Source organism: Chiloscyllium plagiosum, unplaced genomic scaffold (assembly GCF_037043375.1).
Source record: "Chiloscyllium plagiosum isolate Xiang-an unplaced genomic scaffold, Cpla_swu_hap1 HiC_scaffold_28, whole genome shotgun sequence".
Lineage (NCBI taxonomy): Eukaryota > Metazoa > Chordata > Chondrichthyes > Orectolobiformes > Hemiscylliidae > Chiloscyllium > Chiloscyllium plagiosum.
Window position 1 is genome coordinate 14,628,177 of NW_028270166.1, and position 72,089 is coordinate 14,700,265.

Here is a 72,089-nt window from a genome sequence, read left to right on the forward strand (position 1 = left end):
TAAAAAACTGTAAAAAATGGAACAAATGCTTAGAGATTGAAATTAAAGAGTCAGAAGGAAAGAGAGGGTTTCACAACCTGGTTCCATACAGCTGAACTCCCAACTAGTTCTGGACTGCACTGCCCAGCTAGAGAGCTGACCACTCTGCTTTCATTATACAGGTCACTTCTAAAACATGACCACTTTGGCCTGAAGTCTCATCTGTTTACATATAAACAAAAATGCCCCTAAATACTCTTTAATCTCTGTACCAACCCAATCTAATCAAAACTGGGAGCGGTTTTCGACCCCTCTGAAAAATACCAACGACACAGTAGCCTTGAGAAAAGGAACAGCTTTTAGTAAAAAAGGAACCAGCTTTGTGACACCTTCCCCTTAAAAGAACAAACCATCAATATCAAAAGATGGCTTCATTTTTAACCCTTCCAAAACAAACTGGTTAGTAGTCTTATACACACATACATTATACCATTGACAAACATGCAAACATTCACAACCACATGCCAATTCAGGTCGTGGTACACCCGCCACTGAACGCCTCCGTATCTCATTCGAGTCTAGATAACACATCGGCAATCACGTTTTCGCGACCTGCCACATGCACAATTGTCAAATTGAATGGCTGCAACAACAAACTCCATCTAAACAGTCTGCCATTTTGGTCCTTACATTTTTCCACAAATGTCAATGGGTTATGATCACTGTATACGATTGTCTCAGATGCATTGCTGGTAATATAGACACTGAAATATTGTAATGCCAACACCAAGCTCAAAATCTCTTTCTCCACCGTTGAATATTTCTGTTGATGAACATTCAAGTTCCTGGAAAAATACCCAGTGGGTCTTTCTATCCCTTTGTCAGCCTCCTGCAGGAGCACCGCACCAACATCCACATCACTGGCATCGATAGCCATCTTGAAAGGCTTTGTGTAGTCCAGTGTGGCTATAGCTAGGGCAGTGGTTAACACTGTTTTTAGGCTGTCAAATGCCTTTTGACAGTCTGCTGTCCACCGGAACCGCTTGTCATTTTTTAACAATTCGATGAGTGGAGCATCCACACTGCTAAAGTTCAGCACACATTTTTGGTAAAATCCCAGGAAATGTAATACTGCACTTTTCATTGATGGTGTGGAAAATACCCCAATTACTTTCATTTTCGCATCCTGTATGGCCATTTTTCCATGTCCAATAACATGGCCCAGGAAGGTGACTTGGGCTGTGGCAAATTCACTTTTAGCTTGGTTGAGGACCAAGCCTGCCTTCCAAAGTTGATTGAACAAGTCTGATAAAGCTGTAAATGTTCCTTCCATGAGTGACTAAGAATCACCAGGTCATCAATATACAGCATACAGTTGGGTAACCGGGCAATGACCTTATTAGTCAGTCTGTGAAATGTGGCTGGAGCATTTTTCATACCAAATGGCATGACTTTGAACTGATATAGACAATCTGGCATTACGAAAGCCAAAATTGCCTTTTCCCTCACTGACAGAAGTACTTGCCAGTAGCATCTGAGCAAGAACAACTTAGAAATGTAAGTTGCTGGTCCCACTTTATCGACACAGTCCTCCAACTGTGGAATTGGATATGCATCAGTCTTTGTAACAGCGTTGACTTTGCAATAGTCCAAACATAACCATTGGGTACCATCCGGCTTTGGCACCATGACTATGGGTGAACTCCATTCAATGTAACTCACTTTGATTATGCCACCTTTGAGCATGCGCTCTATCTCCTTCTGAACCTGTGCCAACGTTAGAGGGTTATGCCTATAAGGATGTTGCTTAATCAGAACAGCATCTCCTATCTCTACTTCATGCACAATTAGGTTAGTACTTCCCAGTTTATTCCACCATATCTCCCCATGTGATAGTAATAACTCTTTCAGGTCAGTTCGATTTCCTTATGAAAGATAACTCAATAATTTATTCCAACTTTTGACAACTCCCTCATTGTCCAATTTGATTTGAGGATTGTCCAATTCAGAATCCTCTGAACTTGGTCCTTCCTTCTGTGCTGTAATCATGAACACCTTCTCCTCTTGCTTTCCTTCCCTAACAAAATACCTTTTGAGCATATTCACATGACACACTCTGTGAGATTTGTTCCTGTCTGGAGTCTTTATCAAGTAGTTCACCTCACTCAATTTCTTCTCAATTTGATAAGATCCACTAAACCTTGCTTTTAAAGGCTCACCTGTCACTGGAAGTAACAGCAATACCTTATCCCCTATTGCAAAATTGCAAATTTGTGATTCTTATCCACTTCCTGTTTGTGTACGCTGTGATACTTTTAAATACTGTCTAACCAACTCCCCAGCTCTATTTAAAACATTCTTTAAAACTTGACACATAGTCCAAATGGATGGTCTCTGAATTCTGACTTATGAATTTCTCCTTAATCAATTTTAATGGTCTTCTTATTTCATGACCAAAACTTACTTCAAATGGACTGAATTTGGTTGATTCATTTGGTGCATCTCTGATCACAACAAACACAAATGGAACTCCCTTATCCCAATCATCTGGATAATCCTGACCATAAGCCCTCAACATGGTCTTTAATGTTTGATGTCACCTCTCTAGCGGTCCCTGCAATTCTGGATGGTACGCGGTAGATTTGAATTTCTTTATTTCCAAACTATCCATAACCTCTTTGAATAGTTTGGATGTGAAGTTTGTTCCTTGATCTGACTGGATCTCTATTGATAGTCCGTATCTAGTAAAAAAAAGTAAGTAATTCTTTTACAACCCTTTTAGCTGTGATGTTGCATAATGGGATTGCCTCTGGAAATGTAGTCGACACATCCATTAAAGAATACTTATTCCTACCTTTTGTTTGAGGAAGGAGACATATGCAATCAATCAAAATTCTTGTGAAAGGTTCCTCAAATCCTGGAATACATAGTAAAGGTGCAAGTTTTTCTCCTGCCTGTGGTTTTCCGATTAGCTGACATGTATGACATATCTGTCAATATTTAACGACATCCTTGTGTAGTCCAGGCTAGTGAAAATATCTTTGTACTTTAGCCTGTGTTTTCCTCAGCCCTAAATGACCTCCAAGTGGTAGCTCATGCATCACTCGCAGCACCTTCTTTTTGTACCCTACTGGCAAAACAACTTGATGAATCTCTGCCCATTTCACATCTGCTTCAATATGTGATGGTCCCCATTTCCTCATTAAGACATCAGTTATTAAGTCATAAGACACAAGGATGCATTCACTTTCCTTCTCTGTATATGCCTTTTGACATAACTGTTTTAAATCCTCATCTTTCTGCTGTAACTCAATCAATTTAGCAGAGCTAAAGATACCTGCAAGTTTACCTCTGTGCTCCTGCTCTGTCCCACTTACCTGATCAAAAAAGTCTTGAGTAAAGCTACGTCAGCTTCTTTATCTGTGCCTCTTGATCTCTCCTGTTTCAACTTGTGCCTCTGTGATCTTGTGATCACACAATCTAGGAAGATTCCTGGATAAGCATCTTTCATTTCTCCAGTTACCTGCATCTCCTCTGGCTTTTCAACTAGAGTAGGCAGCACGCCTACCAGTGAATCAGCTATATCATTTGCAAGGACAAATTGTATTCCTAGAGCTGAGGGTTTATCCATTACTCCTACCACAAATTCTCCACTTTTCTCTGGACTCTCTAGCCACACTTTACATAATTGAGTGTTTTTTGTCTCACCATGAATTCCTGTTAACAGCATCTTTTCTGGCAATAGTCCCTCAGGAGTACATATCTCCTCATTCTTCAGCATCGGATACTGAGAGGATCCTGTGACATTTAATATTGTAACCTCTTTACCTGCTACTCCTGGCCTACGTGAATAAACTTTACCCTTGCATGTATATTTTTTAAGCAGATCTGGCACTTCCTTCTTAACCAACCTCTGATCATCTTGTACACTCTGAGACAGTTGTCTAACTTCCCTTTTGCTTTTTGTTACTAGTCCAACAAAACTCCCAGGCTTGTCTGGTTTTCCTACATCTGGCTTTCTGCTAGCCCACCATACTGTGATTTCGTGTGGCCCACTTTATTACGATGAAAACACCAGAGCTTTTTAACATCTTTGACTCCCTCAAGGGTTTCCTTTTTTACCCTGTGGTCAGTTATCCTTATAATCTTCACTGAGATTTACCTTTATTCTTCCACATGAGGATTTCTCTTTACCCCAGTTTCTATCCCTCATGGACTGAAAGTGATTCTGGAAGCAAAACCATGTTTTATGGACCAGCTCATAAACATCAGCCACTTCAGCTGCTAACCTCGCTGTTTTAACTCTCTGCTCTTCCACATCTGTTCACACTACTTCCTCACTGAGTCTACCCTCAGCCTTCTTAGCTGACTTTCTTTTTAAATATCAATTTCTGAAGTTCAAAGGCTCTCTCTCTTTCTCTCTGTTCTGCTGCTCTCTCTTTTTCCCTCTCTTCTGCTTTTAGTCGTAACTCAAACTGCTTCATTTCTGCTGCCCTTTCCTTATCTCTCGCCTCTAACTCAAGCTGTTTCTTTTGCAATTGAATTCTTGCCATCTCTATAGATTCTGAGGGTTTCTCCACCAGGTTTAAATGCTGAGCTACTGCTGTACTTAACTCTCATTTGCTCACAGAAGCAGGCAGTTCCAATTCCAGCCTCTCTATAATTTCTGCAGTCTTATTAACCTTTTGCAAAACTTCTAAAGTCACTGCATTCACTTCCAGAAAACTTTTGGCGATGGTAAGAGTCATTAGTATCCCAAGCTTTGTCTACCCAATCAAACCAACACACGAAATAAAGACACTAGCACCTACCACTTGCAATCCTGCAAAGAGCCCCCAGTCTGTTATGGACTAGGCCAGACCACTCAAAACATTCTTAAGCAGGCAGCCCAGACTATAACTTTGTAATTTGTTTTAGTAAGTAAACAGTGAAAATTACCCGGGGTAAGTTAGCTAGGTTGACTACGAGGTTTTAAAACAGACAAAAATTTATTCATAAAGAACAGAATAAAGAACCTCTACAGAACTCAGTCTATCCAAACTAGGCTTAATTATGCTATTCCGAATATACACAACAGCCCCAATAAGCAAACCCCTTAAAAAACAGTAAAAAGTGGAACACATGCTTACAGGTTGAAGTTAAAAGGGCAGAAGGAGAGAGAGAGTTTCGCAACCTGTTTCCACACAGCTGAACCCCTAACTAGTTCTGGACTGCACTGCTCAGCTAGAGAGCTGACCACTCCCCTTTCATTATGCCCGTCACTTCTAAAACACTTTGACCTGAAGTTTCATCCGTTTACATATAAACAAAAAGGCCACTCAAAACCTTTAATCTCTGTACCGAACCAGTCTAATCAGAACTGGGAGCGGTTTACGACCCCTCTGAAAAAATCCCAACGTCACAGCCTCCTTGAGAAAAGGATCAGCTTTTCAAAAAAAGGGACCAGCTTTGTGACAAAATAGTCCCCGTTTCTCACCCTTTGTTAATCGGAAAGGTGACGAACGCTGTTATAACTGTGCCTTGAAAGACAAATCACATAAATCAGTGAACCAAGCTTCATATAATAACACTTCTATTGCAATTATCATCTGCGTGGGAAACAACCTAGATTGTGTTCAAAAGCTGTGTGATTGAAATTAGGTCAACTAGCTTTAAATAATACGTCTGGAGAGTTGAAAGCTAATTAATGCGGAATGTGATTGGAAGATTAATTACCTATTCATTACAGAGCAGACAGTCAGCTCCATATGAACTGATTTTACTTGCAAAGTAGAAATGCTGAAGATGGTTTGAAAGAATGTCAGGGACATTAATCATTATTTTCATTGGAACTAGAACTGGAGGTTGGGAGATACCTGTTCAAAAAGGAAATGATAAGGCAGTTAATTTTTGGTTTGTTTGAGTGGAAATTACTAAGAGTGTTTAGTATGGACATAACTTTTGGGTGTGAAACCTTGTATACCAGAAGCTTATAGAAGCAATTCCAACATAGATCATAGAATCCCTACAGTGTGGAAGCATGCCATTCAGCCCTTCGAGTCCAAACCAACACTCTGAAGAACACCCCACCCAGATTCACGCCTCCTACTCTATCTCTGTAACCATGTACTTCCCTGGCTAATCCAGCTAGCCTGCTCATACCTGGACAATATAGCATGACAAATCCCCCTAAACTACATATCTTTATATTGTGGGAGGAAACCAGTGCACCCAACAGAAACGTACGCAGACAGAGGGAGAACGTGCAAACTCCACACAGACAGTCACCTGAGAATAGAATTGAACCCTGGTCCCTGGAGCAGTGAGGCAGCAGTGCTGACCACTGTGCTACCATGTCACGTGCTGATAGGTCCCACAGGAAAAGGTACATCTTGGGTTAGAGAGTGCAGAGTAGAGGAGTTGTATGAGCAGCTAATATATTTCATAAAGGTGGAAGGGCATATAGAAACAACTATTAAATGGTAAAACTCTGTCATACAGTCATAGAGTCATAGAGGTGTACAGCATGGAAACAGACCATTCAGTCTAACTCGTCCATGTCGATCAGATATCTCAACCCAATCTCGTCCCACCTGCCAGCACCCTGCCCATATCCCTCCAAACCCTTCCTATTCATATACCCATCCAGATGCCTTTTAAATGCTGCAATTGTACCAGCCTCCACCAGTTCTTCTGGCAGCTCATTCCATACACGCACCACCCTCTGTGTGAAAAAGTTGCCCCTTAGGTCGCTTTTATATCTTTCTCCTCTCACTCTAAACCTATGCCCTCTAGTTCTGGACTCCCCCACACCAGGTAAAAGACCTTGTCTATTTATCCTATTCATGCCCCTCATGATTTTATAAACATCTATAAGGTGACTCCTCAGCCTCCAACACTCCAGGGAAAATAGCCCCAGCCTATTCAATCTCTCCCTATAGCTCAAATCCTCCAACCCGGCAACATCCTTGCAAATCTTTTCTGAACCCTTTCAAGTTTTACACATCTTTCCGATAGAAAGGAGACCAGAATTGCACATAATATTCCAAAAGTGGCCTAACCGATGTCCTGGACAGCTGCAACATGACCTCCCAACTCCTGTACAGAATATCCTGACCAATAAAGGAAAGCAAACCAAACACCTTCTTCACTATCCTATCTACCTGTGACTCCACTTTCAAGGAGCTATGAACCTGCACTCCAAGGTCTATTTGTTCAGCAACGCTCCCCAGGACCTTACCATTAAGTGTATAAGTCCTGCTAAGATTTGCTTTCCCAAAATGCAGCACCTCGCATCAAATCAGCATTGTCTTTTAGTTCTGCAATAATTCGCATGGATATCCATCAGGCCATGGAATATAAAACATACGATCTTGTTACATTTTTGCAAGATATTGATTAGGGTTCAGCTGGAGTGTCACACTCGTTGTCGCTGGGCAACCCATTTCATGAAGGGCAGTAAAAAGGCTCAGTGAAAATATTTCCGAGACACTAGGAATTTAACACTGGTCAGAAAAGCTCAAAAATTAGTAAAAAGGTTAAGTGGTGTATTTAACAGAGCATCTCCACATTATGTTAAATTATGAATGATTTTCAGAGAGGTTCCTATTGGTTGGTGACTTGGTAACAAGAAAGCATCCCAGTTTGCCAAAGTTGCAAGTTTATCCAAACCTCTGGGACCTCTCATTTTCAGTCTCACCATGTTTGTACCCTGCTCTTTATGTGCATGGTCTGCTGAGCAGGACTGAGGAAGCCAGCATAGATTTTCCCATTGGCCTCATTTTCTCGATGAGTGAAGGCACATGAAGCACCTGGAGGAGGACAAGAAGTATGAGGCCGTGGTGCCAGTTCATCCCGCTGGCCTGTTGCTCCATCCTGTCTGCCTGGGTACAGGTACCAAAAGTACCCACATGGAAGGATTCATCTCCCAGTGTTGTCTGTCAGATGAGTATGCCAGCTCACAACACTGTATAAGCTGCTGTTCATAATGAAAGCTGCTGCAGCTCTTTATAGTGTAGGAAACTATAGGGCTTCTTTGGTCAAGAAAAGCCACTTCTTTGTCTAACTTTTGTAATTAGTAAGATATATATGTTCATCATGTAAAACCAAAATACTGTGGATGCTGTAAATCCGAAACAAACACAGAGAATGCTGGAAAAACTCAGCGTGCCTGGCAGTATCTGTAGAGACAGAAACAGAGTTATTCTTTCAAGACTGATATGAACTGCTGTGAAATAGATTTAAAAATTCAATCTTCATGGAAAGGTTATTTGTGAACATATGCACACTGCCCTTTGAAGATGCTTGCATTGCAAGTATATTGAGAGAGCATGAGCATGATTGGGAGTTTGCTGTTGATTCACCCTGTGCTGGACACAATTTTAGTCTGTCCTGCAAAGATATAAGTCAAAGGTATAGGAGCCAAAGTAGGCCATTCAGTCCATTGAGTCTGCTCCACTGTCCAATGAGATCATGAATGCTCCGATAATCCTTAACTCCATTTTCCGAACTCTTCTCCATAACCTTTACTGATTAAAACTCTGTCTACCTCAGCCTTGAATATATGACCCAACCCATTTGCCGTGAAGAATTTTGCAGATTCACTCCCCTCTCTCAGTAGGAAACCATAAGACCATAAGATATAGGAGTGGAAGTAAGGCCATTCGGCCCATCGAGTCCACTCCGCCATTTAATCATGGTTGAAGGGCATTTCAACTCCACTTACCTGCATTCTCCCCATAGCCCTTAATTCCTTGTGACATCAAGAATTTATCAATCTCTGCCTTGAAGACATTTAGCGTCCCGGCCTCCACTGCACTCCGCAGCAATGAATTCCACAGGCCCACCATTCTCTGGCTGAAGAAATGTCTCCGCATTTCTGTTCTGAATGTACCCCCTCTAATTCTAAGGCTGTGCCCACGGGTCCTAGTCTCCTTGCCTAACGGAAACAATTTCTTAGCGTCCACCCTTTCCAAGCCATGTATTATCTTGTAAGTTTCTATTAGATCTCCCCTTAACCTTCTAAACTCCAATGAGTACAATCCGAGGATCCTCAGCCGTTCCTCATATGTTAGACCTACCATTCCAGGGATCATCCGTGTGAATCTCCGCTGGACACGCTCCAGTGCCAGTATGTCCTTCCTGAGGTATGGGGACCAAAACTGGACACAGTACTCCAAATGGCACCTAACCAGAGCTTTATAAAGTCTCAGTAGCACATCGCTGTTTTTATATTCCAACCCTCTTGAGATAAATGACAACATTGCATTCGCTTTCTTAATCACGGATTCAACCTGCATGTTTACCTTTACAGAATCCACGACTAGCACTCCCAGAGCCCTTTGTACTTGGCTTTATGAATTTTCTCACCGTTTAGAAAGTAGTCCATGCTTGTATTCTTTTTTCCAAAGTGCAAGACCTCACATTTGCTCACATTGAACTTCATCAGCTATTTCCTGGACCACTCTCCCAAACTGTTTAGATCCTTCTGCAGCCTCCCCACTTCCTCAGTACTACCTGCCTGTCCACCTATCTTCGTATCATCGGCAAACTTCGCTAGAATGGCCCCAGTCCCTTCATCCAGATCATTAATATATAACGTGAACAGCTGCGGCCCAACACTGAACCCTGTGGGATCCAGCTTGTCACCAGAAACATCTAAAATACACAGTGCCTCAGATGTTCACTTCACTGTCAGTGGGGTGTTCATCGTCTAATTAGATAGGGAGCTGAAATGTTTTGCTTTCTCTGCACAGTTGCTGCCAGACCTGCTGAGTTTTTCCAGCAAATTCTGATTTTGTTTCTGATTTCCAGCATCTGCAGTTCTTTGAAATATTTTGTTTAATGTATTCAAAATAGTAAATAGCTGTCATTCTTACTTCAGAAATCTAAATAGTTCTTCTTACTTATGCCAGATACTGTCTCACTCATACCACTCCACAATAAATAGAGTTACTTCAAGGTCAGTCATCAAGAACACATTCAACAGCACAGTGGCTCAGTGATTAGCACTGCAGCCTCACAGCAGCAGGGACCCAGGTTCAATCCCCATCTTGGCTGACGGTGTGGAGTTTGCACATTCTCCCTGTATCTATGTGGGTCTTGTCCAGGTGCTCTGGTTTCCTCCCACATTTCAAAGGTGTGCACATTAGGTGGATTGGCCATGCTAAATTACCCATAGTGTCCAGGGATGTGTAGGTGAGGTGGGTTAGCCATGGGATTAACAGGGTTACTGGGTTGGGGTGGGCCTGGCTGGGATGCTCTTCAGAGGGTTGGTGTGTACTTGATGGACCAAATGGTCTGCTTCCACACTGAAAAGATTCTGTGATTCTAATAAACATCTCCATAGTGGAATGAGACTCTTTTCAACAATTATGTTCATTTCTCTGCTAGTGGGTATGATCCACAGCTGACCATGTCTACCTGAAATTCACAGTCATACAGCCATTCTCCTCACAGTAATAATCTCCAAAAATCCAGCTCAGGTACCAAAGACACCCAAGGGGAATGGGATGAGTTCAGATCAGGCACCTGCTATACACCCTGAATGAACATTGTAACAAAGTCAATGGAAAAATGACATAACGCAAAGAAACACTGGGAAACTGAAACAAAAACAGAAAATGCTGGAGAGACTCAGTAGGTCTGGCAACATCTGCCAGAATTCTGTTATGGGTCACTGGATTCGAAACATAATGTATTTCTGGTCTTCTCTTTCCAGAGGCTACCAGACCTACTGAGTCTCTCCAGCATTTTTGTGTTTTTGTATCAGTGGAAGGTGAAGATGGACGGAGTGTAAGGCAGCTGTTGCAAACCCACCCCCCTCTGCCTCTACCTCGCTGGGTTCAGTTAAAATCACATCTGAATAGTGTAAATAGTGTCAAAAGGATTTCTCTGTGCATCAAGGAGCCATTGCCAATACGCTTGACATTAGAATGTGTTACATTGGGACCCTAAATGTGTTACCAAGCAGCTTAATCGCGTGACAATTTAGACTTTGGCAAAGAGTTAGACTTCCACTGAACTTATAGCAGAGGAACAAGAATATCCTTGCAAAATAACGTCCCCCTCCTTCCCCAAGAAACTTTGGGTTGGATTACTAAAACAAAGCTCAAGATGATTTGGAAAACTGTCACAATGCTACAGTAGAGGGCAATCATCTGAAGTTGAAGCTATTGTTGCACAGATGTTGACTCTTGTAACTAACCTGGAAGTGCTTCATTCCAATACCTGGTATCTGAAATAGTTTTGATTTTCCACTGAATAATCCTGATTGAAATTTACAGAAACAAAACATTAAAATCTGCAGTAACAAGTGAAACTTCTTGGAAGCAAGTAAAAGTAATTTATTTCAAAATGATAACTCTTTTCAGTACGAATTCATCACACAATGAATGGTGTACAATGAAGGTTCACATAGATTGAAATCAGCATGGAGGTGACACAAGAAGTACAAGAATTTTTCTTCCTGCTCCCATCTCCTTCCTTGTGTTGCTGACTGAAGCACATTTCTTTGCAAAGTTTCAAAGATATGCAACTCGCTTCTGTCAAGCCTGTATAACACTGCAGGTTTTTCATGTGGAATCACTGAGCCAGGAAGCGATCCTGAGGGAATGCTGGACTGAAGGAAGTACCGTTCTTCCAATGAGATATTAAACGTGGCTCCCTAGTTCAACCTAGAGTCTGATTGCATCAGATCCCTTGTCATGATTGAAGGGAGAGCAATGATGTTCTCTACCATTTACAAACGTCACATCAACATCACTCATTGTGGAATCTTGCTGAGTGCAGGTTGTTGCCTGTGTTTTCCCATATTGCAACACTGATCACATTTCTCAAGTACATCATTGACTGTAATGTGTTGAGCAACATGGTGAAAGGCGCTATACAAGTGCAAGTTCTTTACTTTTTAAAAAATCCAAATGCAACTGTTCCCTTTCATTTATTTCATCTTCCATCTTATTCCTTTCAACATTGGCTTTCCTGTTTTACAAAACATAAAAAAATTATTACAAATGTTTGAAAAATGTATTAAATGAAAACAAATGGAGCATACCTCAGCGCAACTGAATGCATAACATGGATTGTAGTGACACACCTGGTGAATGACACACCTTATGTAGGTCACTGTGAAGAAATAAGGAAACTATGCCAACACATACAGATTCCAACAAGAGGTTCAAGAATGAAGCTCAGGTTCAAGTCCTCACACATCCTGCTCAACCAGTTTATGGAGCAAACCTAGAAAATCAACTTCTCAGTGACATTTTTCCCTTCCTTTGATGTCATTGATTAGACAGGTGGTAGCGTGATTTGTGAGACTTTTGTAGTGGTTTGTTTAAACCGTTGAGGATCCCCTGACTGCATACACAAAGATGTCGTAGGTGTGAGGTAAAAGACTGTACGCCCATAACATACAGAAAAACAGAATGGTTTGGAAGTCTTTGCTTTTTGTGCAGATCAGGCAAATACAGATATAGTGCAATGTACATGAGGGAACATTGTGGGCTGTAATCTGACACTTTGCCGATAAGCATGAAAGGCACACATTCACAAAATTCTCCACTGACCACTAAAATTGCAAACATTTAAAAAATTCCTGTAGCTGATTTACTTGTGCAATGATACAACGTGAATTTTAAGAGCTGTAAGTGAGATGATGTGAAACTTTTATCCTGGGAGTATCAAGCCATTAACTAACATTGAACACGTGTAATTATTTTTTCACAACAGCAGAAGAGACTTGCCTGGAAGAAGAAGAAATGTTTTGCTCAAATGAGCTTACAATGTCAGGGTGGAACTACACAAATTTCTGATATTCAATGTTACTATATGAAAATAACAGTAGTAATGGTGGAGTAAAAGACTTTGCCCATGTTTTTATTTATATTGTAATGAGACCTTAGACAGGTTGGGACTTTTTTCCTTGGAGTATAGGAACCTGAGGGGTGATCTTATAGAAGGCTATAAGATCATGAGACGTAGATAAGGCAGATAGCCAAAAGCCTTTTCCTACAGTAGGGGAGTTTAAAACTAGGTTTATGGTGAGAGGGGAGAGATACAAAATGGTCCAGAGGGGCAATTTTTTTCACACAGAGGCTGGTGACTGTCTGGAATGGGCTGCCAGAGATAGTTGTGAAAGCAAGTGCAATTTTGTCATTTAAGAAATATTTTGACGGGTACATGGATGGGATAGGTCTGTAAGGATATGGACCAAATGCAGGCAAATGGGACTAATTGTGAAAATTGTGTGGCGTGGGCAAGTTGGCCGATGGGCCTGCTTCCATACTGTAAACGTCTATGGCTCTTGTGACTTTCAGTGGGCATTCCACATATTCCATAGTCTGGGTGATCAGAATGGTCTGACAAACTTCACTGTTACCTTTTGTTAATTCCAAGGCTTGCAACAGAGAAGCATCTTCTAACTTGCACTAAATCTCATTTGTCCATCTTCCCTGAGCCCCCTGACTGACAATGACATCTGGTGAAGCAAAATCATGATTTAGAATTCTTATCCCGATGCTCAAATCCTTCTGTAGCCTCCCCTCCAAATCCTCAAAACTTCCTTCAGCCTTACAGTACCATCTCTGCGTTTCTGCAATTTTGGCCTCTTGCTCATCCCTCACTTTAATTGCTCCACTATGTCTTTGTCTGGCAAGGTCTTAAATTCTGGGATTCTGACCCTAAACTTCTCCGTCTCTCTATCCCTCTGTTATTTTTTAAGATGCACCTTGACCAAGCTTTTGGTCATCAGCTCCAGTTTCCCTTTACATTGCTCAGCATGAAATTTTGTTTGATAACCCTCCTGTGAAGTGCATTTGGATGAGACACAACTGTAAAGGGGTTATATAAATTCAAGTTACAGTTCCTGTGGTCACCTTTGCTGTTGATTCAGAGCAAGGTGTTGTTTTCTTTGTGGTGCAGATGCAACAGGAGTTGAACAGTCAAAGGGTTTGTGATCTCGGATATAAACTCATATTGTAATTACGTAAACATGATATGTGGCCAAAGACCTCTCATTGCCTAACTAACCTGCCTTCTGTGTTTCTTTGCATCAGAAATTGTCGTAAACTATCAGATAGAATGCAAGTGCAACTAGAGTGAAACCTTAAGTGAGTGCATCACCCCTTTGGAGGTTACCTCGCTCTGAGGTTTTTAAATGGATCATAGTGATATTTTAAATAGATATGGAACTGATAGAAATGCATCTAACAAATCTGGGATTAATTGCAGTATCATGAAATGGTTTCATCTCTTCTTCACTGGACCAATGCTCCCAGAATTTTTTTTTGTGGCTGTCGATAACCTGTTCCTTATTAAATATTGATTGCACAGTTTCAAAGAGAACAAAGAACAAAGAAAATTTACAGCCCAGGAACAGGCCCTTCGTCCTTCCAAACCTGAGCCGATCCAAATCTACTCTCTAAACCTGTCGCCCAATTCCTAAGCATCTGTATCCCTTTGCTCCTCACCTACTCATGCATCTGTCCAGGTGTATCTTAAATGAATCTACCGTGCCTGCTTCTACTACCTCTGCCAGGCATCTATCAAGGTATTCCTGATGAAGGGCTCCTGCCCGAAACGGCAATTTCCCTCCTCCTCGGATGCTGCCTGACCTACTGTGCTTTTTTTTCCTAGATTAGATTTCCTACAGTGTGGAAACAGGCCCTTTGGCCCAACAAGTCCACACTGAACCTCTGAAGAATAACCCACCCAGACCCATTTCCCTCTGACTAATGCAGCCAACACTATTGGCAATTTAGAATGGCCAATTCACCTGACCTGCACATCTTTGGTCTTTGAGAGTAAACCAGAGCACCCAGAGGAAACCCACGCAGACATAGGGAGAATGAGCAAACTCCACACAGACAGTCACCTGAGGCTAGTATCAAACCTGGATCCCTGATGCTGTGAGGCTATAGTGCTAACCACTGCGCCACCGTACTGCCACTCTAACCTTGACCCTCTGTATCAAGTCAGGGTGATTTAAAAAGTCACCAATTATGTTTGCACATGATGAGTAGCTTTTATGAAGTTCATTTACACAGGACAGTAACAGACAGCTGCAGATTTGGCTGTTTCAAGAAGAATAGTCCTATTGTGTTACACACACTGTCCTGGATCCTGGAGGGAGGCAGTAGGTGGAAAGGCGCTTTTGCTGCTTTTTCCATCCAGAATCAGCATCAAGCTCTTACAGAACAAGAAAGACAGCCCGTGAGGTGCTTTTGAAGCAAAACATGAAAATGCTGGAGAATCTCAGCAGGTCTGGCCATATCACCTTCGGATAAAGAAAGACCTATTGAACATGAAACATTAATTCTGTCTGTCTCTCTACAGGAGTTACCAGGTATGCTGAGTTTCTCCAGCCTGGCACAACGGCCTTGCTTGCGATCTCCCAGTGTAGTGACCTCCTCACCTGGCTCAGGGGCCTCCCCACCTGGTGTGGCAGCCTCTCCACTTGGTCAAAGGCCTCCTCACCTGGCACAGAGGCCTCCCCATCTGTTGTAATGACCTCCCAACCTGGCACAGGGGCCTCCCCACCCGCACAGGGACCTTCCCACCTGGTGTAATGGCCTCCCCACCCGGTCTAATGACCTCCCCACCTGGCACAGGGTGTCTCCCCACCTGGTGTAATGACCTCCCCACCTGGCACAGGGGCCTCCCCACCCGCACAGGATCTTCCCCACCTGGCACAGGGTCCTCACCATCTAGCACAGGGTCCTCCCCACCTAGTGTAATGACCTCCGCATCTGGCACAGGGGCCTCCCCACCTAGTGTAATGACCTCCCCACCTGGCACAGAGGCCTCCCCACCTGGCACAGGGGCCTCCCCACCTCATGTAATGGCTTCCTCACCTGGCACAGAGGCCTCCCTACCTGGCACAGGGTCCTTCCCACCTGGCACTGGGGCCTCCCCACCCGCACAGGGGCCTCCCCACCTGGTGAAATGACCTCCCCACCTGGCACAGGGTGTCTCCCCACCTAGTGTAATGACTTCCGTATCTGGCACAGGGGCCTCCCCACCTAGTGTAATGACCTCCCCACCTGGTGTAATCACCTCCCCATCTGGCACAGGGGCCTCCCCACCTCGTGTAATGGCTTCCTCACCTGGCACAGAGGCCTCCCTACCTGGCACAGGGGCCTCCCCACCTGGTGTAATGACCTCCCCACCTGGCACAGAGGTCTCCCCACCTGGCACAGGGGCCTCCCCACCTCGTGTAATGGCCTGCTCACCTGGCACAGGGACCTCCCTACCTGGTGCAGCGACCTCCCAGCGTGGTGTCCTCTTGGCCCAGTGTGGCCTCCTCGCCCTAGCCTGGCGGTCTGAAGTGATCTCCCAACCTCATGATCCTCAAGCTGGAGCCTGGCACAGTATGGAGGCTAGGCACCAGCGTGGTCTGGGTTGGAACACCCTGGATCTGAACTTATATTTCTGCAAAGCTGGATATTTTACTTCTCTAATTTCTAAGGTGCTATAAATGGTGACGTATAAACTTTTCACTGTTCTCATTGAGTATATGTGACAATAAAGGCAAATTCTAAATCCTAATCCACCTTGCCAGCACCTGGATATTTTGCTTTTATTTCAGCACTTTTGAAATTTAGTCAGTGCAATAATGTTTGAAATGTGACATCCTATTTGAACAGTCAATATGGTAAATTGGAGCCTCGATCTTGGACAGGAAGCAATTTGGAAGCTTATCTCCCCTGTACCAATGGCACAATAACATGTCCCTGTCTCCTTCTCTAGCCCAATCCATGTCTAAATCTCTTCCTATGGTGCCTGTTATTTCACTCATTCAGAGAGCAGCCTAAAATGCTTCCATTAAAGGGCATTGAAACAAACTCAGCTCCTTCACTTTGATATAAAGTAAGTGTGTCTCACTTCTGAAACTGAAAGGTATCACCCCACAGATATCTACACTTTTTGCATTCCCACGGATTGTTTAATTCCCTTGTGCTTTGGCAAAGCAGGACTGAGGTGATACGAGCTTCAGTTCTCTGGCTGAAGGGGGTAAGGCGAGGAGTTGCAAGGCAGGGATGCTGGAAGCATCCAGGTAGGCTCCGAGTGAGTGAGCACTATAACAGTGAGTGAAGATGCAGCCGTGAACTGGGTGCATGACTCTGAGCAGCAGAGTCCTTGTGGCAGCATTGCAATAATAGCTGCCAGTGCAGTCCCGAGGTTCAGTCCTGAAACATAGAAGTGTACTGTCAGTAGATTGGAGATTGGGTTTTTCAAGGCTGGCACATCTTTGTTGAAGTATGCTGATGACAGTGCAATGTGCCCTTAGATATTGGTGCTCAGTGTCCAATTTGGAGATCCTTCAGCACAAGTGGTGAACTAAACTTGCCACATAGCCACTTTGGTTTCCTCAATGTCTAGTTTGCTGTCATTTAGCAAGATAAAAAGCTGAACATATTTGAAGTGAATTAGACCCTTAACAAGATGTTTAACAACTTTAAGTTCCCTTCAGGTAGTGTATTAAAGAACAAAGAACAAAGAAAATTTACAGCCAGGAAGAAGCCCTTCGGCCCTCCAAGCCTGAGCCGATCCAAATGTATTGTCTAAACCTGTCGGTCAATTCCTAAGCATCTGTATCCCTCTGCTCCCCACCTACTCATGCATCTGTCAAGACGCATCTTAAATAAATCTACCATGCCTGCCTCTACCACCTCTGCTGGCAACACGTTCCAAACGCCCACCACCCGCTGTGTGAAGTACTTGCCGCATGTATTCCCCTTAAACTGTCCACCTCTCACCTTGAAAGCGTGACCTCTCGTTATTGAATCCTTCACCCTGTGAAAAAGCTTGTCTCTATCCACCCTGTCTGTACCCTTCTACTCACTGGCTTGGAGGAATGACAGGTGGAAAGATTGTGAAGGATGGGAATGTAGACAGGATACTGCTGATTGCTTGGGTTATTGTGTTTCTGACAATTTTGAATAAATACACATTGGTATGATTGTGCCATGTTTAATGGTGATGATGGAGATCTCACCCATAGGTTGGAGAGCTAGCAAGAGCCCACTCCACCTCTGTTTGGCTTTAAAGGCCAATCGGGCATTGAACCGGGCAGTGGTAGACTGTCCTGGGATCAAGGGCGCCGAACACCCATCAAGAGCTGCCACCCAATTGGAGGTTCCCAACCAGTCTCAGTACCGATTCCTCATTTGGTGTGATTACTAAGGATACAGGACAGTTCGTTCTTTGATTGGTTGGCAGTACTTCTAATCTGCCTTCTATCCCAAAAGATCACTACATGGTCTCACTCATAGTAAGCGGGGGCTCAAGCCCTGTATGATCATGGGTCAGAGCCTTAAGGTCCAAAGCTGCTCATTGTGTTTGTTTCAGTCTTCAGTGATACTGTCTGAGCTGCTGAGTGTTTCGAACTTGCTCTATGGTCCATTCAGTTTAGAGGTGCTGTATCTTCTTTGAAATCTTGAGTGCTGGATGCAACTAATTTTTCACTGTCAGTTTCGTCAGCCTGAAAAAGAAAGCCATAAATATTTGTGTCATAATTATCTTTAAGAAATAGCACCTCCCTCTATGTCATAACTTAATTTATTGCTATGAGAAAACAATGTAAATATTTCCTGTTAGATGCTTAGGAAGTTTACAGAAACTGACTGGTATATTGTAAGTTACAGAAAATACCTGCTCTTATAAACCATTTTATTATTGACAGAACCACCTGCCCACAATAAACTGGAAGTGCTTTAAGCCTGAATGGGTATTATGAAGCTATAGAAGTTTTTTTTACCATGTGTGTGGTGGGCATCAAATGGTTTCTCTGATGATTAATTGTGATTCAAATAATTGTTACGAATATGTAACATATAAATTAAAAACATAAACCATTCTTGAACCTGTTCCACCTGTCGATAAGATTGTGTCTTATCTGTCCAATCAGACAATTCTTTTCTAAATATCCAGGAAACACATTCTTTATACCAGACATGAGAATTCTTCCTTCTACAGGCCAACAGATATATGGTAGCTTGATTTCCCACTCCCGCCTTTCCTAAACAGTGAGGTTACATTTGCAATCTTCCAATTTGTAGGTCCATATTTGTCTTTGCTAACCTTTTCCTTTTTATATACCCACGGCAGCTTTTACAACCACTGTTTAAGATTTTTTTGCCACTTTGCATTCATATTCTATTTTCTCTTTCTTTATTAACTTCTTAGTTCTCCTTTAATGAATTTTAGAATTCTCCCCATCCTCAGACTTACTCCTTTTTTCATGCTAATATATTTCATGCAAATTTATTCATGCTGGTATATTAACCCTCTTCACCATATGCTTCCAATTTTTACAATTAAGTTTCACGTGGCAACTTTTCAAATGCTTTTTGGAAATCATCTAGACTCCTCATTACTACACCATATACTATTCCTTCAAAGGACTCCAGTACATTGGTTGACCTTGATTTCCCTTTCAAACATCCATGTTGATGCATCACGATTACCTTACACTTGTTTCTAAGTGTTCAGCTATAACCTTCTTAGTCATTCATTCTTTGACCTTGCCCATGACCGATGCCAATCAAATCAGTATCTAGATCCCTGTTTTGTGCTCCTGTCCCTTTTTGAATAGACAAGTTATATTTTCCACTTTCCGGTCTGATTGCAAAATTCTCTAGATTCTGGTAAAATTCAATCTCCTAACTTAGCCATCTCTTTTAAGAGGAGAATGTGAGGACTGCAGATGCTGGAGATCAGAGTCAAGAGTGTGGTGCTGGAAAAGCACAGCAGTTCAGGCGGTAGAATCAGTGTTTATTGTTCCTGATGAAGGGCAAATGTCCGAAACGTTGATTCTCCTGCTCCTCAGATGCTACCTGACCTGCTGTGTTTTTCCAGCACCGCACCACGCTCTCGTCTTTTTTAAGATCTGAGGATGATGTCCATCAGGATCCAATGACCTGGTGCACCTACCTTCTGTCTCCCCTTCCTCCTCCTTCCCATTGTCCTGCCTTCCCTCTCCTTTCTCCTTCTTCTTTCCTTCTCTTCATCACCTCATTTCCCCTTCCCACCCCCTTGCCTCACCTTCCTACTACTTCCTCCTCCTCACAAACATACTTTTCCTCAAGTACACTTGCATTGTTGATAGTGTAAAATCAGGAGGAACCTGAATTCAATGACGTACTGGGATGATTTTATATACTTTGATTGTGGTATCCTGACAGAAAAATACAATGAGTGAGATACAGCCAAAGCAGAACATAATATTGAGACAGACAGCAAATTCTGATAACATTTAAATCAAATTTTTGACCAGCTCTGAATTTCCTCACCCATACTTTCAAATACATAGTTTAGTTTCTCTCCCAATTCAACTATCAAGTTACCATGTCTAAAATACTTGAGAGAAGTAAAATTGTGAAAAATGAACACGATAAAATGAGTCAAAGTTAATTTTACAGTAAATTCTACTCTACCCTAACGTTCATATGGGTCTCTATAAATTTCTCAACATTGCACTGTCAGCCAGTGCTAATTTAAATAAGCTGATAGCACTCATTCATGTAACCACAAATTAAATATGACCCAGAGTAGGCGTGGTCCAGATTCTTACCACTTTAAATTCTATCGCACTTTTGCGGTTTGCTTCTGCACATTAAATTTTAAAGGAGGTTGTCCAATTCGCTGGCTCTTGTCATTTGAATGTTGGATTTACTTCAGGAACAAATGTACTGTGATTGATGTTAGATTAAAGAACACCAAGTCAGACCAAATTTGACCCCGTTCTAACTGGTGGATCAGTTGTTTGAGTTAGCTTTAAGTGAGTTTCACTGAAGTTTCTTGGCCTTTGGCTAGTTTCAATGTGAGAGTGAGGATCTCCGCCAGAGTATGGCTCCGTGTCTGTATTATCTGTTTTGTGGCCGCTGTTACTGTTGTCTGTCGGAGAATGAGAAAATTGCATTGACTATCAGCAATCAAATTGACAAGGAGACAAAGCAGCTGAAACAGAAGCAACTGAGAGAACTCAAACTCCTAGTTTTAGGTAAGTGGAGAATCAGGCACATTGGTGCAATATCTCTTTTTCTCCATGAATTTAAAACAGTTTCATTTATTCACTTATTCATGAATAACACTGCTTCATATTTTATCAGAGTTAAGTAATGTCCATTGAACTTTTTTTTCTTTCAGAAGGGAGGGAGGATTTTGTCAAAGTTTTACTGCATTTTAAAATGGAACATAAGGCATAATCTTCAGATTTTAGATTTTCACCTTGCAGTTGAGATAACTTTGCATTTCTGTTGCAAAAAAACTCTGTATGTGGGGGGATGTTCGAGCACAATTAGCCTTCAAGGCTAGGGCCTTCCATTTCTGTCCATTGGTGATCCCTTCATATCCTATCACGCTGGCACAGTGGTTAGCACTGCTGCCTCACAGCGCCAGAGACCCGGGTTCAATTCCTGTCTTGGGCAACTGTCTGTGTGGAGTTTGCACATTCTCCCAGTGTCTGCGTGGGCTTCCTCTGAGTGCTCCGGTTTCCTCCCACAGTTCAAAAATGTGCAGGTTAGGTGAATTGGCCATGGTAAAATTGCCCATAGTGTTAGGTGAAGGGGTAAATGTAGGGGAATGGATCTGGGTGAGTTGCTCTTCGGAGGGTTGGGGTTGAAGGGTCTGTTTGCGCACTGTAAGTAATCTAATCATATCCAAGATGCAATCCCGATATGGCAAACAGGAGTAATTGTAACATCATCCTTAAATCAGCTGTGAATAAAGGTGTCACACAGAGGGAGGAAGACATACAAATTTGCATTTATTTAGCGGATTTCAGTCTCTTCAAAAGTGCTTTACAGTCAATGAAGTACTAGAGTCATAGAGTTGTTCAGCACGGAAACAGACCCTTTGGTCCAATTCATTCATGCAGATCGATATCCGAAATTAATCTAGTCCCATTTGCCCGCCCTGGGAAAAAGACCTTGGCTATTCACCCTGTCCATGCCCCTCATGATTTTATAAACCTCTACAGGGTCACCCCTCAACCTCTGACCCTCCAGGGAAAGTAGGCCCAATCTATTCAGCTTCTCCCTACAGCTCAAACCCTCCAACTCTGGCCACATCCATTTAAATCTTTCTGCACAATTTCAAGTGTAACATCTTATAGCAGGGAGACCAGAATCAAACACAATATTTCAAAATTGGCCAAACCAGTGTCCTGGACAGCTGCAATATGACATCCCAACTCTTATACAATCAGTTCTGCTATAACACGGTAGTTCCTTTTTTGTGCAATCCTGTGTCATAAGAAAATTGTATAATAGCAGCACTATTTAAACTGATAGGGCCAGAATCACATTATAACCAACACATGGTTGAAAATTTCATGCTTTAGAAACAGTGTCTCCAGTTTGCCAATTGTGTCATAGTGAAATGCATGTTATAGCAGAACAACCTATACTCAGTGCACCGACCAATAAATGTAAGTGTACCAAATGCTTTCTTATGCTGTCTACCTGCAACTCCACTTTCAAGGAACTATGAACCTTCATTCCAAAGTCTCTTTGTTTCAGCCAGGCTCCCTAGGGTCCTACTATTAAGTATATAATTCCCACTCCATTTTGCCAAAATGCAGCACCTCACATTTATCTAAATTAAACTCCATCTGCCACTTTTCGGCCCATCAGTCCATCCGATCAAGGTCCATTTGGAGTCTGAGATAACCTTTTTAACTAACCACTACACCAGCAATTTTGGTGTCATCTGCAAACTTACAAACTATTCCTCCTATATTCACATCCAAATCATTTATATCAATGACAAAAAGCAGTGAACCCAACAACGGCCCTTATAGCACCCTGCTGATCATAGGCCTCCAGTCCAAAAAACAACCCTCCACCACCACCGTCTGTCTACCTTCAAGTCAATTTTGTATCCAAATGGCTAGGTCTACTTGGATTCCATATGATTGGCTAACCAGTCTAACATGCAGAACCTTGTCAAACGACTTGCTAAAATCCGTTTGGAACATGTCTATCGCTGTACCTTAATCCATCTTCTTTGTCACTTCTTCAAAGAAACTTAACTTATTAAGACACGATTTCCCATGCACAAAGCCATATCGACAATCCCTAATCAGTCCTTGCCTCTCCAAATGCATGTAAATCCTGTTCTTCAGAATCGCCTCCAACAACTTACCCATTACTGATGTAGGGCTCACCGATCTGCAGATCCCTGTCTTTTTATTAACCACCCTTCTTAAATAATGACACCACACTAGCCACCCTCCAGTCTTCCGGCACCTCACCTGTGGCTATCAATGATAAAAGTATCTCAGCAAGGGGCCCAGCAAACACTTCCATAGCTTCGCACAAAGTTCTGGGTTACATTTGATCAGATCCTGAGGATTTACCTACCTTTATTTTTCTTGAGACATCCAGCTCCTACTCTTTAGTAATATATACATGTTTCAAGATATCACTCTTTATTTCTCCAAGTTCTATAGCTTCCATATCCTTCTCCACAGTAAATACGGAGTCAAAAATACTCATTTAGTATCTCATCCATCTCCTGGGGTACCACACATTGACAACCTTTGTGACCTTTCAGGAGCGCTATTTTCTCCCGAGTTACTCTTTTGCCTGTAATGTATTTGTAGAATCTCATTGGGCATGGGGCGGGTAGGTTCTTTCTGAGAAAGGAGTCATGAGATATTTACTCCGACTTTACTCCCATTTCCGATGTATTGTCTGAAAGACTGGCACCTGCTCCACCAATACTGTACAATCCAGCAGTAGATGGATTGTTAGGTGGATTGGTAGTACTTTAAAAAACTGCCTTGTAGTATCCAGGGATATGAACATTTTGTGGATTAGCCATGGTAAATGGTGAAGGGGGTGGGGGTGAACATGGTGGAGGTCTGGGTGGGATACTCTTCAGAGGGTTGGTGAGACCCAATGGGCCAACTTTCCACAACTGTAGAGATGCTGTGATTCTAACTTACCACCAGGGGCAGTGCAACAATGATCCAAATAGAGGAGAATAGGAAGAGAGGGACGGTATTCCATTAGAATAGAGTTAGAAGGAGAAATAATGCAGTCCAACCTCACAACACCCAACTTTTTCTGAACGCTTCAAAGGTGTTGGTGGACACTGACTGCTGTCTCTCTAAGGACACGCAGGCACGAATGTAGCAATGGAGGAAGGGCAAGCATTTGTGACTCAGCTGTTCTTGATAACTGCTGATCATTGCCATTAATTGGCCTTTTAATTATCTTAATTGGTTTGGGTAGAATTCATCAAAATCCTACCATGTGGAAACAGGCCAATCAGCCCGACAAGTCCACACCAATGCTCCAATGAGTATCCTATCCAAATCCATTTCCCTACCCAATTACTCTACATTTAACCCTACCTAATGCACCTAACCTACACAATCCCTGAACACTATGGGCAATTTTAGCCTGGCCAATTCACCTAACCTACACATGTTTGGATTGTGGGAGGAAACCGGAGAACCTGGAGGAAACCCTGGCAGACATGGGGGCAGTTGCCGGAGGCTGGAATTGAACCTGGGTCCTGGCACTATGAGGCAGCAGTGGTAACCACTGAGCAACTGTGCTGCCAGAAGTCATTCCTCTCCAAATTTGGATGGCAGAGGAAAGGCCCAGGGGCAGAGATGCTGCTGGCAAACCAGTACACTGATCAGTGGTGTAAAATTATACACTCACCCATAGGATATCAAACCTACAGCTCAGCGAGCAAACCTACACCCTAAATACAGGAAGTAGTGTTCAACAAGGATCAATTGAGGTTGGAATCTGCTCATTGTGTTTACCCCGATATTAATCTTGGCATAATTACTGCAAAGGAACTATGGAGTGTTAGGAAAGAAACATAGGTTAGCTACATAGACAGCAAAGGAGTGCTTGGTAAGAGAGAATACAAAGATATTAGAATAAAAGCAAAGGAAAACAACTAAGGCAAAGAGAAACTAAGAGAAAACCCTTCCTATTCATATACCCATCCAAATGCCTCTTAAATGTTGCAATTGTACCAGCCTCCACCACATGTTTTAAAATAATCTAACAAAGCAGTAACAGTGACATTACAACATATAGTTAATAATTCATCAGCAAATGATGTAGCACCAGATCACTAATACATGACAGGTGTCATTCCTATAATAAAAATATTGAAGGATTTATAGATATTTTCTAATCCACCTGTTTACAGATGGCATAACACATCTCTGGTGCAAGTGGGACTTGAACCTTAGCCTCTCTGGTTCAAAGGTAGCTACACTATCACTGTACCAGACCAACATCAGTGGTAGGAAGAACTGTAGAATCCATGCTAAAGAAAAGGATAAAAGAACATCCAGAAATAAGAAATACAATAATGAATAGACAGAATGAATTTCAAAACAAAAAAACCTCGCTAGATTATGTTTATTTGTTTATTGAATATTATTTTTAATAATGGATTAACTTTAATATTAACTATTCATTTTATTAATTTTTGAGGTAAGAATAGAGAAACAAGCTAATGGTAATAGTACCTTTCGGTTATCTGGATTTTTAAAAGACCTTTGATAAAGTCCCCACTACCAACTAATGAATAAGATGAAAGAAGATGCACAGAATGGATTATTAGCTGGCTTCAATCAGAGAGATGGAATAAACTGAGTTATTCATAGTGGCAGAAGGTGGGAACTGCTGCTCCAAGGAGAATCAGACCTGGGATTACTGTTACTTTTGTTATGTTGTTATATTAATCATTTGGACTTTGGAATCAAAAATGCAAATGCTATATTCATGGATAACACCACATTTGGTCAGAGTCTAAATTGTGGATAGATGCAACAAAGTGCTGGAGAACATTAACAATGGGCAATTAATTACCACATCAGGTTCAGCACAGTTAAATGTGAGGTGATATATTTCATAGGAAGAATAGGGAGCTCATGTATCATTTGGAACGTTCAGATCTTAGTGAGGTAGAGGAGCAGAAGAACCTTGGAGTGCAAATACATCAATCCTGAAGGTAGCATTATATGTTAGCAAGACCATGATGAAAGTCAAACCAAGAACAAGCCTACATTTCAAGATGAATAGAATTGAAAAGCATGGTAGCTATGCTAAATCCATATTGAACATTTGCTAGATTAAGTTTAGAGTAGTGCATGTAGTTCTGGTCATATTATAAAATAAGAGAGGCACTGAAAATTGTCCAAGGGAGAGTCAGAAAGATGACCCCAAAAGCATACAGGTATGTGCATCAGGAAAGGATTGACAGGCTGGGTCACTTTACTCTTGAGGAAAAAATACTGAGGAATGATCTAAGACATATCTTTTACATTATGAAAATATGTCGACAAGAGTGCACCCTGAGGGAATGTTTCAGCATGTGGTTAAGAGCGTGTCAGGAGGCCATCCACATTAAACAGTCACCAAGAAATCCAAGGGGATGTTTCAAAAAAACATTGTCCAGAAGGTTGTGGGAAGGTCAGGCTCAGTGCCAGAGGAAGTGTTAATGTGATGAACGTAGTTATATTTAAGAGGAAATTAACCAAATTCCTCCACTGTTGCTGGGTCAGAATCTTGAAATTCCTTCCCTACTGCCATTGTGAGTCTACCCATAGCACATGGACTGCAGCAGTTCAAGAAGGCGGCTCACCACCATCTTCTTAAGGGTAACTAGGCATGGGCTACAAATGCTGGCCCAGCTAGCAATACCCACATCCCACAGAGGAATAAAAAACAAAGTACACGGTAAGCAGGAAACAGAGGGCCACAGTGGTAGCTTTAGATAAGAAAGATGGCAGGAGGCCTGAATGTATCATAAACGACTGAATGGCCTGGTTCTCTACCAATGTAATCCCATATACAAGAATAACATAGAATGGTTGCAAAGTAATAAAAAGCCTAATTGCTAAAAAGATAATTTGTTTTGCCTCTTTCTATCACCTCTGAATGATTTTGACTCAAACCGAGGTGTGTTTCTGTAAGAGGTCTCTGATACTTCACATTTCATGCCTGAGCATGGGCAGTGAAACTAGAAATAGGTAGCAATTTGATGCGAGGACGTTATACAGCGAAGCAGGAACCTACCCTTACCCAAGGCTCATATGCACTTCCCAGCAGGGAAGTGGCAAGGGTCAGAGACAATGATAAGGAACACGTGCCTGGGCCAGTAAGTAATTGGAGGTAAAAACAATGACTGCAGATGCTGGAAACCAGATTCTGGATTAGTGGTGCTGGAAGAGCACAGCAGTTCAGGCAGCATTCAAGGAGCTTCGAAATCGATGTTTCGGGCAAAAGCCCTTCATCAGGAATAAAGGCAGTGAGCCTGGAGTGTGGAGAGATAAGCTAGAGGAGGGTGGGGGTGGGGAGAAAGTAGCATAGAGTACAATGGGTGAGTGGGGGAGGGGATGAAGGTGATAGGTCAGGGAGGAGAGGGTGGAGTGGACAGATGGAAAAGGAGATAGGCAGGTAGGACAAGTCCGGACAAGTCATGGGGACAGTGCTGAGCTGGAAGTTTAGAACTAGGGTGAGGTGGGGAAAGGGGAAATGAGGAAACTGTTGAAGTCCACATTGATGCCCTGGGGTTGAAATGTTCCGAGGCGGAAGATGAGGCGTTCTTCCTTCAGGCGTCTGGTGGTGAGGGAGCGGCGGTGAAGGAGGTCCAGGACCTCCATGTCCTCGGCAGAGTGGGAGGGGGAGTTGAAATGTTGGGCCACGGGCGGTGTGGTTGATTGGTGCGGGTGTCACAGAGATGTTCCCTAAAGCGCTCTGCTAGGAGGCGCCCAGTCTCCCCAATGTAGAGGAGACCACATCGGGAGCAACGGATACAATAAATGATATTAGTGGAAGTGCAAGTAAAACTTTGATGGATGTGGAAGGCTCCTTTAGGGGCTTGGATAGAGGTGAGGGAGGAGGTGTGGGTGCAGGTTTTACAGTTCCTGTGGTGGCAGGGGTAAGTGCCAGGATGGGAGTGTGGGTCGTAGGGGGGCGTGGACCTAACCAGGTAGTTACGGAGGAAACGGTCTTTGCGGAAGGCGGAAAGGGGTGGGGAGGGAAATATATCCCTGGTGGTAGGGTCTGTTTGGAGGTGGCGGAAATGTTGGCGAATGATTTGGTTTATGCGAAGGTTGGTAGGGTGGAAGGTGAGCACCAGGGACGTTCTGTCCTTGTTACAGCTGGAGGGGTGGGGTCTGAGGGCGGAGGTGCGGGATGTAGACGAGATGCATTGGAGGGCATCTTTAACCACGTGGGAAGGGAAATTGTGGTCTCGAAAGGAGGCCATCTGGTGTGTTCTGTGGTGGAACTGGTCCTCCTGGGAGCAGATGCGGCAGAGACAGAGGAATTGGGAATACGGGATGGCATTTTTGAAAGAGGTAGGATGGGAAGAGGTGTAATCCAGGTAGCTGTGGGAGTCGATGGATTTGTAAAAAATGTCAGTGTCAAGTCGGTCGTCATTAATGGAGATGGAGAGGTCCAGGAAAGGGAGGGAGGTAAGTACCCTTCCACCGACACACTCATTCGTTTGGCCGAACTGGTCCTCACCCTTAACAATTTCTCCTTTGAATCATCCCACTTCCTCCAGACCAAAGGGGTAGCCATGGGCACACAAATGGGCCCCAGCTATGCCTGTCTCTTTGTTGGCTATGTAGAGCAGTTGATCTTCCGTAATTACACCGGCACCACTCCCCACCTCTTCCTCCGCTACATTGATGACTGCATTGGAGCCACCTCGTGCTCCCGCGAGGAGGTTGAGCAATTCATCAACTTCACCACCACATTCCACCCCGACCTTAAATTTACCTGGACCATCTCTGACACCTCCCTCCCCTTCCTGGACCTCTCCATCTCCATTAATGACGACCGACGAGACACTGACATTTTTTACAAATCCACCGACTCCCACACCTACCTGGATTACACCTCTTCCCACCCTACCTCTTGCAAAAATGCCATCTCGTATTCTCAATTCCTCCGCCTCTGCCGGATCTGCTTCCAGGAGGACCAGTTCCATCACAGAACACACCAGATGGCCTCCTTCTTTAGAGACCGCAATTTCCCTTCCCATGTGGTTAAAGATGCCCTTCAACGCATCTCGTCTACATCCCGCACCTCCGCCCTCAGACCCCACCCCTCCAACCGTAACAAGGACAGAACGCCCCTGGTGCTCACCTTCCACCCTACCAACCTTCGCATAAACCAAATCATCCGCCGACATTTCCGCCACCTCCTAACAGACCCCACCACCAGGGATATATTTCCCTCCCCACCCCTCTCCGCCTTCCACAAAGACCATTCCCTCCGTGACTACCTGGTCAGGTCCACGCCCCCCGACAACTCACCCTCCCATCCTGGCACTTTCCCCTGCCACCGCAGGAACTGTAAAACCTGCGCCCACACCTCCTCCCTCACCTCTATCCAAGGCCCTAAAGGAGCCTTCCACATCCATCAAAGTTTTACTTGCACATCCACTAATATCATTTATTGTATCCGTTGCTCCCGATGCGGTCTCCTCTATGTTGGGGAGACTGGGCGCCTCCTAGCAGAGCGCTTTATGGAACATCTCTGTGACACCCGCACCAATCAACCAAACCGCCCCGTGGCTCAACATTTCAACTCCCCCTCCCACTCTGCCGAGGACATGGAGGTCCTGGGCCTCCTTCACCGCTGCTCCCTCACCACCAGACGCCTGGAGGAAAAACACCTCATCTTCCGCCTCGGAATACTTCAACCCCAGGGCATCAATGTGGACTTCAACAGTTTCCTCATTTCCCCTTTCCCCACCTCACCCTAGTTCTAAACTTCCAGCTCAGCAGTGTCCCCATGACTTGTCCGGACTTGTCCTACCTGCCTATCTCATTTTCCACCTTTCCACTCCACCCTCTCCTCCCTGACCTATCACCTTCATCCCCTCCCCCACTCACCCATTGTACTCTATGCTACTTTCTCCCCACCCCTACCCTCCCCTAGCTTATCTCTCCATGCTCCAGGCTCACTGCCTTTATTCCTGATGAAGGGCTTTTGCCCGAAACGTCGATTTTCCTGCTCCTTGGATGCTGCCTGAACTGCTGTGCCCTTCAAGCACCACTAATCCAGTAAGTTATTGCTTCATGTAAATGTCTTTAACTCCATTAGTATCACACTCAGCTACCTGCTTCCTTTTAATGACTTGAGGGAACACAATGCAGTTTAACAGGTTCTGTTGTTGTCATGCACTTGTTTGAAAACACAAAGTGTACTGGGGGCCTTACATCAGCCTTGAGCACTGGTGGAACTTCCTGGCAGCTGAAATAAATGCTGCAAATTCCTGCTTCCATTTCCTTGAGACATTATTTGACTCTTTTGTCGTGCAAGTGTAAATTGGTACAATACATTTTGCTAACGTAACATAATAAGCATCCAGTTTGAAAACCTACATCTTCGACAATCAACAAAAATTGAAAGTACAGTGAAATCGCAATTAGTCTAAATTAAATAACCTCAAACTCCAGCTGCAGCATCTTGTTAACCATTGTTGCAGACGAAAGGGGAATAAATGATAAACCAAAGTTCCGTATAACTAGTAACTCTACAGTAACAGAACTGGTGTCAGCAGCCGCTTGGAATGGAGTTATGTCACACTGAAGTGCAAACTCTGAGAGAAAATTAAAAGCGTTGCTGGTTGGTGACAAAGTGAATTAGTTATAACAAATGGAAAAGTGGCGCTGTAAAGAACAAAGTTCTCATTGCTGAAGAGTGGGAGATTCCACCATTAGGTTTGAAGGCCATTCTGAAGACTAGAACAGTTTGACAGGCAGCATTAGACTCAAACAGTTATACAACACAGAACCCACGTCTGTGTCGATGTACAAACACCAACTACACCAGTACCATTTGCCTGCACTTGGTCCAGAGCTCACTTTGCCATATTTTAAATGCTCATTCAGGTGTTTCTTAACTGTTGTGAGAGTACCTGCCTCTACTACCCTCTGAGTGAACAGCATTTTTCTCAGATCTTCTCAAAACTACTTATTCATCCCTTTGAACTTATGCCCTCTGGTCTTAGACATGTCTATCATGGGTAATAGATTGCTATCCTGTCTAAGCCTCTTAGAATTTTCTATACCTCAATCAATTCCCACTAACCCCCTCAACTCCCCATGCCACACCCTACTCTCAGCATCCTCTGCTCCAAGGAAAACAAACCCAGCCAATATGGTCTCTCCTCCTAACTGAGATTTTATATCCCAGGGAACATCTTGGTGAATCTCCTGTGCTTCCTCTTCAATCCCATATGGCACTTTATAAACTCCTACTTTGGAAATAGAACCTGTCTGACTCAAGATTTGAATACATACAGACTCTAACCTCACACCTTTAATGCATTGTCTGAGTTGATTAGATTACATTACATTACAGTGTGGAAACAGGCCCTTCGGCCCAACAAGTCCACACCGACCCTCCAAAGCGCAAACCACCCATACCTCTACATTTACCTCTTACCTAACACTACGGGCAATTTAGCATGGCCAATTCACCTGACCTGCACATCTTTGGACTGTGGGAGGAAACCGGAGTACCCGGAGGAAACCCATGCAGACACGGGGAGAATGTGCAAACTCCACACAGTCAGTCGCCTGAGGCGGGAATTGAACCCAGGTCTCAGGCGCTGTGAGGCAGCAGTGCTAACCACTATGCCACCGTGCCGCCCAAAGATGTCATTTTTTTTTATAAAACCTTGCTATCTTGGGAATGTGACCTGAAAAAGTTCTGTGATTTACATATGAATGATTCAAAACCTGCAACCTATTCTAAAAGATGAATGACTTAACAGCAATCTAGGTTTGTTCAATATATCATATCAGTTGCACTACACTATGATCTTGTGCTAGAAATTCTATGTCTTATGATCCTGTCCCACTAGTTATCTAATTAGGGAGCAGTGCTCTGAAAGCTCATACTTCCAAATAAACCTGTTGGATTGTAACCTGGTGGTGTGTGATTTTTAACTTTGTCCACTCCAGTCCAACACTGGCACCTCCACATCATAGAAATTCAAAGACTAAGAAAATACCACATGAGCAAAGATTGATAATAATGCAAAACAACCACTGGTGGCTTTAAATTCTAAGCCACTTAGGCAGAAGGTGACTTAGAATTGTGTAAAAGAGAAAGCAGAACTTGAGAAATTACAAACACCTACATAGAAAGCTGGAGAAACTCAGCAAGTCTGGCAGCATCTTTGGAGAGAGAAACAGAATTAATATTTTGTGTCTAGTAAGATTCCTTTTCCGCAGAACAGTTCTGAAGATGCAGCCGTGCCTACACCCACCAGTCTTCAGCTGCTCCCATTTATTATGTATCATCTTGTCCAGTAAGAGAGGGAAGAGTGTCAGTGAGTGACTCACAATGTGTTTTACTGATGCTCTTGGCCGACTTAGATTTAAATGGAAGCTGTGAGATGGGAGGGTGAGGCTTACAGAGAGTGAAGAGAATAGGCAAGCTAGTCATGAGTCTGAATAGCCAGATGCTGTGCAAATGGAGATGTGGTGCATCACTTAGTGGGTGAGGTTGGTGTTGTGGCGAGTTGGACAGTGAGTTTGAAAATGCATTCAGTTGACCTTAATTACTTGTGTGAGGTCACTGAATTTTTCTGGCATTATGGACATGTCCTTGACGTCAGACTCCTCACATTGAACTTTGTGGGTATCCGCTCCCATTCCTTCCTACAGGCTCCTGACGAAACACGATCTTTATTCGCTTCCATTAAGGCCTCCACAACTGGATTACAGAAACCTGGGAGCACTCTGTGACCTGCCTCATTGAGCCTCTTCCCTTTAAGGAGCATTTTCAGGGAACATCCCAACTCCTGCCACTGCTGGAGTACAACCCCACTTGAAAAGGTGGGCCTTGTCACAATCACGGGCACAGCTCTGTGCTTGAATGCTGCCTGCATTGCTTCGATTGGATGCAGGGTAAGAAAGCATTGCAACCCGTTTTCACAAATGGGTCATATCCAATTTTTAGCCCTTAGGGTATAATGCAAATCTTATGTGCAGTTCAATTGTATTTACTTTAGCTAGTGATGTATCTCATTAGCCTGTATATTTATGCAATGAGCGATGTCTATTGGATGCAGTAGGTAAGTTCAATTTCAAATAAATTAACCTCATTTGTTAATTTTAGAACGTTGATCAGAAATGATCATTTGGCATTTTGTGTACCTAGAACGTGAAGGAGGAAAAGAACCAAAGAAGCAGATATTTTCCAATCTACTTGTTCAGAGAGGTTATTACTCAGATGGCTGGATAGCTGGTTGTGACGAAGAGTGATGTTAACAGTGTGGTCCAATTCCCACACCACTGAAGTTACCATGAAGGACTGACCTTCTCAACCTCTCCCCTCGCTTGAAGCGTAGTGACCCTCAGATTAAACCATCACCAGTCATCTCTCTCTGATGAGAAAACAGCCCAAAGGTTTGGTTTGACAATGGTAATGTTATCCTTATTAGACACCTCTGGAGCAGGTGGGGCTTGAATTTGGGACTCCTAGGTCAGATATATGGACACCATGACTACACCACAAGAACCCTCGCAGTGACCAAAGCAGCATCAGAAATCTCTTTAAAATGTTTCACATGTATTTGCTGTGAAGGAAGGTGATATGTTCTGCTGCCTCAACATGAGACAGTCATTAGTATATTTTGCTGCTCTACAATTGTGCACTATATTACCCACAAAACACTGAAAGTTGCACTCATTTCCTTTTCCAATTCACTTCTAGTTTTGATATTTGGAGCATCAGCTTGGATTTTATGCTCTGGACTCAGAGGCAAAAGTGTAACCAAATGGGTCACAGTTGGCTAGTCTGGGGTTTATTATCCACTTGTAGTTGACCTGCCAATGAGCTATTTTTTTAAAATGGAATCACATTGGTTCGTCACTTTGCATCATGTATTTTAGACAATTCTGCAGTTTTTATTGTGTTTTGTTTTGGTGCCTACACACAATTAATGATTCCATTTCATAGTTTGCCATAATTTGTGTTGTACACTTGACCTTAAGAATGCTAATCTAACACAACAAACCCTTCACTAAGATTTTGATTCTGGGCTGGTCACCCGGGATCGCAGAAATAAAGGGCCATATATCTCAATCCTCACCCTGACAGATAGCTTCTTAATAATTATACCCTTATAGCTCTATAGCTTTGGCCTCCTCACACAATATTGTACCTTTCCAAGTGGACACAGCAGGCTAGAGACATGCACCAAGGTCTGGACTTCCCTGAACTTCCATTCCCTTTGCTTTCCATCGACAAACCCCTCCTTTTCTGGCCATGTCTTTCCAACGTCAGATTGTCTCTGAAACCAGGGACTCACCGTGTAGCAGATTTGTGTGCAGGATGATACAACAGAACAATGCACTGCTCGTTGTAGCCGCTTCTGGCTGGTTTCTGTGATCTGTCACAGTTGAGGATTCTAATTTGTACCTCACTGTCTCTTTTAAACCAGGCACTGGAGAAAGTGGCAAGAGCACATTCATCAAACAGATGAGAATCATCCATGGGTCTGGATACTCAGAGGAAGACAGGAAAGCATTTGCAAAGTTGGTCTTTCAGAACATTATCACTGCAGTACAGTCCCTTGTCAGAGCTATGGACACATTGAATATACAATATCAGCTGCAGGAGAATAAGGTGAGAGTAAAAGGATTGATGTTAAAAAATTGGCAAATGTAAGTTTTTAATTTTTGATTGTTCTGTTTTGGGATTGGATTGCCTGTTTTATGTATTGTGTAAAGATTATTCTGTCCTTGCCTAAACAATACTATTACTAATACTAGCCCAAAAATAATAGTGGGGGTGAATTTCTAGGTTTTAAAGCAACTGCCTGGAAACTTTAAAATTAAAATACTGCAGATTATGGAAAACTGAAATAAAAACAGAAAATGCTGGGAAACCTCAGAGATCTAGCGGGATCTTTGGGGAGAGAAAGAGAGAGAGGGAGAGAGAGAGGAAAACATGTTGAGGGCGATGTCAATCTTCTATAGCACTTTCTGTTTTATTCCTGAGAAATTCGTCAACTTCACCGATCGGGAAAGCACAAGCAAAAGAATATTGGCACAATGCCACAATCCACAACTTATTGAAATAACGCTGTGAAAAGGTCTGTACTTTCTCTCCGTGTTTGCCTGGCAAGTTGGTAAGGTTCTATGAGCTTTGAAAAATCAGCAGGAACCTTTTGTATGCTTTTGGAATTAGAAGAGTGTTTCAAACAAAAGGAAAGTGAATGGCATAAAGGCCAAAGAAGCTCATTTTAGTACCTTATCTGTCAGAAGCACCAGAAGTAGCAGTTTGAACTATCACTGAAACATCTCAGACTGCCCTATATAATGAGTATTTTCAGTGTAGGTAATAAGGCAGCCACTGTCAGTATTCACCAGACAGCAAATGATGAATTAATAATTTTTTTTTTTCCGTTTCATTTGAAAGAGGAATGTTGGCCAGACACCAGGAGAACTGGTTGCTGATTTTAAAAAAATCTCATGGAGCTATTTGAATGTTCACCTGAGAAAGGCAGATAGCAGCTCGGCACACTGAGCTGGCTAAAGGACCAGACCTTTCCCTCCCCCCCTCAACTCCAACATTATAGTGTCTCAATATTCAGCAGTTTGATTTACAGATGCCCTCGCTAATGGAATCCATCAAGCTGTTCATTGCCAATGTTTATATAATGTATGATCTATACGATGCACAACAGCACCTGCCAATTTTGCTTCGACAGTCCCTCACACCCCAATAACATCTCCATCAAGAGGGACAAGAGCACTTCAGAAACTCCATCATCCCCAGGTTACACTCACCCAGCATTCTTCCTGTTCCTTTATTGGTGTTGGTCACTGTCCTGGAATCCTTTGTCTGGAACCATCGTGGGAGAGTGATTACCTTCAGCACTGGGTGGTTCATTGGTTCATATGGAGAAGGCCCATCAGCACACTGTCAGGGCAACTAGAGTCAGCAATAAACGAGGCCTTCACAGTAAGGCCCACATTCTCAAAAACATTTTGTTTCGAAAGTTCAGCATTTTGATTCATGGCACAGGTTCCTTGATAAAATATTAGAATGTTTTCTTTAACATTTGGAATGAATGATGTACCATTAAAGATATGGCTTTTCACCGCAGAATGTATCTATAAACAAGAGGTAGTTAGAAAAAGGAGGAAGATGAGGTCAGGGAACCTCAGTGACAACAGGCAATTTTGTTTCAATATTAAATTGTATGTGCAACAAGGAACAGGATCCTGACAGAAATATTATCTGTTTGGCAGAATGAAGCATTTGCTCAGACTAAATTATTTTCTTGCCAGACAATCTCAAGTAGGTAACCTCACACCATATATCCTCTATCTGCTTTTGCCAGTAAAGTGTATTAGTTCAGGTAGCCAGCATTTATCAGCTGTGACAACAAGCAGCATGGAAAGGGAGATAGAAAGGGAAATATTTCATTTGAGACTTATTCATAAAGTATTTCTCTTATAAGTGCTATACAGGAACAGTTAGGCTTCAGAAATCACATTATAGGAGGGAAAGCCATTCTTATTTCACTTCTGAATTATTCCATTCAGTAAGAACGATTGTGATGGAGACTATGGAAAGATAAAATACTTAACATCCTGAAAGGTTATCAGTGCTCTGGAACCAGACAGTATTAATGCCTTTCTTCCATGCTCACTGATACTAAACGTAAAATATCTTCATTCAAAGAGCAAGACATTACTTTATGTTATGGTCCAATGAACCTTTCTGGTATTTTTTTACACTTGTGAATGTCAATACTGGGAATGGAACACTTTCCAAAGTTAGCATTAAGCACTCCCCAGCTGAAACGGGTATAGTACAGTTTGAGGCTTGCTCTGTACAATATACCTTTGAAACAGAATGTGTTCTAAATTCTCAATAAATCTGTTAGCATATGTGGAGAGTGAAACAGTTAACATTTCAGGGAAAACCTGTTGATGGTGTGGAAGATGGGAGTGATCAAACAACAAGATGCACTGCAGAATTCACTGAGGCTCTGCCAACTGCACTTCTCAAACCCACAACCATTTCTTTCAACAAGGACAAGTACAGCAGATACAGGGGAACACCACCACTTGCAAAATCCCCCCAAGCTACTCGCCATCTTGACTTGGAAATACGTCACTGTTCCTTCACCAATTCCATTAATGCTTTCCAAATACTCTGTTTTCTTGTCTTTCATAATGCTGCAGAATTTAGCCCACTATTGTTAGGCTAACTGATTTATAATCCTCTGCTTTTTCTCTTCCTCCTTTTTTTGATTATTTGGGCTACATTTGCCACCCTCCAGTCACAGGAATTGCTCCAGATTCTATCGAGTTTTGGAAAATGACAGCCAACATGTTCAATATTTCCAGGGCCACTTCATTTATCAGTTGCCTCATGATTAACCCCATTAATTTCCCTAGCACAATTTTAGTACTAATTCTGATTGCCTTCAATTTGCCATCTCACTAGACCTGGGGTTTGCTAATTTCTGGAAGGTTATTTGTGCCTTCTTTTCTGAACACAGAAAATGTGTTCAATTCTTCTACCATTTCTTTGTTCACCATTACAATTTACCCAGCTTCCAATTGTAAGGAAGCTTTGTCTTTGCTAACTTCTTTTCTTTTCACATATTTATAGAAGCTCTCACAGTTTATACGTTCTCTGCAATTTTACTCCCACAATCTTTTATCCCCTCTTGATCAAATTGTTCTTCTCCTTTGCTGAGTTATAAATTGCTCCCAATCCTCAGGTTTACTGATTTTTCTAGCAATTTTATTTTTCTCCTCCTTGGATCTAATCTATCCATAATTTACATTGAAAGCCATGGTTGGCCACTATTCATGCTTATTTAGAGTCATAGGGATGTACAGCATGGAAACGGACCCTTCAGTCCAACCTATCCATAGTGTTTGTCTTAGGAAACCTTTGACAACAGAAAGAGAGGTAGGATTTTGGAAAAGAACTATTGAGGTCAAGAGTGTAGTATATGTTTAATCCTACTGTATTGAAGCAAGGGGATCAGGAATCAAACTAAACTTGAGAGTGTTGTTGAGTAAAGTGAGCTTTGCACAACTGGAGAAGTTCAGAGTGGCCAAAATATGTTGTGGTATTTGAAACTGAGGATCTTGAAATGTATTTAGACAATCGCAGAGTTTGATACAAACAAAAACAGAAACTATTCGAGAATCTCAGGAGGTCTGGCAACATCTGTGGAAACAAACAGAATTAATGTTTTGTATCCTGTGATCCTGCTTCAGAACTAGGAGTGGAGCTTGGTCATGGTTAATATGAGAGGAATATTAGATGTCATAAGGAACAGGAGAGAGAGCAGGGAGTTTGCCAAAGGGATGTTAGAGAAGGAACCAAATGCTAAGGTATGGTTTAGAACTCAGCAGCAGTGCTGGAATCTCAGGGCATTTGTAGACGTATCTCTGATGTTGGAAGAATGTGATTTTGATGAGAGATTGCCAATGGGTTGAAATGTTTAAGTAGCCTATGGTTAACCAGATAGCCAAGCGTTGGTTATTGTTCAAAAAATAACTTTTGAAATTCCTCCCACTAATAACTGTAGCGGATAAAGCAGGAATTTCCAGTTGGTGGGCATACCAACCTTTACAGGAAATCATTCCTTATAATCCAGTAATGATAATTCTATTGACTATATAGGGAAGGTACATTGTACTAAGAAACATTTCTCTCAAGATATTTGTGAACATGTTGGTTAATTGTTGAAGAATGTAATTATTTAACTACAAATATGTTTTGAATATTTTCTGGTAGTTTAGTAAATAAAAAACTATTTATGAAGATAGTAAAATATTAATTTCATTCAAATATTAATGAAATACAAAATTTCAGTTGAAACAGAAGGATTCCATTAATTAAAATGGCAATGTTTTATGAGGACTTCTCAAACCCACTCTGTAATACATAATTTTTTTACCTGCAAGCCAATGGCAACAAAACAAAACAAAACAAGTGGCCCTGGTCAGGCAGCATTTGGGAAGGAAAGTATTTTAATGTGAGTTTCAACTTTTTTTTTCCTAAATTCTTCCCACCTTATTTTACCTCTGCTTCTCAGTGTTCATAGAGTTCATTTCAGCTTAATAATACATACGATAATTCTCCTTACCTGTTCCTTGTTTTATCTCTCACTGCTTCCCCGAATAAAACAATTGCATTTGTTACCTTCTAATCCATGGGAACAGTTCTAAAATCTCGGGAATTCTGGAGAATGAACAATGTGTTCACTACCTTTGTATCTACTCTTTGAACACCTGAGGATTTAAACCATCAGCTCCACAGGATTTGTCATCTTGTTAAACAGTTGATGACAAGAATTTTGAAAATGTTTACTTAATGGTAATCCTGATTTAAATTAGCATTAACCATTCGATTCTGCTTCTAAGTACATTAACATTTTGTAGAAATACAGATGAATAGTCTTTGCACACCAGAAATATAGATATGGAATTGGAACTAATTAGAGGAAAAACTCATACAAAATTCATGATATGTACTTTTACTATCAAGTAATCATTATGACCATTCAAATTGTGTTTCACAAACCATTTTGCTTTCAAAATGTTAGTTTAGTCCTTTGAGTATAGGAGTTGGGAAATCATTTTGAGGTTGTACATTGGTGAGATCTCTTCTGGAGTACTATGTGAAGTTCTGATCACCCAGTTATAGGAAGGATAATATTAAGCTAGAGCGAGTTCAGAGGAAATTTACCTGCATGTTGCCTGGTATGAAAGATTTGAGTTATAAAGGAAGATTGGATAGACTGGTTCTTTTATCACTGGAGCATCAGTGGTTGAGAGGCGACCTTTTTGAGGGTTATAAAATCATGAGGGATATAAATATGGTTAATGGTAGGTATCTTTAATCTTGGATGGGGGATTTCAAAACCAGGTGCATGTATTTAAGGTAAGAGGAGAGAGATTTAAAAAAAAGACATGAGGGGCAAATCTTTTACATGGAAGGTGGTTAGCATATGGAATAAATTCCTGAGCAAATGGCGGATGTGGGCACAGTTGCAGCATTTAAAAGACACTTAGGTAAGTTCATGAATAGGAATGGTTTGGAGGGAAATGGGCCAGGAACAGGCAGGTGGGACTAGTTTAGTTTGGGATTATGTTCGCCATGGACTGGTAGGACTGTTTCCATGCCATATGACTCAATGACTCTAGCTGATGTTGATTTAACTAAAATGGGTGTTGCTGAAAAACACATTGTGCCAAAGCTTTTTTTTTTGCATTCATCATGACATTCACAAGAAATACTAACACAGAGGGGAGATAACATTTTATACGTATGAGAAGAGAATGTTAGTTAGAAAGTGGACTGTAATTTGTGGAAGTGATGTTGACATTATGGAGGGAAAATGGTCATTTTATAGCAACCTTTAATGCAGTGATCTCCTCAGTGTTGATAAAACCTAATTGCTGTGATGAAGTGTGAATTTTGGGTAAAGGGGTGGAGAATAACTGTTACCTCTGTAGCAAGCCTTCAGTAAGGGATTAACTTCTAGTAAGGAAAGAAAACATTTCCAGGTGAGGTACCCCATAGATCCCTACCATATGACAATTCAATCTATTGCTACAAGTGCTATGCACTGTGCTAATACAACAGCCAATTTCAGAGCCTCTATGTACTACACTGAAGAGCTTATAAAGAAAATACAGACAAGGAATGTGGTGGATTGGGATGAGAATGATGGGTGAGTAGGGTTTATTTTTGGACAAGTTGACAGTTGAACAGTGGCAGATCTTCAGGTAACTGTTTAGAGTAATGTAGGGTCATCTTGAAGTTTAATGGGGCAATGAGTGGTGGGAATGGATTGGTCATTGGTTATACACCCAAACTCGATTTTACTTTCTAAGGAAGTGAATGTGGAAAAGATACCCCATTGAATCTCAACCTGACAAGGTCCATGGACCAGAATTTTGGCAGAAGTGAAAAGAGGATCAGAATGATTTCAGGATTAGAGTTTAAGGACAACGTTCAGGTTCTGTGTGAGATTGGCATTTGGAGTCATCCCACTGGATGTTAGAATTTTCACTGTGAAATGGTTATTTTTGTGAAATCAATCTCACCTGCAACCAGGTCATTTTTGTCACATGATAGTCCTGTCATGAGTGCGGGAATAGGAATATAAGGAAGAAAAACTAACAAGCAGGTGTTCCAAGTGCAAGATTATGTATTAATTCTTCAGTCATATTCTGTAACACTTTATACACGATATCAAGATCATTTGTAATCTTTGAATGAACTGTATTTAGAGGACAGAAAATAATTGGTGATTTTGCATGCGCAGAACTGAGACTGAATGCTAGGCTGTTGGCAATTCTACCATTTGCTAGGTCATTGCAGGAGTATACCAAGGAAAATGCCTCCACCCAGACACAATGCTAAAGTCAAATACAAACATCTGCCAACATACACATAGCTCAAATGATGCTCTGGTTGTTGGTTTCATTGTCCTACTTACAGAGTCAGAGTCATACAGCACGGAAACAGACCTTTTGGTCCAACCAGTCCATGCCGACCATAATCCCAAACTAAATAAACCCCACCTGCCTGCTCCTGGCCCGTGTCCCTCCAAACCTTTCCTATTCATGTACTTATCTAAATATCTTTTAAGTGTTGCAACTGTGCCCACATTCACCACTTCCTCGGTAAGTTCATTCCACACACGAACCACCCTCTGTGTAAAAGATTTGCCTCATGTTTTTTTAAATCTCTCTCCTCACATCTCAAAAATACACCCTGTGGTCTTGAAATCCCTCATCCTTGGGAAAAGACAATCACCATTAATCCTATCTCTTCATTTAAAATGGCCCTGCATGTGTGAACTTGTCACACTGAATTTACATCCTCATAAAAGGGGATAAATCTGCAGGATCTGATCAGGTGTACCTTAAAACTCTGTGGGAAGCTAGGGAAGTAATTGCTGGGCCTCTTACTGAGATATTTGCATCATCGATAGTCACAGGTGAGGTGCTGAAAGACTGGAGGTTGGGGCTAACGTGGTGCCATTGTTTAAGAAGGGTGTTAAGGACAAGCCAGGGAACTATAGACCAGTGAGTCTGACGTCGGTGGTGGGCAAGTTGTTGGAGGGAATCCTGAGGGACAGGATGTACATGTATTTGGAAAGGCAAGGGCTGGTTAGGGACAGTAAACATGGCTATGTGCGTGGGAAATCATGTCTCACAAACTTGATTGAGTTTTTTGAAGAAGTAACAAAGAGGATTAATGAGGGCAGAGCGGTAGGTATGATCTATATGGATTTCAGTAAGGCGTTCAACAAGGTTCCCCATGGGAGACTGGTGAGCAAGGTTAGATCACATGGAATACAGGGAGAACTAGCCATTTGGATACAGAGCTGGCTCAAAGGTAGAAGACAGAGGGTGGTGGTGGAGGCCTGTGACCAGTGGAGTGCCACAAGGATTGGTACTGGGTCTTTACTTTTTGTCATTTACATAAATGATTTGGATGTGAGCATGAGAGGTACAGTTAGTAAGTTTGCAGATGACACCAAAATTGGAGGTGTAGTGGACAGTGAAGAGGGTTACCTCAGATTACAACAGGATCTGGACCAGGTGGGCCAATGGGCTGAGAAGTGGCAGATGGAGTTTAATTCAGATAAATGTGAGGTGCTGCATTTTGGGAAAACAAATCTTAGCAGGACTTACACACTTAATGGTAAGGCCCTAGGGAGTGTTGCTGAACAAAGAGACCTTGGAGTGCAGGTTCATAGCTCCTTGAAAATGGAGTAGCAGGTAGATAGGATAGTGAAGAAGCGTTTGGTATACGTACCTTTATTGGTCAGAGTATTGAGTACAGGAGTTGGGAGGTCATGTTGGTTAGGTCACTGTTGAAATATTCCATGCAATTCTGGTCTCTTTCCTATCGGAAAGATGTTGTGAAACTTGAAAGGATTCAGAAAAGGTTTACAAGGATTTTGCCAGGGTTGGAGGACTTGAGCTATAGGGAGAGGCTGAACAGTCTCGGGGCTGTTTTCTCAGGAGCGTCAGAGGCTGAGGGGTGAGCTTATAGAGGTTTACAAAATCATGAGGGGCATGAATAGGGTAAATAGACAAAGTCTTTTCCATGGGGTGGAGGGAGTCCAAAACTAGAGGGCATGGTTTAAGGGCGAGAGGAGAAATTAATAAAGAAACCTAAGTGGCAACTTTTTCACACAGAGGGTGGTATGTGTATGGAATGAGCTGCCAGAAGAAGTGGTGGAGGCTGGTACAATTGCGTTATTTAAAAGGCATCTGGATGGGTAAAGGAATACGAAGGGTTTGGAGGGATATGGGCCAGGTACTAGCAGGTAGGACTAGATTAGGTTGGGATATCTGGTCGGCATGGACGGGTTGGACCGAAGGGTCTGTTTCCATGCTGTACATCTCTATGACTCTCCAATTATGGTGCTTTAGCGTCTTTCTGTTTAACTACCCTCAAACTTTCTGTTTGAGGGCGGCACGGTGGCACAGTGGTTAGCACTGCTGCCTCACAGCACCAGAGACCCGGGTTCAATTCCCGCCTCAGGCGACTGACTGTGTGGAGTTTGCACGTTCTCCCCGTGTCTGCGTGGGTTTCCTCCGGGTGCTCCGGTTTCCTCCCACAGTCCAAAGATGTGCAGGGTCAGGTGAATTGGCCATGCTAAATTGCCCATAGTGTTAGGTAAAGGGTAAATGTATGGGTGGGTTTCGCTTCGGCGGGTCGGTGTGAAACAGGGCCTGTTTCCACACTGTAATCTAATCTAATCTAATCTACAACTGTTGTAGCCATTTTGAACAGACCATTCAGGAAATCCGATCTATGTTAATGCTACCTTTCACATTTTTATTTCATTCAACAGGAAAATTTGTATAAAATAAAGGATTTGGAAGCCTACAAAATCTCAACTCTTGAAAGACAGCATGTGGATGCAATTAAAAGCTTATGGAATGATACAGGAGTGAGAATGTGTTATGAACGACGTCGGGAGTATCAGTTGCTTGACTCTACAAATTAGTAATCCTTTATTATTTTTTAATCTCATTTCTGAAGTTTCCTTGTGCACATTTCAATTTGAATTAACCACCATAGCAGTTATTACATTATTTTTTGTTCTGTCTGTGATGTCTTAGCAATTCCATTTGTGTTTTTGCTTGAAACTAACGCCTAGTACCCAACCTGTCTATCCTGGCATCTCCAAAATTGCTACGAGAAGGTAAGGATGGCCTTGGGACCCTGCAGCCACACGGGATAAATGTGGATTTCAACAGCTTCCTCAGTTCCCCTCCCTCTACATTATCCTAGTCCCAAGCCTCTAACTCGGCACCACCTTCCGGACCTGTCCATCACTGCCCCCCTGACCTATCACTTTCTCCCTCACCTTCATACACCTATCGCTTTCTCAACCAACTCCCCCTAACCCCACTCCCTCCCATTTATCTCTCAGCCCCGACCTACAAGTTTCATTCCTGATGAAGGGCTTATGCCCGAAATGTTGATTCTCCTGCTCCTCGGATACTGCCTGACCTGCTGTGCTTCTCCAGAACTGCACCAAGTTACCTTTTGAACTAATTTATACAATGTGGCTTAATGGCCTTCCAAGATAACTATTGAGTATCATAAAATCATAGTGTCATTTATGGCATGGAAGGCCATTCAGCCCATCATGTGAAAGACAGCTTCCCACGGAGCAATCCAAGAAGCATCACTGCCTTGCTTGGTCCATGTCGTGCTGCAAGTTTATTTCTTATAAATACCCATCCAACCTTCTTTTGAAATTGTTGAGCTGCATAGGACTTTAGTAAGGCCACAGTGCAGGTGTTCACATTGCCAAAAGGAAGCAGAGGCTGTGGAAGAGGGTACAGAAGAGGTTTACCAGGATGTGGCCTGGTTTGGAGGGTAGAGATTGAAAAAAATTCAGTTTGTTTGTTTGAGGCTGAGGGGCCGACCTGATAAATGTTTACAAAATTACTAGAGTCATAGATAGAATGGATTGTTGGTGTCTTTTTCTCTGGGTAGAAAATGTCAATTGCTTGGGGACTATGGTTTAAGGCAAAAAGGCACAAGTTTAAAAGAAATGTAGGAGGCAAGCATTCTCTTTTTTTTTTACACACAGAAGGGGATAAGTGGCTGGAATGCACTGCCGGAGGTGCTGGTGGAGGGAGATACAGTAGCAACATTTAAAAGGCATCTTGGCAGATGATGAATAGGCAGGGAATAGACAGATATGGACTGCTGTAGAGGTGATAGGTTTTTAGTTTAGTAAGATGTCATGTGTTGGCACAAATTGGTTGGCCTAAGAGCCGGTTGTTGTGCTATACCGTTCTTTGTTCCCTTTGTTTTTCCACTGCTGTCACGGTTAGCTAGTTCCACCTCATTATACCCCTTGTTGCATAAACACAATTCTTTTCCACGTTCCCCCTGTTATTTCTTTTGTCCAGCGTTTTAAATCTGAACCACCATATCCTTGTACATCAGCAACAGCCCGTGTGAAATAGACTTCCCTGAATTCCGTAATCGAAAGAAAAGGTTGGATTTTCACCTCGCTCTTACAGGAAAGGAGAATCACGGACAGTTTGGCATTTGCATTTTGCATCTTCCAATGCTAATCCAAGCCACAATTTAGGCAGTCAGCACTCCCACAGGAACAAGGTAGTGGCCTCACTCAAATACAAAATATGAGATGGTTAGAAGCCCTGTAGAAATTTCCTGTCAATCAACACTGTTACCTCAGTGTCCTGAGTGCTGGGTGTGACAGGTTGGGAGGCAGCCATTGGCAGTGCTCTCCGAAAGGGATTATAAACTGCTGTCACGCCAAGCTGGAGGCGGTAGTGCCATTGTTATTTTGTTCATTCCTTTCAGATTTTTAAGCTTTCGACACTTCCTGAAGGTGGATTCCCTGCTGCTGCTTTGCATACTTTTTGTATTTCCCCATTGGTGCTATGTAAAGCTGGTCCCCACACAGTAAAGTTGTCGCTGCCCATCTCAGCAAACTGCCTGCAAACAGCATGATGCATGATTAGTCATCAGGGCAGGTGGAGCATTCACTGACACCCATTTAGAAATTGACCTATGACCCTGATATTTATGGGGAGGCTTGGAGGGGCTGAGGCTGGAGGTAGAGAGCAGGGGAAAAGTTCATGGTGGAACAGAAATTCAGGGACGTGGACTTGTGGAGGTGCACATACATTGAGTTGATGTGTTTTTCATTGGCTTACCAGCCAGTGGCCAGTTAATTGAGTTATTGAGTATAAATGTTGGCAAGTTATGTTGCCGCTGTATGAAACTTTAGGCCACATGGAGTATTGTGTGCAGCTCCAGTCATTACACTATAGGAGGGACGTGGAGAATTTGGAGAGGGTGCAAAAGAAGCTTTTGAAGATATTGCCTGGATGGAGTCTATTAGCTATAAGGAGAGGTTGGACAAATATGCATCATCTTTGTTTGAGGTGTCAGAGGCTGAGGAATGACCAGAGAGAAGCATATAAATTTATGAAAAGCATGGATTGTGTGGATATTCAATAGTCTTTTTCCAAGGGTAAAAGTGTAAAATACTGGGGGCATAGGTTTAAGGTGACAGGTGGAAAGTTTAAAGGAGATGTAAAAAACTTGCCTTGTACACAGAAGGTACCTAGAATATGTTGCCAGGGGAGGTGGTAGAAATGGATACAATAGCAACTTTTAGGTAGCATATAGACAGACACTTGAACAAGCTGGGAACAGAGGAATATGGACCATGTGCAGGCAGATGGGATTAGTTTAGAATGTCTGCTGGAAAGCCATGCTACCTTAGCGAACTATTTAAGTAATGGCCTCACCTCTGGAGAACTAGTTCCAGTATTCCCATCCATCCAAGCTGCCTCTGGTAAAACTGGAAGTGAACAGCCTACTGTCAGATTTCAGAAAAAAAATCAAGAAACTGTGAATACTGGGAATAAGACACAAAAACAAAAGTTGCTGAAAAATCCCAGCAGGTCTGGCAGCATTGGTAGAGAGAAATCAGAGTTAGCATTTCAGGCCCAGTGACTTTTTTTTTGTTTCTTATGTTTCCAACAGCCTTGGATTAGAGATGATGTGGAGGTGCCAGTGTTGGACTGGGGTGGACAAAGTTAAAAATCACACAACACCAGGTTATCGTCCAATAGGTTTATTTGGAAGCACTAGCTTTCGGAGCGCTGCTCCTTTGACAGTACCTACCTGATGCTCTGAAAGCTTGTACTCCAAGTAAACCTATTGGACTATAACCTGGTGGCATGTGATTTTTAATTTGGTTTAGAGGCATAACAGACTTAAGCATAGAACAGTACAGCACATGAATAGACCCTTTGGCCCATCATGTCTGTGCCAACCACGACACCATTCTAAACTAATCCTATCTGCCTGCACATGGTCTATATTCCTCTATGTGAAAGTGAGGACAGCAAATGCTGGAGATTAGAATCGAGAGTGTAGTGCCGGAAAAGCACAACTGGTCAGGCAGCATCCGAGGAGCAGGAAAATCGACATTTCAGGCAAAAGCCCTCCATCAGGAATGAGGCTGGGAGCCCCGGAGGTATTCCCTGCCTGTTCATGTGGCTGTCTAAATGTCTCTTAAACATGTCTATTATATCTCCTCCTACTACCTCCCCTGGCAGCAAGTTGCAGGCACTTACCACCCTCTGCGTAAAATCTTGTCTTGCACATTTCCTTTAAAAGTTCTCCTTTTACTTTAATCCTATGGTCTCTCCAGTATTTAACATTCCCACCCTGCAAAACAGGCATCAGCTATCTACCCTAACCATGCTCCTCATAATTTTATATATTTTTATTAACTTGCCCCACAGCCTCCAACACTCTAGCGAAAACAATCCAAGTTTGTCCTCCAACCTCTCCTTATAGCAAATACAGAGTAGAGTGTGGTGCTGGAAAAACACAGCAGGTCAGGCAGCATCCGAGGAGCAGGAAAATCGACGTTTCAGGAATCCTGAGGAAAGGCTTATGCCCGAAATGTCAATTCTCCTGCTCCTCGGATGCTGCCTGACCTGCTATGCTTTTCCAGCGCCACACTCTTGACTCTGATTTCCAGCGTCTGCAGTCTTCACTTTCTCCTTATAGCAAATACACTCAAGTAAACCTCTTCGGCACCCACTCCAAAAGCTTCCACCTCCTTCTATAATAAGGCAACCAGACTGACCACAAACTCCAAGTGTAACTATAGTTTTATACATCTGCAACATAACTAACCAACTTTTACAGACTTGGAATGATCCATTTTCAAAGAAAGATTCCTACAGTTGAACTGCATTTTAATAGTTTCCACCTTTAATTTTTAATGAAAGTTCTCCTTAGAACGGCTATCCTCATCTCCTCTATAAACTGATTGAAATAGGAGCTAATCTGACACTGCGAAATTTAGGAAGGTCACATGACTGTCATCATATGACACACTGTAGAGCTCTTAATGATGTAACTTTCCAAGGATTTCTTTCCTTGAACAATGAGCCCACCTGAATGTGCATCAATGCTATAAGATTGAGGACACTGAGCTGCTGATAAATCTTCTAAATTCTACTCAAGCTCTAACTCACAGGGATCTGTTCATTTCTATTGCAGTTACCTGACAGACATTGATCGTATTGCAGCCAGTGATTACATCCCAACAGATCAAGATGTCTTGAGGGTTCGAGTACCAACAACAGGCATCAATGAGTATTCATTTAACATGCATACAGTATCTTTAAGGTAGGCAGAAATCATTTTGTGGAATAAAGAAGTTATCAAAAGTAAAAGTTGAATAACTTGAGTTAAACAAGTTATAAGAATAACACAAAAATAACTCAGAATTGTTCTGAGGATGGGTCACTTGACCCAAAACAGTAACTCTGATTTCTGTCCACAGATGCTGCCAGACCGGCTGAGCTTTTCGAGCAATTTCTATTTTTGTTTCTAATTTACAGCATCTACAGTTCTTTCAGTTTTTATTTTGTCTTCCTATCTATCTTGTCTATGCCCATCATAATTGTATACATTGCAACAATGTCCCTTCTCAATCTCCTGTAAGGATAACTGCTCCAAGTCTGTCCAATATCTTTATATAGCCAAAACTTTCCAGCTCAGGCAACATTCTGGTAAACCTCCTCTGCACCGTCACCTGTGCAATCACAGTTTCTGTGTCATTTATACTTTAATTGTTTCATTGGCAACAAAAAGCATAACAGAACTGGACTGAAAGAATTCAACTAGGGTATTGTGAGAAACATTGCTTGAGACGGCTGACAAATCCTGTTGGCTATTGTTAATGTGAATAGAAAATAGTTTTTGGGCAAAATGTGGAATTCATCATTTCTGCTCATGTCAAAAGTGTCAGTTATCTGGTTATCTCAGAGCAGAAATACATTGCAATAATTGAAACACATATGCTTTCAATCAGTGCTGGAACAGCAAGGGTTAATAAGACCAAGATGGTAGGATGGAAAGTCAGGGCTGCAGATCTAAGTAAAGCAAAACAAAATACTGCAGATTGAAACAAACAGGAACAGTGCTGAAGGCGGCTGTGGGTCACTGGACTCAATATGATAATACTATTCTCTTTCCACAGCTGCTGCTAAACTTGTTGAGTTCCTCCAGCAATTTTGGTGTCTGTTTGCTGCAGGTCTAATTTCCTGACCGGTGCTTTCTGACTGCTCCAGAACTGTTCCATTAAAGACTCAGATTACAGGCATAAAACCAGCTGTATTGGATTTATTGAATAGAGTATTAAATAAGGTGTGGGAAATCTGACTGGCGCTGCTCAGTGGAATTTAAGGAGCATTGAAAACTGGTGCAAACCTTAGTTTTCATGTTCACCTATCTATTGAATAACGTTTGACAACCAACCGAGAATTCTCTGGATTTACATTTAAACTCATTAAGTGTGGTTCTGCTTTAAAGAGAGCAGTAATTTACATGTGTTTCCTTACCAAATGCTTTGGGACACCATGGCCAATTGTTACTGATTGAAATATTGACCTTCTTAATTCTTAGATTAGTGGATGTTGGAGGACAGAAGTCTGAGAGGAGGAAATGGATTCACTGCTTTGAGAATGTCATATCGATTATATTCCTGGCCTCTCTCAGTGAATACGATCAAGTCCTCGAAGAGAGTGAGAATGAGGTAAGGCTGATGAGAAACTGATGACATCGGACACTGTTGAACTATTGGAAATTAACATGGTTTGGATTGGTTAGTCAATACTTTAAAATGTACATGTCAGATAAAATCCCAGCTAGCTGAGGCAATGTCAAATGGGCAGCTAAAGTGTAACAAAAAACTGAACTCATCACCATCTCTTGTTTCAAATTCAAATGCAGGTTCAGTACCTCAAACCTAGTAGCTTCACAACTGAGGCTGTACTGGATTTTGTATGTTCCCACTTGAATAAACTACACATTTCCATTGTAGTGAAGCTATACTAGGAAACTAATGTGTTCAGGGACACAACCATTTTGATCAGTCTATCCTAAAATCTTTACACACCTGTCTCTAAGTCAGCTAGAAGCAAATATTCCCACCTTTGACTTTAGCCTTGATCCTGGCCTGTCAAGAATGATTGTATACAAATGAAAATGAGTCAGATTCTTGATGCTAGAGTTTAGCAAGGTATGATTGGAACCAGGTGGACATTGTTGACTATGAGGTCCTTAATTGGGGTTATTAACCTGGGCCCATCAGGAATCCCTGGCTGACCAAAATTAACAGGGATGGGAAGGAAATGGTCTAGTGGTATCATCACTTGATTCATTATCTCAGATTATGCCCGAAACGTCTATTCTCCTGTTCCCTGGATGCTGCCTGACCTGCTGCGCTTTTCCAGCAACACATTTTCATCTCTGATCTCCACCATCTGCAGACCTCACTTTCTCCTCATAATCTCAGAGACCCAAGTGGGGATCTGGGTTCAAATCCTGGCAATGCCCAGAGTGGAATATTAACAGGGGATTGGAGCCCAGGTGTCTACCAACACCCTTGAGATTTTCAGGGAAAGATGGGCACCACAGGGAGTGGAGTGTTTTATTCCCCCCACAACTCTATTTTGATTTAATCCCTATCCTCCTCTTCACTGTTGATCACGCAGCATTGCACTCTCTCAAGGAGGTCAAAACCTAGTTCTGAGGAAGGGTCACTCGACCCGAAACATTAACTCTGACTTCTCTCCACAAATGCTGCCAGACCTGCTGGGCTTTTCCAGCAATTTCTGTTTTTTGTTTCCTTATCTCTAAATTTGGTTTGCAACTGATTGTGTCAGCTATGCCTCAGTTGGCAGTCACATTTATCTCTGGATCACAAGGTTCTGGGTTCAAGTCCCGCTAGGGCTCGAGCACAAAGAAATCAAAGCTGATGCTCTAGTGCAATATTGAGCCTGTCAGAGCAGCTCTCTTTTTTTTCCAATCGGATCAGTCACAATTGTATTGAATGGCAGTGAACAGACAGATGGCCCACTTCTGCACCAAGTTCATACATATGTTCATGAAGTACTATTCATACATCAACAAGCTTTTCAAAGAATTGACTTGACAGCAAATGTGTCTATTACTTTTTCCTATTGAGTCATAGACATGTACAGCATGGAAACAGACCCTTCAGTCCAACTCATCCACACCAACCAGATATTCCACCCAATCTAGTCCCAGCATTCAGCCCATATCCCTCCAAATCCTTCCCATTCATATATCCATCCAGATGTCTTTTAAATGTTGCAATTGTAACAGCCTGCACCACTTCATCTGTCAGCTCATTCCACACACGCATAGACAGAGCTGAAATGTGTTTCAACTACAGAAGGCAAAATAGAGAATAGGTTAGCTGAGCTAACACAATTTGGCTGGATTTGTAGTGCATGGTTCAGTCCCAACTTGGATATTGATTCCTCATCATTCTCCATAGGAAAACAGGGTTCAGTGATCCACAAATAATGACAGATACTGCTGAATATTAGTTGGGAATGAGCAAAATGGGGGAGGTATAAAGAGACAACGTGAAAAGTGAATGAAATGAGCAACTCCTCAAATGGCTGGAGGATATAACTTTAACAGGACAGGGTCACAAGGGTGATCTCCATTCTGAGGAATTTATAATACATTCTGCTTGTAGCATTTAAAAAATGTTACAGGTGATTATAGAAGCAAATTACAATATAATATGGACACTGGCATCCTTATATTAAATCCTAATTCAATGCAACACATTTATATCTTGATAGGATAAAGCAAAGCACAAGATTTAGAAAACTTAAATTTGAAAGGATTCTTAAAAATTAAGTGCTGTGATATTTTTGTTGTTGTCCCAGAATCGAATGCGGGAGAGCCTGGGTCTTTTTCACTTTATTCTGAAATCCAACTATTTTGTCAATTCATCCATCATCCTGTTCTTGAATAAAAAGGATATTTTGGAAGAGAAAATTAGAAAGTCGCATTTAGTGGACTACTTTCATGAATTTGATGGTAAGCAGAAAACATTGTTGTTTGGCTTTTCTCCTTCTCACTTTCATTGTAAGAGTCCCCACTGTTCAATTACTTCTCTTTTACTAAAATAAGACTAAATATGTGCTCATTGATGTGAAGGTAAATGATATTAATTCTGGGAATGGAACATCTTTGTTTCAGGAACACAATGTCAGCATCAAACACTCCTGGGTCAGGTAAACCACAGCTGAATACAGATTTTTAAAAATGCCTCGAACGCACCTCTGTGTCACAATACCTTAAATTGTAAAATTTTAAATTACTTGCCTCATTTTCTGAATGCTATAAGTAAAGCCAATGAAAGTTTGGGGCAGTTTAATTTCCTTGATTCAGGATTGCAAATGCTGGTTTTATTTTACAATATTGCCTTAATGTGCAAGCAGACATGAGCAATCTAAGTGAATTGAATATGGTTCTTTCTGCACAAGTTTCTGGAGAACAAAACATCAACAAGTCAGGAATCCAGAGTGCTTAGAGTCAGAGGTTTACAGCATGGAAACAGGCTCTTTGGTCCAACTTGTCAATGCCACCCAGTTTTCACAATTATTCTGGTCCCATTTGCACTTATTTCCTCTTGATTGCATCACAGGATAAGGCCTCACAGGAAATGCTAGTATTTATTGTCCATTCCTAATAGTCCTTGAGAAAGTGGGAGTCACCTGTTTTCTTGAAGTGCTACATATTCACAGGACTTTCCCTATGTGATTTGTAAATGTGCTGTTCCAGGCTTAATGGGCATTATGTACATGAATGACACTTGCGCTCACGGTGATAAAATGATGCCTCTTTACAATATCAGTTCTTCACGACCATGCACTATGTAAGATGGAAGATCAGTCTTCCTGGGGTTTTTCCATGAGTTATTAAACTGAGGCCCTGTCTGCTTGTTTGGGTGGATGTCCTGAAGTCATTATCTCAAAGTGAAGCTGGGGATTTATTCCTGGTGTTCTGACCAAGTTTCATCTCTATGAAAATTCCACACAAAAAAATTATTTGGTTGCTGTTTGCGGGGATTTGGGAGGATTAGATGCCATGTTTCCTACATTACAACACTGACTACACTTCCTTGGCTTTAAGACATATTGAGATGTCTGGTGACCAATGCAAAGGCCCGACAAGTGCAAATCTCTCTTTCTTTGTCTTTAGGACCTAAACGGAATGCTGAAGCCGCCATGGACTTTATCGAGACAATGTATCTACGCCAAGTTGAAGAGGGGAGAAGAATCTTCTCACACTTCACCTGTGCCACAGACACCGATAACATCCGCAAAGTGTACTTGGATGTTAGGGACACTGTCTTGTTTGGAATCTTACAAGACCTGGATTTATTATAGAAAGACAAGATAAAAGTGGTGTCTTTAACTTTCCCAATACAGCTTGGCTGAGAACATAAAAATCCTTAGAAGTCATATCAACACTCCTATCAATGACATGTTTCTTCAGCTGTTGCACCGTAGATTTGAAAAGCACTTATTTCCAAAATGAAACCTTTCTGGAACTATTTTTGTGATCATATTACTGTTAATCTTCACACAGATCAACAAACTTTAAAGTGAAGATTAACTGGAGAAGGATGGTCAAATGATGAAGAAACTGTAACATATCTTCATGAATTTTCCAAGGGTTTGTTCACTGATTTTGACAATCTATAGTTTGTCTTTAAAAGCCAGGTTAATTACTATACTCAGGAATGGATGTTTGTACTGAGTGATCTCAAGATCAGAGGTAAACTGGCGGTAATGGCGAAGGAGGCCATGATCCCAGCACATTCAGGATCATGTGCCAGGAGGAAAGAATATCACTCACTCTTTGCAAGTCACCCCAATGAATACTGAATTGACGCTATCTTCCTTCAGGCCTGAGATGATGTGTAGCTCATGCCCAGTGACACAATTCACCCCTCTTGCTCAAGAACACAGAGCTTGGTGTTTATCCTGGAGTTGCCAATTCTGCTTGGATATATATCATAAAATCATAGAATCCCCACAGTGTGGAAACAGGCCATTTGGCCCATCAAGTCCATTCTGCCCCTCTGAAAAGCATCCCATCTAGACCAAACCCTTACCCTATTAGCCTGTATTTTCCAAGGGTAATCCACCTAACCTGAGCATCCTGGACTCTATGGGCAATTTAGCGTGGCCAATCCACCTATCCTGCACATGTTTGGACTGTGGGAGGAAACTGGAGCACCTATGCAAACTCCATATGGATAGTTGCCAGAGGCTGAAATCAAAACCAGGTCCCTGGTGTCGTGGGGCAACAGTTCTAACCACTGCGCCACCCGCTTCAGCTCATTGTTTGCCTATTCCACACCAACTGGCAATTATACAATGTGTTACCTGATTAAGAATCTAATGCATACAGCTATAATGCCTCAAGCCTCCAATGTTTTAGAAAGCATAAAAGTTTTCAAAGAAAACAAGCAGCAAACATTATTATTTTTAGCAATCCCATGATCTTCATCTCATGTTGCCTGCTGCAGTCTCCTGGAAACTAACGTTTAATTCCTGGGGAGAACAAAAATGACGGGCAACATCATTTTAATGGGAATGAAGTGAATACAGTGTTGAGCTGTTACACAGTCAGTGGTTTCAAAATGTGGTTGGTTGACTCTCAATTGCCCCCCTGGGCAAGTTAGTTTGGGCAGTAATCCTGGCCTGGCTAATGATGCCCACATCCCATGAATTAATAAAACAAATCTGTCAGCACTAATTCTAGACCAGGGAAGCCTCTCATGGGCAGTCAGAAATCTCCAGCTGGCCTTGTTTTCCCTACTACTGACTCAGAGTGACAGCACACACTCCAGTTTGAGACTGTAGAACATATTACAAAATAACGCAGATCTTACTTTGGCATCAATTTTTATCCTTGCCCCCTACTCCTCGAAGCGTTGATTTCTTCATAGAACATAGAACAATACAGTGCAGAACAGGCTCTTCAGTCCTCGATGTTGCGCCGACCTGTGAACTATTCTCAGCTCGTCACCCTACACTATCCCAAAGTCATCCATGTGCATATCTAAGGATTGTTTAAATCTGCCTAATGTGGCTGAGTTGACTACCTTAGCAGGTTCTTGAGCTATGGTTCCCACCTGCCCTTGAGCTGCCTTGCCCAGATTGCTAATTTGTCAAACCTTGACAATCAATGTTTGCAGGCTATTTGACTGCAGTAACATCACAAACCAGCCAGATCTCATTGTTATTTGGTTATCCACGTAGTTGTATTCTCAGCGGGGAGTTGAGCAGGAAAGGAATAGTAACAGTTTTGATTGCTTTAGTACAGGGGCATTGACAATTACATGGTTATGATATCAGAGTCAAACTTCAAAGTCAGTTTGAGGCATGGTTGAAAAAGTTCTACTCACCAACATTTTGATGTCCTGTTTGATTGTAGGAAAATGAGAAAATTTTCAAATTGATAATAAAACAGACCTAATTCCACTAAATTAAAAGAATGACAGATTCTGGAAATCTGAAAGAAAAAAAGAAATTGTTAGAGAAACTTAGCAGGCAGAGCAGCATCTGTGGACAGTAGGAACCCTAAAAAAGGGTGACTGTGCCAAGATATTAATTTTGCTTTTGCCCTTACATATGATGCCAGACCTACTGAGTTTCTCCAGCAATTTCTGTTTTTGACCTAACTTTACTAAAGGTGGTAATGTAGAAATGCAAATTATTGCTATTCACAACTGATAGATAAATAAGATAAAGGAATTTAACATAAAATGATTTTGTCTATAATGATAGTGAAAAATAGAGATGCTGGTTCCTTTTTCCAGCATGGATCATGCACTGGATCATTCCTCCATGTTAGGATGCTAAAAAAAAACTGTTAAGTCCTTGAACCTTTAATTTTCTATAACAGATTGTGAACGTTTCAGTGCAATAGATAAAGTATTTATAGTGACACAGACTCAGCGTAAACTGGGATTTGGAAGTAGCCATTTGGTGGCTGACCAGAAAAGCCTTGTTGTGGGGACAGCTCCCTTAATTGGATCTGTACCATCAACAGTAGAATTTTAAGCTGCCTCAGTACACTGTACTCATGTCATATTTCTGTAAGAAATAATCTGTACTCTAGATATGATTAAATGTAAGTAATAGTGAAATTTGAGTTCCTATGTATATATATTGCTCACTGTTTCACAGATTAAAGTGCACTTCTGTGCAACTCAGAAACTCCCTTCTGAAAATTCTCTCGTTTGTTAGCCATTAATTGAAATAATTTAGATTAATAGTGCTGTACTTCCAAGAACATGCATTCTTGAAAATCAAGCTCTGGTAATTGACAAATATTTTATAAATTATTTTAACTCCTCATTTCCCTTCTTAGTTCCTTCGTTTTGCAATTTTCAGGCTTTTAAAACCCAAGTTTGGACTGATCAGACATTTAGCCCCTTTTCTTTTTATTAGTTCATGGGGTTTGGATGTTGCTGGCACCGCCAGCATTTAATTTCCCATTTCTAGTTGCCCTGGAGGTGAGACACACTCTTGAACTGTTGCAATCCTTGGAATGTAGCGACACCACAGTGGTTAGGAAAGGAGTTCGAGATTTTCAGCCAGTGACTCTGAAAGAACGATGATACATTTCCAAGTCAGGATGGTGAATGGTTTAGAGAGAAACTTGCAACTGGTTGCGTTTCCACGTATATGCTGCCCTCGTTCTTCTAGTTGATAGAAGTCATTGGTTTGGAAGGAGCTATTGAAGGAGGCTTGGTAATTTGTTACAGTGCATCTTGTAAGTTTGCCACTTTGTGTTGGAGAAGGAGGAACTGACTATCGAAGGTGGTGGATAGGAAACCAAACAAGCAGGTTGCTTTGTCCTGGATGGAGTCATGCTTCCTGAATGCTGTTGGAGCTGCACCCATCCAGGAAAGTGCAAAATATTCCATCACACTCCTGATGTGTGCCTTGCAGATGGTGGATTTGCAAGGAGGTTAGTTACTCACTGCAGAATTTCTATCTTCTGGCTTGTTCTTGAAGCCAATATATTTTCATGGCTAATCCAGTTCACTTTCTGTTCAATGGTAACCCCCAGGATATTGATTGTGGGGCTACAGCAATATTAATGTCATTAAACCTTGAAAGGAAACAGTTAGATTCTCACATTTTGGGGATGGTCATTGCCTGGCACTTTGTGCCATAAATGTTACCTACCACTTAAAAGCCCCAGCCTGAATATTGTTCTGATTCTGCTGCATATGGCCAGTGACTGTTTCAGTTTCTGAGCAGTCAGAACTGAACACTGTGCATCAGTGTCCATTCCCACTCCTGACCATATGATGGAGGGGAGGTCATTGATGAAGCAGCTGAAGATGGTTGAGCCGAGGACAACACTCTGAGGAACTCCTGGAGTATTACCTATTTTATTTTCTGTTGGTAATATTCTGCATCTCAGAACCTTATTTGTCCACTAGGTTTCACATTAAATGAGAATTGGTTTGGGAAATCCAGTCGACTGCACTTACCTGAAAGAGGAATATCAATGATTAACGTAGCTTCATAATGTTATTTAAAATACCAATCAGCCCCCTTGAAGCATGAATCCTAGAACAATTTCAAACAAGAACTGTACTTTGGCAAGAGAAAGTGGGGACTGCAGATGCTGGAGATCAGAGTTGAGAGTGCGGTGCTTGAAAAGCGCATTGGGTCAGGCAACATCCAAGGATTAGAAAAATCAACGTTTCAGGCATAAGCCGTTCATCAGGAAACTTTTTTTTGCAATCATGGAAGCCAAAATATACTTCAACATTTTGTTCTTTAGGATCAAAAAGCAGAGTATTCATTTTGGACACAGTGTCTTTGTAACATCTGCTAGCATTTTCTCTGTCCCATATGAAGCATTGCTGTGTAATATTCTAGTGTAATTCAGCAGTTGTGTTCAATTTTGAATTCTGATTGAAGCCAGAGATGCTTGACATTAAAAACTGGGTGAAACAAAACTACCTGCTATGAAATCTGACCAAAACCAAAGCCATCCTCTAAAGCCCTCTAAAACACAACCACCAGTCCTGACTTCTTCAACTTCTCAGGCTATAACATACGTACATGGATATCCTCAGGATATTCCTTAACTGAGAGTTCATTTGCATCTCTATTCTTCCAGTTCTACCAATTTTATTTCACCCGTGTAGCTGTTGTACCCTCCCCTATATTGATTAAAACTTCTGCTACGATTCTTCTGACGCCTTACATCAGTTTCAGAATTTCCTGTTTGCAGGCTCCAGCCTCCTCCTCTTTACCATGGACGTGCAATCCATTTACAAATCTATCCCTTATCAGGATAGCATCAGGGATCTCTGCATTATCCTGGAGAAAACACCTGAAACGAACCCATCCACGACCACCCTCCTTCATCTGGCCAAACCCATCCTCACATTGAATGACTGCTCCTTCCACTCCTCCCACTTTCTTGGGTCAAAGAGGTGGCCATGGGAATGTCTGGTTATGTCTGTTTCTTTGTGGTGCAGATGGAACATTCCTCTGGCCCCCATCCACAATTCTTTCTCCAGTACATCAATTACAACATCGGTGCTACCTCCCTGTATCATCTGGAATGGAAAGGTTTATCTATTTTACTTCCAATTTCCACCCTGCTCTCACCTAGCCCATCTCTGACTCGACCCTCCCCTTCCTTGACATCTGTTTCCATTTCTGGGGATAGGTTGGCCACGTTTGGTATGTTGCCTCCCAGGTGCAAGGGTACGTGATGTCTCTGATCGTGTTTTCCGGGTCCTGGAGGGGGAGCAGCCCGAAGTCGTGGTCCATATTGGCACCAACGACATAGGTAGGAGGAGTGCCGAGGATGTTAGACAGGCTTTCAGGGATCTAGGTTGGAAGCTCAGAGTTAGAACGAACAGAGTTGTTGTCTCTGGTTTGTTACCCGTGCCACGTGATAGAGATTCGAGGAATAGGGAAAGAGAACACTTAAATGCGTGGCTACAGGGATGGTGCAGGAGGGAGAGATTCCGGTTTTTGGATAACTGGGGTTCTTTCTGGGGACGGTGGGACCTCTACAAACAGGATGGTCTACACCTGAACCTGAGGGGCACCAGTATCCTTGGGGGGAGGTTTGCTAGTGCTCTTGGGGGGGGTTTAAACTAACTCTGCAGGGGCATGGGAACCCAGATTGTAGCTTCAGGGTGCAGGGCCTGGAGTGTAGGGAGGTTAGGAACATGGCATCAATTTCCAAGGAGGGTGCCTGTAAACAGGAAAGTGGCTTGAAGTGTGTATACATCAATGCAAGAAGTATACGAAATAAGGTAGGTGAACTTGCAGCGTGGGTTGGTACCTGGGACTGAGATGTGGCTATTACGGAGACATGGCTAGAACAGGGACAGGATTGGCTGTTGCAGGTTCCAGGATTTAAATGTTTTAGTAGGGTCAGAGGTGGGGGTAAAAGAGGGGGAGGTGTGGCATTGCTTATCAAAGATAGTATTACAGTGGTGGAAAGGACGATGGATGAGGACTTGCCATCTGAGGTAGTTTGGGCTGAGGTTAGGAATAGGAAAGGTGAGGTCACCCTGTTAGGAGTCTTTTACAGGCCTCCTAATAGTCCTAGAATCATTGAAGAAAGGATAGGGAAGGTGATTCAGGAGATGAGTGACAGTAATAGGGTGGTTGTTATGGGGGACTTTAACTTTCCTGATATTGATTGGGAAAGCTATAGCTCAAGTTCGTTAGATGGGTCAGTGTTTGTTCAATGTGTGCAGGAGAGTTTCCTGACACAATATGTAGACAGGCCAACAAGAGGTGAGGCCATACTGGATTTGGTTCTGGGTAACGAACCAGGCCAGGTGTTAGAATTAGAGGTAGGTGAGCACTTTGGGGATAGTGACCATAATTCGGTGAGTTTTACTCTCGTGATGGAGAGGGATAAGTGTGTACTACAGGGCAAGAGTTATAGCTGGGGTCAGGGAAATTATGATGCGGTGAGGCATGACTTAGGATGTGTGGCTTGGAAAAGTAGACTCCAAGGCAAGAGTGTAAATGATATGTGGAGCTTGTTCAAGGAGCAACTATTGAGTGTCCTTGATAATTATGTACCTGTCAGGCAGGGAGGAAAGGGTCGTGCGAGGGAGCCGTGGTTTAATAAGGAATTGGAATCCCTTGTTAAATGGAAGAGGGCGGCCTATCTCAAGATGAGACGTGAAGGTTCAATTGGGGCGATTGAGAGTTATAGGGTAGCCAGGAAGGACCTGAAGAGAGAGCTAAGAGCAGCAAGGAGGGGACATGAAAGGTCCTTAGTCGGTAGGATTAGGGAAAACCCTAAGGCTTTCTATAGGTATGTTAGGAATAAAAGAATGACTAGGGTAGGAATAGGTCCAGTCAAGGATAGTAGTGGGAAGTTGCGTGTGGAGGCGGAAGAGATTGGGGAGACACTGAATGAATACTTTTCTTCAGTATTTACTCAGGAACAGGGCATTGTCGTCGATGTGAATACGGAGTCACAAATAAGTAGAATGGATGGCTTTGAGGTATGTAGAGAAGAGGTATTGGAAATCCTGGAAAAGGTGAAAATAGATAAGTCCCCTGGGCCTGATGGCATTTATCCTAGGATTCTCTGGGAAGCAAGGGAGGAGATTGCAGAGCCATTGGCCTTGATTTTTATTTCCTCTTTGTCTACAGGAGGAGTGCCAGAAGACTGGAGGATAGCAAATGTGGTTCCCTTGTTCAAAAAGGGGAGTAGGGATAACCCTAGTAACTATAGGCCGGTGAGTCTCACTTCTGTTGTGGGCAAAGTCTTAGAGAGAATTGTAAGGGATAGGATTTATGCACATCTGGATAGGAATAATGTGATCAAGGATAGTCAGCATGGTTTTGTGAAGGGCAGGTCGTGCCTCACAAACCTTATTGAATTCTTTGAAAAGGTGACGAAGGAGGTTGATGAGGGGAAAGCGGTAGATGTGGTATATATGGATTTTAGTAAGGCGTTTGATAAGGTTCCCCATGGTAGGCTACTGCAGAAAATACGGAGATATGGAATTGAGGGTGAGTTGGAGGTTTGGATTAGGAATTGGCTGGATGGAAGAAGACAGAGGGTAGTAGTTGATGGCAAAGTTTCTTCATGGAGTGCCATCACTAGCGGTGTTCCGCAAGGATCTGTTTTGGGACCATTGCTGTTTGTCATTTTTATAAATGACCTGGAAGAGGGGTTAGAAGGTTGGGTGAGCAAGCTTGCGGATGATACGAAAGTCGGAGGAGTTGTTGACAGTGAGGAAGGATGTGGCAGGTTACAGCAGGATATAGAGAAGCTGCAGAGCTGGGCAGAAAGGTGGCAAATGGAATTCAATGTAGCTAAGTGTGAGGTGATTCACTTTGGGAAGAATAACAAAAAGATGGGGTACTGGGCTAATGGTCGGATACTTGGTAGTGTGGATGAGCAGAGGGATCTTGGTGTCCATGTACACAGATCTCTGAAAGTTGCCACCCAGGTAAATAGTGCGGTGAGGAAGGCATATGGCGTACTGGCTTTTATTGGTAGAGGAATTGAGTTCCGGAGTCCTGAGGTCATGATGCAGTTGTATAAGACTCTGGTGCGGCCGCATCTGGAATATTGTGTGCAGTTTTGGTCGCCATACTATAGGAAGGATGTGGAGGCACTGGAACGGGTGCAGAGGAGGTTTACCAGGATGTTGCCTGGTATGGAAGGAAGATCGTATGAGGAAAGACTGAGGCACTTGGGGCTGTTTTCATTAGAGAAAAGAAAGTTTAGGGGTGACTTGATTGAGGTGTACAAGATGATTAGGGGGTTAGATAGGGTTGACAGCGTGAACCTTTTCCCGCGTATGGAGTCGGATATTACAAGGGGGCATAGCTTTAAATTAAGGGGGGGGTAGATATAGGACTGAAGTTAGGGGTAGGTTCTTCACTCAGCGAGTCGTGAGTTCATGGAATGCCCTGCCAGTAGCAGTGGTGGACTCTCCCTCTTTATGGGCATTTAAGCGGGCATTGGATAGGTATATGGAGGATAGTGGGTTAGTATAGGTTAGGTGGGCTTGGATCGGCGCAACATCGAGGGCCAAAGGGCCTGTACTGTGCTGTATTCTTCTATGTTCTATGTTCTATGTTTTATCCCTTACAAATCCACCGACTCCCACAGTTACCTGCACAATACATCCTCCTTCCTGTAAAGACTATTCCATTTTCCCAGTTCCTCCATCTTTGTCGCATCTGTTCTGATGATGCCAACTTCTACAAGACAACCTCCGAAATGTCCACCTTCTTCCTCAACCAAGGACTCCCCACTCACCATAGTTGATAGAGTCCTCAGCCATGTCTGACGCATTTCCTGCATTTTGGCCTTCAACCCTCTCTTTCTTCCCACAACAAAGATACAATGCCCCCCCTTGTCCTCACATACCATCCCATCAGCATTCACATCCAGAGGATCATTAGCTGCCATTTCTGCCACCACCAGACACAAAGCCCCTCCCCTCCTTGTTAGCATTCCACAGGGACCATCCCTTTGAGACACCTTGGTCCATTCCCCCTCCATTCCCAACATGTCCCCATATCCTCATGGCAACTTTCCCTGCAATTGCAGTAGGTGTATCGTTGGCCAGTTTGCTTCCTCCCTCCTCAGTATCAGAGGTCCCAGCCACACCTTCCATGTGAAGCAACATTCTACGCGGACTTCATTCAATTAGTCTACTGCCTTTGCTGTTCACTATATTGTTCAACTTTGGGGAGACGAAGCGCAGACAGGGAGATGGCTTTGCAGAATACCTTTGTTCTGTCTGCAGAAATGACCCAGAGCTTCCAGTTGTCTGCCACTTCAACACACCACCATGTTCCCTGGCCAACATCTCTCTCTTGGGCTTGCTGCAGTGCTCCAACAAAGCTCAGCATAAGCTGAAAGAACTGCACCTCATTTTCTGCTTGAGAACTCCATAGCCTTCTACATGGAAGAAAGAACATTACAGCGCAGTACAGGCCCTTCAGCCCTCAATGTTGTGCCAACCTGTGAACTAATCTGAAGCCCATCTGTCCTACCCAATCCATTTTCATCCATGTCTATCCAATGACCATATAAATTCCCTTGAAGTTGGCAAGTCTACTACCTTTGCAGGCTGTGTGTTCCACACTCCCTCTATTCTCTGAGTAAAGAAACTACCTCTGACTTCTGTCCTATAGCTATCATCCCTCAATTTAAAGTTATGTCCCCTCGTGCTAACCACTACCATCTGAAGAAAACTGCTCTCACCGTTCATCCTATCAAACTCTGATTATCTTATGTCTCAATTAAGACACCTCTCAGCCTTCTTCTTCTCTACCAAAAACAGCCTCAAGTCCCTCAGCCTTTCTTCATAATACCTTCCCTCCATATCAGGCCACATCCTAACAAATCACTCTGATACCTTTCCAAAGCTTCCATATCCTCCCTATAATGTGGTGACCAGAACGCAATACTCTAAGTGCGGCCACATCGGAGTTTTGTACAGCTACAATATGACCTCATGGTTCCGAAACTCAATCCCTCTACCAATAAAAGCTAGCATGTCGTATGCCTTCTTAACAACCCTATCAACCTGGGTGGCAACTTTCAGGGATCTATGTAATGGGCACAAAGATCTCTCTGCTCATCTGCACTGCCAAGAATCTTAACATTAGCCCAGTACTCTCTATTCCTGTTGCACCTTCCAAAGTGAATCACCTCACACTTTTCTGCATTAAACTCCATTTACCACCTCTCAACCCAGCTCTGCAGCCAATCTATGTTCCTCTGTAACCTGCAACATCCTTCGGCACTATCCACAACTCCACCGACCTTAGTGTCATCTGCAAATTTACTAACCCATCCTTCTACACCCTGATCCATTGATAAAAATGACAAACAGCAGTGGACCCAGAACAGATCCTTGTGGTACACCACAAGTAACTGAACTCCAGGATAAACATTTCCCATCAACCACCATCCTCTGTCTTCTTTCAGCTAGCTAGTTTCTGATCCAAACCACTAACTCACCCTCAATCCCATTTCTCCCTATTTTGTGCAATAGCCTACCATGGGGAACCGTATCAAATGCTTTATTGAAATCCATATACATCACATCAACTGCTTTACCCTCATCCACCTGTTTGGTCACCTTCTCAAAGAACTCAGTAAGGTTTGTGAGGCATGACCTTCACAAAACCGTGTTGACTATCTCGAATCAAGTTATTCCTTTATAGATTATAAATCCTCTCTCTTATAACCTTTTCCAACACTTTACCCACAACTGAAGTAAGACTCACTGGTCTATAATTACCAGGGTTGTCTCTACTCCCCTTCTTGAACAAGGGGACAATATTTGCTATATTCCAGTCTTCTGGTACTCTTCCTGTAGACAATGATGACATAAGGATCAAAGCCAAAGACTCTGCAATCTCCTCTCTGGCTTCGCAGAGAATCCAAGGATAAGTCCCATCCGGCCCAGGGGACTTAGCTATTTTTATACTTTCTAGAATTGCTAACACCTTCTCCTTGTGAACCTCAATCCCATCTAGTCTAGTATCTCCGTATTCTCCTCGACAACATTGTCTTTTTCTCGTGTGAATACTGACAAAAAATATTCATTTAGCGCTTCTCCCATCTCCTCAGACTCTATGCGCAACTTCCCATTACTATCCTTGATTGCCCTAATCTTACTCTCGTCATTCTTTTATTCCTGATATGCTTTAGGGTTTTCCTTGATCCTATCTGCCAATGACTTCTCATGTCCCCTCCTGGCTCTTCTTAGTTCTCTCTTTAGGTCTTTCTTGGCTAGCTTGTAACTCTCAAGCCCCTGAGCCTTCATGTCTAATCCTAACATAAGCCTTCTTCTTCCTCTTGACAAGAGATTCAACTTCTTTAATAAACCATGGCTCCCTCGCTTGAATTCTTTCTCCCTGCCTGACAAGTACACGCTTATCAAGAACATGCAGTAGCTATTCCTTGAATAAGCTTCACACTTCAATTGTGCCCATCCCTGGGCAGTTTCTTTCCCCATCATATGCATCCTAAATTTTGCCTATTTGCATCATAATTGCCTTTCCCCCATTTATAACTCTTGCAGTACATACCTATCCCTTTTCATTGCTAAAATAAACATAGCTGAATTGTGGTCATTATCACCAGAGTGTTCACCTACCTCCAAGTCTAACACCTGGCCGGTTTCATTACCGAGTACCAAATCCAATGTGGCCTCGCCCCTTGTTGGCCTGTCTACATACTGTGTCAGGAAAATCTCCTGCACACATTGGACAAAAACTCTCCCATCTAAAGTACTTGAAGTATAGTATTTCCAGTCAATATTTGGAAAGTTAAAAACCCCATAGCAACTACCTTGTTACTCTCGCTCTTTTCCAGAATTATCATGCTATCCTTTCCTCTACATCTCTAGAACTATTCAGACACCTATAGAAAACTCCCAACAGGGTTATCTCTCCTTTCCTTTTTCTAACCTCAGCCCATACTACCTCAGTAGACGAGTCCTCAAATTTCCTTTCTGCACCATAATACTGTCCTTGACTAACAATGCCACACCTCCCCCTCTTTTACCACCTTTTCTGTTCTTACTCTTCTTCTGGGCTCCCAACAATTTAAGGACCTGAGCACATTTGCCTACATCCTTACCCTAACCCCCACACACCAGGCTTTGTCATCACATAGGATGCTACCACAAACAACCCATTGCCAGTCATTAATGATCCCCATTAGCAGCTACTCATTCTCCCAGGCTGATTGTTACCCATTGCTTTGTCTGCCCAACTGTTTCTCTCTCTCTCTCTCTCTCTCTGTGTAGTTCATTTTCACTTATTGCTTTACTCCTCCCTTTCCCCCCAACCCATCTGTAGCATAAAAAACGTCAACCTTTTCCTCACTACAATCAGTTCTGAAAGAAGGGTCATTGGACCAGAAACGTTCACTCTGCTTTTGCTCCATAGATGCTGTCAGACCTGCTGAGATTATCCAGCAATTTTTGTTTCTCACTTCCAACATCTGCAGTTCGGTGGTTTTTCTGATGAAATCTTGTCTGCATCTTCATTATGTCAAAGGATAGACTTCTGCAATGATCTCTTTGCTGGCCTTACTCACCACACATTGCTACATTCTAAAACTTTGCAGGTTGCACCTTTGCTCACATTTTAGACCCATCCTCATCAAGCTCCACTTGCGTCTCCATTTCAAAAGATCATTTTTTTCTTCCAACTTAAAGAACCTTATCAGACACAGCTATAAATTAACTCAATAATGGTTTCTCCCGCTTTTCATCCCTACGTTCAAAAATCACTTGCCTTGATGCTAACTTCTTCCCAGTTATCTCTACCTATTATCATTAACTTTTTCTTCAGTGACTATTTCCCAATGTTTCCACATTTCTCCCCTAAAACAACCCATTTTGCCTATCCACTATCACCTTGGAGCATGTTCTGACCAAGCCTCCTTTCCTCTCCATAGCACTTTTCCTATTGATCTGGAAATCTCTCAGAGACATCCTTTTTCACATAACAAATGATGTAAAACAATAAATTATTGCTGAAACTTGGCTTAGACAAATTATATGCGCCTTTGCTCAAGTAGTCACGAATCATTCTGAGTGGAAGAAATATTTCGGATGTAGAGGCACACTTGCAGATCAGAGGAAATTACATGTGTCAGGTGGAATTCCTGACCACAGCTAAATTATTGCACTTTTGTTCTGCTTTTTTGATCTGTATTCTTCATGACCTGCTGACTGTAGAATTTACAACCAAAAACAAAATTTGCAGTCATTTAAAGAATAATTTCTCTTCAGATAAAATATCTGTTCAAAGGCATACCAACTAGCTTGTTCTAAACTTGGCCATGGTGGATTGATAAATGGTAGATTTTAAATATAGCTTGAGGTCATTCTACATTGTTATAAATTCAGTGCTTTACTTTGCTCATGATTAAAGCCACGTTCAGCTCTTTGCAGTTCTTGGTTGGTTCAGGTGAGTTCACATCTTCCCAAGAATTTGAGTACCTCAATAACATCCCACCTTGACTTCAACGCCACCTTCTCTAAGACATGCATCAGGTAACATCACAAACACCAGAAAATAGCCCATGAAGTTAAGGCCGTCTAGTTGTCATGGCACTAGAATCCAATTGAATTTCAAGGATATGATCATGTTTGACAAGTGAAGAGTAAGGAATGGGTCTGTTTCTGTGCTGTATATCTCAACGATGCTATGACTCTAACCTACAATCACACAGAGCCTTGCACCATTTCAGGGGATACCTCACTCTGAATGAATTACTTAAGCTGCACCCCTTGCTGTTTTGAAGGCAAACACAAAACCCAGTTGGCGAACAGCAAGTTTCCACAGCAATAGCGATATGAATGGTCAGTCAATCTGTTGTAGTTTATGGTTAGGGATGTATGTTGAGCAGAATACTGCAGAGAACCATCTGGGTCAGGTAGTCAGGGCTTTTGTTTAACACTTCATCCAAATGAGAGCACTCCAACTGTGTACCCTACAATCATGACGATAAAGTACCAGTCGAGAGGGTACGAGAAACACTGAAGCAGAAGGAGATGGAAATCATTATCCAAACCAATTAAAGCAGATCTGTATTATACAATTTAAACAAGTGCACAATTCTGGCACAATGATATTATTTGGGAGAATGCAGGAGTAATGGCGAGGGTCTGTGGAAAATCTTCACTGCAACTGTGAAGCCATTATATCAGGGGAGTGATGGAAAACATTCCGGAACAGCAGCCAAGCATCTGAGAATCACTATCACCACAGAATGAAAATCTTCAAAGAAAGTGAATTTCCTAATCTCATTATGAATCTATGGAATTATAAATAGTATTGTCAGGGAGATTTCATTTGAGCGAAGGGCCAAATAGAGCATACAATTAACATCTGGGAGAAGACAGTTCTTGAGATATACAATAGCTATAAGCTGGATAATAAGATGGAAGCTGGACAAGTAAATACACTTCCATACACCACTGGGAGTATAACGGATGATGTTATTGTTGACCAATGAAACATTGGTCAAATTTGAAGAGGTATTTGAAACTATCATTACTGGCTTCCATGTTAGAGTATATAAAATTCCTGAAAGGGCAAGCTAAGGCTCTATTAAATAGTGTGGGAGAAGGTTCAGTTGCATCAAAAATGAGAAAATCAAAGTTAAAGGAGAAGGCAGCAGTACAGGTTAATAATAAGGCTAATAGGTACCAGAAAATAAAAGGAAGCAACAGATATTTGAACATTATATCACACCAAGGAAATCTACGAATGTAGGGGTATTTGACAATGGAACAAACTTAAATGATATGTATCTGAATGCACAAAGCATTTAAAGTAATATTTATAGATTAACAGCTCAAATATTGACAAATGGGTGTGATTTGCTAGCAATTACAGACACATGGTTGCAGGAAGACCAGGTTTTGGAATTGAATAGAGCTGAAAATGTGTTGCTGGAAAAGCACAGCAGGTCAGGTAGCATCCAAGGAACAGGAGAATTGATGTTTCGGGCATGAGCCCTTCTTCAGGCTCATGCCCGAAACGTCGATTCTCCTGTTCCTTGGATGCTGCCTGACCTGCTATGCTTTTCCAACAACACATTTTCAGCTCTGATCTCCAGCATCTGCAGTCCTCACTTTCTCCTTTGGAATTGAATAGACAAGGGTACTGTTTCCAAAGGAGAGGCAGGAAGGGAAAGGAGTTGGTGAAGCTTTGTCAACAAAGGATGCGATCAATGCTATAGTGAAATCAAGACATAGAATCAGTCTCGGTAGAAATAAGAAATAACAAGGGAAAGGAAGTCCCTGGGAGGAGTAATCTATCGGTCCCCAAGTAGTAATCCCTCAGTGGGGCACAGTATAAACCAGGAAATCCGGCAGGCTTATAGGAAAGGTACAGCAATAATCAAGGGTAATTATTATATACATGTAAACTGGATTAATTAAACTGACAAAGGTAGACTCAAGGGGGGAGTTCATTGAATGTATTAGAGATTGTTTCTTGGAGCAGTATGTTGGAATTAACAAGGGAGTAGGCTATTTTAGATTTGGTATTGTGTAATTCAAACCCACAACTACTTCCATCTAGAAGGATGAGGGAAGCAAATACATGGGAACACCTTCACATCCATTCACCATCCTGACTTGGAAATGTATCATTGTTCCTTTAGGGTCAAAATCCTAGAACGCTGTCCCGAAGGGCATTGTGGGTCTACCTACACCAAAAGGACAGCAGTGATTCAAGAAGGCAGCTCACCACTTCCTCATCATGGGTGATTAGGGAGGGCAATAAATGCTCGTCCAGCTAGTAGTGCCCACATCCCATGAGTGATGTTTTTAAAAATTACTTGGGTTCAATTGTCAGCCCTGATAAAACATGTCCAGCTCAAAATGATGAACCTGTAATCTTGGCAGCTACATTGGAATGGTTTCTACTGATAATGAGCACCATTGAACCCAGTGGAATTTATAGACTGTAGGACAGCTTCCCCTTTGAAAGATTGGCAGTGAACAACCTCACAACTATGGGGAGTACCTCGGGCCCTTGTTTGTTCTGAGGATGCTGAACAATTTGATCACAGCAGTTTGGCTTGCAGTGGGCTAAGTGATCCTTTCATGATTGAGGAAAAGAGAAGTGTCAAGTCTTTCTCAGAATCTGCCATATTACCAGGAAAGTGTGACATGTGAATGAATTGTGTACAAGATATTTAACATTTCACAGATGTAGGAATTTATCTAAGTCAATGAAAATAGGAACAGGAAGAGTCCATGAGCCCCATTAAGCTTTTTCTGTCACTCACATAAGTCAGAGCTGACCGGGATCTTAAATCCATTGAGTTAGCTACAGAGCCTATAATGATGTTAGCGTAATGGAGCTTTGCTTTGTATAAACCTGCATGCATCCATGACTACCTCAGCAATTAATACTTGTCTAGAAGCAGACTGGAGTCTGTACATCAGGGAAAACCCATGTCTTACCAACAAGAACATCAACAATCATAACATGTGAAATGGGAATTTACATTTCCAATTTTTGTTCCTTTGCTTTCCAAATTGTCAGTACTTCCTGAAAAAAATGTTCGTCTACAATGTGTTGCCGAATCTGGTTGACTTTAATTTTGGATGTTTCATACAATAACTACTGACTTTTGAACTATTGCATGGCAGGTGAAAGTGAGGACTGCAGATGCTGGAGATTAGAATTGAGTATGTGGTGCTGGAAAAGCACAGCAGGTCAGGCAGTAACCGAGAGGCAGGAAAATCAACGTTTCAAGCAAAAGCCCTTCATCAGGAATGCATGGCAATCCCCCTTTATCTACAACAGTCTCTACCCGTCCCTGAAGGGGAATAAAATACTGCAGATGAATATGACACAGCCATATAATACAGGTGGCCAGAGCACAGCAAAAGAGGTATAGTTTGGGGATATCTTGAAGGAAGAGGGACAGAAAGATAGTAGGAGATGTTTAGGCATATATAAAGACAGCCGCCAACGATGCATGAATTAAAAATGAAAACGTGAAAGAGGCTGGAATTGGGAGATGTGCAGAGTTCCGGGGCAGCTGAAGGAAGTTAAAGTTAAGGAGGGAAAATCTCCTCCCTGTCACACCTGCTCTTCCCTATCAGTGTAAACTAGATCTCTTGCACCATTCTCTCCCTGTGTCCCACAGTTGTCGCTGGATGTAAAGTGTTCACAGGCAAGTGATCCTGGGGAATAGATGTTATGGGTTGGAGTAAAAGAAGGGTCAGGGAGAGAGGGAAACCAGGGAATGGATTCATCCTGGATTAGTGTCTGGCAGGAGACAGATTGGAGGTAAAGGGATTGGGATTTGAGTGGGGTAAAATAGGGCGACTGCAGAATGGAATAGACATGGGGACTACCATTCTCCGCAGAGTCTGAAATGTCAAGCATAGGGAGTGGGCGAGGTGCCATGGGAAGTGTAGTAGTAAAATGGTGAATGAAAGTAGGGAAAGGATCCAAAGGTTGAGTGAAAAATGATTTCCACTGTTGAGTGGAAGAGTCAGTAGTATTTGCAAAGGTCACATGAACAAACAGCATGCAATCAGATGTCATATGGCATTTTAATATCATGTGATCAAATTTGCACAACTGACTCCAAGTAGATTTGGCTACACTATTTACATGTGACAAGTTTAGTTCACTGGGAAGTTGCTTTCATTTTTTAAAATATCTTTATCAGAACGAAAGTGCAACCAAGAGATGGCAGTATCACCTCATGTAGCACTTACATTTAAACATAGAAGTAAAAAAACATATCACTCAGGTTTCCCCAAAATGTTTTCATGTTTAGACGTGCTCTAGGGGCCACTGAGGCACCTAGAAATACATGTTTTGGATACTGACTATATCAAGTTCTCCTACCTCTGTAAAGTTAAGATTATACTGCAGCTATTTAACTTAGAGAAACCTGCTCTACATTCTTGTTATCCAAATGGCCTAGATTTTCTAATCCCCTTTTGTTCATTGGGTTTGTGCCATTATCCAAATAGTGTCAATCATAAATTCAGGCTTCCATGAATGAGACTGGCAATCCATGATAAAATGAAGGCTGATGTTTGCATTGTGAAACAACAGACAGGAACTGGATTGAGGTCCACTCAAACCTGTTGATGTTAAAGAGAGAGATGATTCC

The 72,089-nt window shown here is 42.3% G+C and overlaps 1 protein-coding gene across 1 annotated transcript; it reads left to right on the plus strand.

Moving 5' to 3' along the window:
- The first annotated feature begins 20,585 nt into the window (after positions 1–20,585).
- LOC122565384 (guanine nucleotide-binding protein subunit alpha-14-like) lies at positions 20,586–56,645 on the plus strand. Its single transcript, XM_043721312.2, has 7 exons — positions 20,586–20,962; positions 34,423–34,607; positions 43,846–44,000; positions 48,576–48,704; positions 49,986–50,115; positions 52,289–52,442; positions 53,610–56,645. Exons 1-7 carry the CDS (start codon positions 20,809–20,811, stop codon positions 53,795–53,797), a joined length of 1,095 nt encoding a protein of 364 aa, XP_043577247.1. The 5' UTR covers positions 20,586–20,808; the 3' UTR covers positions 53,798–56,645.
- The last annotated feature ends 15,444 nt before the right edge of the window (positions 56,646–72,089 follow it).

What these genes read in the sequence shown, in the direction of transcription:
- LOC122565384 (XM_043721312.2), top strand. Translation starts at nt 20,809, where the DNA reads ATGGCTCCGTGTCTGTATTATCTGTTTTGTGGCCGCTGTTACTGTTGT. An exon ending in ATCAGCTGCAGGAGAATAAG is followed by an intron (nt 34,608 to 43,845) that starts GTGAGAGTAAAA and finishes TTCATTCAACAG; the next exon opens with GAAAATTTGTATAAAATAAA. An exon ending in TTGCTTGACTCTACAAATTA is followed by an intron (nt 44,001 to 48,575) that starts GTAATCCTTTAT and finishes TTTCTATTGCAG; the next exon opens with TTACCTGACAGACATTGATC.